Here is a 57,278-nt window from a genome sequence, read left to right as displayed (position 1 = left end):
TAGGGGGGAAAACTTAAAAAGGAAATTAGGAGAGCAAAAAAGGGGCATGAAAAAACATTGGCAGCTAAAATAAAGGAAAATCCAAAGTTATTTTACAAGTACATTAAGATTAAGAGGATAACTAGGGAAAGAGTAGGGCCCATTAAGGACCATAGTGGTAATTTGTGTGTTGAGCTGGAAGACGTAGGTAGGGTTCTAAATGAATACTTTGTGTCGGTGTTCACAAGTGAGAGGGACGATGTGGGTATGGGAATCAGGCAGAAGGACTGTGATATAATTAAAGAAATTAGCATAGAAAGGGAGGAAGTTCCACGTGGTCTGCCAGGCTTAAAAGTAGATAAATCTCCAGGCCCGGAAGAGAGGCTTTTAGCAGGTACAAGGAAAGCAAAGCAGCGGAGGCATTAGTGAAGTATAGAAAGTGCAGGGTGGATCTTAAGAAAGTAATTAGGAGAGCAAAGAGGGGATACGAGGAAGCTCTGGCTGGTAAAAGTAGGTAAAATCCCAAGATATTCTATAAGTATATCAATGGGAAGAGGATAACCGGGGAAGAGTAGGGCCCATAAGGGACCAAGGGGGCAATCTATGAGTGGAGCCAGAGGACATCGGTAGAGTGTTGAACAAATACTTCACATCCGCCTTCACCCAAGAGAATGAGGATGAAGATATCGAGCTCGGGGAGAGAAACTGCGAGGTTCTTAAACAAATTGATATGGGGAGTGACAAGGTATTGGAGGTGTTGGCAGGCTTAAAAGTGGACAAATCTCCAGGTCTGGATGATTTGTGTCCCAGGCTGCTGAGGGAGGCAAGGGAGGAGATCACAGGGGCTCTGACCCAAATTTTTAATTCCTCTCTGGCCATGGGGGCGGTGCCAGAGGACTGGAGAACAGCTAATGTGGTTCCGCTATTAAAGAAGGGTTGTAGAGATAAGCCAGGGAACTACAGACCAGTGAGTCTCATGTCTCGTTGGCCGGGTGGTTAACAGTGAGGTTGAGTGTCTTAGAACCATAGAACCATAGAAAAGTTACAGCACAGAAGGAGGCCATTCAACCCATCTTGTCTATGCCAGCCCGAGGACACCCGGGTGCCCTTTCTAATCCCACCTTCCTGCACCCGGCCCATAGCCCTGCAACTTACAGCACTTAAGGTGCAGATCCAGGTACTTTTTAAAAGAGTTTAGAGTTTCTGCCTCTACCACCAACTTGGGCAGCGAATTCCAGACACCCACTACCCTCTGTGTAAAAAAATTCTTCCTCATGTCCGCCCTACACCTTCTGCCACTTATCTTGAATCTATGTCCCCTGGTTCTAGAATTCTCCACCAAGGGAAACAATTTTATCCTGTCCACTCTATCTATTCCCCTCATAATTTTATACACCTCAATCAAGTCACCTCTCAGCCTTCTTTGTACTAAGGAAAATAACCCCAACCTATCCAATTTCTCCTCGTAGCTACACTTTTCTAACCCTGGCAACATTCTTGTAAACCTCCTCTGCACTCTCTCCAGAGCTATTACATTCTTCCTGTAATGTGGTGACCAGAACTGCACACAATACTCCAGTTGTGACCTCACCAGTGTTTTATACAATTCCAACATTATATTCTTACTTTTATATTCTATACCTCTGCCAATGAAGGAGAGCATTCCATATGCCTTCTTTACAACCTTGTCTACTTGAACTGCTGCCTTCATGGACCTGTGTACTTGTACGCCAAGATCTGTCACTTCATCTATCCCTCTTAGTATATTCCCATTTATTGTATAATCCCTGTAACTGTTTGACTTCCCTAAATGTATGACCTCACACTTCTCTATGTTAAAATCCATCTGCCACTTTACCGCCCACTCCACCAGCCCATCTATATCGTTTTGGAGATTATGGCTATCCTCTACACTATCCACTACTCGGCCAATCTTTGTGTCATCTGCAAATTTCCCAATCGTGCCCCCCATGTTCACGTCCAAATCGTGAATGTATAACACAAACAGCAAGGGTCCCAACACCGAGCCCTGTGGAACACCACTTGAGACAACTTTCCATTCACAAGGGCATCCATCGACCATTACCCTTTGTTTCCTGTTATAAAGCCAACCTTTTATCCGGTTTGCCACATTACCCTGAATCCCATGGGCTTTTACTTTCATTGCCAATCTGCCATGTGGGATCTTGTCAAATGCCTTGCTAAAATCCATGTACACAACATCCACTGCACTACGTTCATCAACCCTTCTTGTCTTGGGCTACAGGAAGATATGGACGGGATGGTCAAATGGGCAGATAAGTGGCAGATGGAATTTAGCTCTGAAAAGTGTGAGATGATACACAGAAATACCTGGAAAAACTCAGCAGGTCTGGCAGCATCGGTGGAGAGGAGCACAGTTGACGTTTCGATTCCTCATGACCCTTCAACAGCAATAAGTAAAATTAGGAAAGGGGTAAAATATAAGCTGGTTTAAGAGGAGGGGGGGCAAGGGGGGGTTTGTTGGGACAAGCAGCCAGTGATAGGAGGAGATAATAAAAAGATGTCACAGACAAAAGAACAAAGAGGTGTTGAAGGTTGTGATATTATCTAAAGATATTATCTAAAAATAATATCACCACCTTCAACACCTCTTTCTTCTTTTGTCTGTGACATCTTTTGATTATCTCCTCCTATCACTGGCTGCTTGTCCCAACAAACCCCCCCTTCCAGCCCCCACCCCCCCACCCCCCCACCCTTAAACCAGCTTATATTTTACCCCTTTCCTATTTTTACTTAGTTCTGTTGAAGGGTCATGAGGACTCGAAACGTCAACTGTGCTCTTCTCCGCCGATGCTGCCAGACCTGCTGAGTTTTTCCAGGTATTTCTGTTTCTGAGATTGAGGGGGCACATGACTGAGGTGTATAAAATTATGAGGGACATAGATAGGGTAGACAGGATGGAACTTTTCCCCTTGGTGGAGGGATCAATAACCAGGGGGCATAGATTTAAGGTAAGGGGCAGGAGGTTTAGAGGGGATGTGAGGAAGAATTTTTTCACCCAGAGGGTGGTGGGAATCTGGAACTCACTGCCTGAAAGGGTGGTAGAGGCAGAAACCCTCATAACATTTAAGAAGTATTTGGATGTGCACTTGCGATGCCATGGTATACAAGGCTATGGGCCTAGCGCTGGAAAATAGGATTAGAATAGTTAGGTAGTTAGTTACTTGTTTGACCGGCACAGACTCGATGGGCCAAAGGGCCTTCTTCTGTGCTGTAGACCCCTATAACTCTATGACTCTACGACTCTATGTGAAACCAGTTTTCAATTGTCCGCTCAGCCCATTGATAGCGGGCTGTGTTTCCCTCCATCGGATGGTGGGAACTTCATTGTAATACATCTGCATATAATTATAAGCCCAGCTTGTCGGAATAGACCCCCATGCTGGATCGTCCGAGTGTGCTGGTGTGATTGCACGCAGATGTGTTTCACAACTAAACATAAGTGATGTGCACTTGGTGAGCTGCACTTCACTTGGGACTTCGAGGTTTGTTTGCCCACCTCGCTTCGGGCAGCACTCACAGTCATCAGCGCCAGGCTTCGCAGACAGCAGCACATCACTCTTAGCGGGGGGCTCATGGTTAGGTCTCTACCTACCAGACCAGCCCTGAGGTGGGGGTGGCTTTTCAATGGCTGTAGGGCGAGGACATGTTTGGGGAAGACAGTGAAGTGGCCCCAGGCAAGGGAAGAGGCTGCAGGGTGAGGGCTGTACTGGGGAAAGAGGGTATCCCAGGGTGTGTGTGGGGTCACATGTTGATCTGCGCAAGTGGCCTCAGTGAGGTGATGGTGAGAGCTGAGGAGGAGATGAGACCAGATGGAGATGTGAGGGTGTGTGTGAGAGAGTAAGTGGTGATGTCGCTTGAGCTGGCAGTGAGTGAGATGCCAGTAGATGTGTGATGGGCTTGTGTGTGTGAGTTTAGAGGGATGAGATGGTTGCCATACCCTGGCTGCACGATTGTGATCATTCATTCTCTCTCTGCATTGGATGGCCAACCTCTTCTCATAGTCATAGAGTCATAGAGTTATACCGCACTGAAACAGGCCCTTTGGCCCATCGTGTCCATGCTGGCCCTCAAGCACCTATCTATTCTAATCCCATTTTCCAGCACTTGGCCCGTAGCCCTGAATGCTACAGTGTTTCAAGTGCTCATCTAAATACTTCTTAAATGTTGCTTCTGTGCAGCATTGGCACTGATCATCACTGTCATCACCTACAAAGCTGAAATGGTGAGACTGACGCCTCTCCTGCAGCCAGAGCGGGGGTAGAGGACATCATGGCAGCCTCCACGGCATCCAAAGGTGTTCCAGGAACGTAACTGAATCGGGGGGCTGCAGTCTTCTTGCCTTTTGGGGCCATGTCTTCTGTGCAGCAGTCCTGTGCTGGAAGGGCTGAGAGGTGTGCACAGCTGCACTTCCAATCTAACGTTCAGCATGAGGAAGTGGCGAGGTGATGGTGTGGTGGGCAGATGAGAGCACGCCTGCCATCGGAACTGCACGTTTCCTGGGAATGCTTGATAAATGAGGCGGCATTGGGACAATATGGCACGAAAAGCTGCCATTGAGGCTGGCGGGTAAAACATTCTTTTTCCTGTCCACTGCGGCACTTAGGATGAGTATTCCAGAGACCCGGGGTCATGCTCTGGGGACATGGGTTCGAATCCCACCACGGCAGATGATGGAATTTTAATTCAATAAATATCTGGATTTAAAAGTCTAATGATGACCATGAAACCATTGTCGATTGTCGTAAAAACCCATCTGGTTCACTAATGTCCTTTAGGGAAGGAAATCTGCCATAATACCCAGTCTGGCCTACATGTGACTCCAGACCTACAGCTATGTGGTTCACTCTTAAATCTCGGAAATGGCCTAGCAAGCCACTCAGTTGTAACAAACAACTACAAAGTTATAAAAAAGGAATGAAACTGGACGGACCACCCGGCATCAATGCAGGCACCAGAAAAGACAACAGCAATCTCAGCCATATCAACCCTGCAAATTCCTCCTTACTAACATCTGGGGGCTAGTGCCAAAATTGGGAGAGCTGTCTCACAGACTAGTCAAGCAACAGCCTGACATAGTCATCCTCACGGCATCATACCTTACAGATAATGTCCCAGACACCACCATCACCATCCCTGGGTATGTCCAGTCCCACCAGCAGGACAGACCCAGCAGAGGTGGCGACAGTGATATACAGTTGGGAGGAAGTTGCCCTGAGAGTCCTCAAATTGACTCCGGACCCCATGAAGTCTCATGACATCAAGTCAAACATGGGCAAGGAAACCTCCTGCTGATTACCACATACCGCCCTCCCTCAGCTGATCAATCAGTGCTCCTCAATGTTGAACATCACTTGGAGGAAGCACTGAGGGTGGCAAGGATGCAGAATGTACTCTGGGTGGGGGACTTCAATGTCCATCACAATAGCTGCTAGACTGGGTCTGCGGGAGGTGGTGAGGGAACCAACAAGAGGGAAAAACATACTTGACCTCATCCTCGCCAACCTGCCTGCCACAGATGCATCTGTCCATGACAGTATCGGTAGGAGTGACCATTGCACAGTCCTTGTGGAAAAAAAAGTCCCACCTTCGCATTGAGGATACGCTTCATTGTGTTGCGTGGCACTACCACCATGCTAAATGGGATAGATTTCAAACAGATCTCGCAGCTCAAGACTGGGCATCCATGAGGTGCTGTGGGCCATCAGCAGCAGCAGAATTGTACTCAAACACAATCTGTAACCTCATGGCCTGGCATATCCCCCACTCTACCATTACCATCAAACCAGGGGATCAATCCTGGTTCAATGAAGAGTGCAGGAGAGCATGTCAGGAGCAGCACTAGGCACGCCTAAAAATGTGGTGTCAACCTGGTGAAGCTATAAAACAGGGTTATTTGCTTGCCAAACAGCATAAGCAGCAAGTGATAGACAGAGATAAGCGATCCCACAACCAACGGATCAGATCTAAGCTCTGCAGTCCTGATACACCCAGTTGTGAATGGTGGTGGACAATTAAACAATTCACTGGAGGAGGAGGCTCCACAAATATCCCCATCCTCAATGATGGAGGAGCCCAGCACATCAGTGCAAAAGATAAGGCTGAAGCATTTGCTACAATCTTCAGCCAGAAGTGCCAAGTGGATGATCCATCTCGGCCTCCTCTGGAGGTCCCCAGCATCACAGATGCCAGTCTTCAGCCAATTCAATTCACTCCACGTGATATCAAGAAATGGCTGAAGGCACTGGAAACTGCAAAGGCTCTGGGCCCTGACAATATTCCGGCAATAATACTGAAGACTTGTGCTCCAGAACTTGCCGTGCCCCTAGCCAAGCTGTTCCAGTACAGCTACAACACTGGCATCTACCCGGCTATGTGGAAAATTGCCCAGGTATATCCTGTTCACAAAAAGCAGGACAGATCCAACCTGGGCAATTACTGCCCCATCGGTTTACTCTCCATCATCAGTAAAGTAATGGAAGGGGTCATCAACAATGCTGTGAAGCGGCAGTTGCTTAGCAATAACCTGCTCACTGATGCCCAGTTTGGGTTCCGCCAGGGTCACTCAGCTCCTGACCTCATTACAGCCTTGGTTCAAACATAGACAAGAGAGCTGAACTCCCGAGGTGAGGTGAGAGTGACTGCCCTTGACATCAAGGCAGCATTTGACTGAGTGTGGCATCAAGGAGCCTTAGCAAAACTGGAGTCAATGGGAATCGGGGAAACTCTCCACTGGTTGGAGTCATACCTAGCACAAAGGAAGATGGTTGTGGTTGTTGGAGGTCAGTTATCTCAGCTCCAGGACATCACTGCAGGAGTTCCTCAGGGTAGTGTCCTCAGCCCAACCATCTTCAGCTGCTTCATCAATGACCTTCCTTCCATCATAAGGTCAGAAGTTGGGATGTTCACTGATGATTGCACAATGTTCAGCACCATTAGCGACACCTCAGATACCGAAGCAGTCCATGTCCAAATGCAGCAAGACCTGGACAATATCCAGGTTTGGGCTGATAAGTGGCAAGTAACATTCGTGCCACACAAGTGTCAGGCAATGACCATTTCCAACAAGAGAGAATCTAACTATCGCCCCTTGACTTTCAATGGCATCACCATCCCTGAATCTCCCACTATCAACATCCTGGGGGGTTACCATTGACCAGTAACTGAACTGGACTAGCCATATAAACACTGTGGCTACAAGAGCAGGTCAGAGGCTAGGAATCCTGCAACGAGTAACTCACCTCGTGACTCCCCAAATCCTGTCCACCATCTACAAGGCACAAGTAAGGAGTATGATGGAATATTCCCCACTTGCCTGAAGAGTGCAGCTCCCACAACACTCAAGAAGCTCAACACCATCCAGGACAAAGCAGCCCACTTGATTGGCACCACATCCACAAACATTCACTCCCTCCACCACCGACACACAGTAGCAGCAGCGTGTACTATCTACAATATGCCTTCGGGAATTCATCAAGGCTCCTTCGACAGCACCTTCCAAACCCACTATCGCTACCATCTAGAAGGACAAGGGCACCAGACACATGGGAACACCACCCACCTGAAAGTTCCCCTCCAAGTCACTCACCATCCTGACTTAGAAATATATCGGCCGTTCCTTCACTGTCGCTGGGTCAAAATCCTGGAACTCCCTCTCTAACAGCACTGTGGGGGTACCTACACCACATGGACTGCAGCGGTTCAAGGAGGCAGCTCACCACCACCTTCTTAAGGGGAACCAGCGATGGGCAATAAATGCTGGCCCAGCCAGTGAAGCCCACATCCTGTGAATTAATAAAAAATAACTTAGTGCAAATCTGGGATGATTCCGCCCAATGTGTAAGATTCAGAATAGGGAGAGCAGAGAATATTTAGCACCATTTATTTCATTTCAGCTTATTTTTGAGCTGAGCGAGGTCGGTTTTGGCAGGGTGGCCAGGGACTGGAGTTGTGATTGGGGTCCGTATTCAAATGGCAGGGAGCGAGTGAATCTTTGCCTTTAACTCAGTGTGTGGTGTGGATCACACTGCACCTTGCTGGACAAGTGAAGATCTGCCCTAGCCAAGATGCACTGATCATTCTGCTTCAGGGCAATAACATGAGAAAACAAAGTATAAGCACCTTTCACAACCTCAAGATATCTCAAAATGTTTAACAGCTACAGGGGTACTTTCTAAAGTATAGCGTCAAGAATATATAATGATTCTCATAATGTTACTGGAATTTATTTTAAAATAGAGTAATAGTGGGATGTGCCTGTGTGTCTGTGTGTGTGATTTAATTGAATTAGAGACAGCTAGTCTGGGTGCTTTGATCTAAGAAGCGAGGTTAGGTTTGAAATGTTAATTAGATAAACATGGGGAAGTTTAGAAACATAGGTGGCAAGGAAACAGTTGCATTTTTAAATGAGCCAGACTAGATTGTTTTCAAAGGAGGGGGTGAAATGTGCCACCTAGCCAGGTGAAGTTTAGAGACAATGGGCAGGATTTTGCCCTTGGCGGGTGGGCTCAGCGGGGGCGGGTGAGAGCATTCGGGAAGCCGACCGCTGTCTGTGATCAGTACCAGACCGCAATTTCATGCTGGTGGACCAATTCAGGCCCGCCCAGCGTGAAATGCGAGCGGCAGCACTCAGCACTGCCTGGGGGGGCGGGGTGGAGGGGAGGAGGGTGAGCGGGATGAGCGTGAACTTGGCACATGCGTGAAGGGAGATGAAGCGTTGTTAAAAACAGCAAATAAAGAAAATAAAAATTGTAATAAAACATGTCCCCTGATGTGACTCTGTCACATGAGCCGGGACATGTTATTACTTCAATTGTAAAACTTTTAATTTTTTCTATTTGCTTTTGGAAACCTCATCCCGCCTGTGGATATTTCTAAAAAAAACCGCAAAGACCACTCGGCCTTTTCACCCGCCCGTCAACCGTTAGGTTGGAAGGGCAGCATAAAATTTAGGTTAATTGATTATTTAATGGCCTTAACAGGCCTTTTCATTGTTGAACTATCGCACGACTGTGTGTTTACATTGCCACACTCGGCCAAAGTCGACGTGCATCATTTCACTCGTGAGCGGGAAGGGCCTGTGCCAACCCACTGAGTGAAAACTTCTGCCCAGTGTGTTTATTTTTCCCAAAGATTACTAGTAAAACTTAGTGCTAGGAGAGGGTTTTATTATCAGGGAGATAAAGTCCAAAGACAAAGTGAAACAATGGGTATTTGCATTCAAAGAGAAAGTTATGCATAAAGAAGGAGCAAGGGCTATGTGTAGGGGAAGATCTTACAAGTGTGAAAAAGCCTTCAGCATCTATACCTCAAGCTGCTGCCTTCAAAGGACTGAAGTTAATAAAACTCACTTGGAAGTCGACTTGTTCAGGGTATCATGTTTCTTTGCCTGTGTCTCTGAAAATCTATGTGTCTTACTGTTACCTTAATGAAAGTGTAACTGGGAGTCAGATTGTTTAGGGGATTTAGAAGTTATCATAGTAGTCATTTGTAGATCTACATATGCATTTAAAATCATTTCTTCTATTAATAAATGTTTAATCTAGTTTTGTAAAAACCTGTAAGACTTGGTGGTCTTATTACTACTGAATTCAAGGCACGCATCTCGAAATTTATACAAATTGCAAAACAAGTTGTGGCAGTTGTTTCAAGTTTCCCTTTGGGATTTGAACAACTCAGCATTTACCATCGGCTGCGCCATAACAATAGCTACTGTTGTAATTCAGCAGTTTATTAGCCCACAGCAAACTCCCACAAACAGCACTGTGATAATAACCAAATAACCTGTCTTAGTGATCGTGGTTGAGAGGTTAAGTATTGACACCTTGGAGAAATCCCCTTCTTTCTTTGAAATATTTCCATGGAATCCTTACATCCACCTGACAGGGCAATCAGTGGCCTTGCTTTAACACCTCATCTGAAAAGATGCACCTCCGACAATGCAGCATTCCCTCTGTACTGCACCGAAGTGTCAGCCTGGATTTTATTTCTGGACTGGGATTTGAGCCTTTAGTATCGTTACCCACTGAACCATAGCTGAGGATGGGCCTGTCCTCATCGGCAGTGCTGTGGTGTGAAGGCTGTTCAGCTTGTGTTGCAGGGGAGAGGGCTGGAAGGGGGATGGAAAGGGGTGAAAATGGGAGGGGGAGGGGAAAGAGAAGACCCAACAACCTTCCAAGGTATCTGCACTCCTCTAATTCTGGCCTCTTGTGCATTCCCAATTTCAATCTTCCCTCCATTGGCAGCCATGACTTCACTGGCCTGGTCCTTAAGCTCAGTAATTCCCGCTAAACCTCTCTACCTCTCTCTCCTCTTTTAATTAAGACACTCCCTAAAACCTCCTCCTTTGACCAAGCTTTTGGTTATCTGATATCTCCTTATGTGGCTCAGTGTCATAATTTGTTTTATAATGCTCCTGTGAAGCACCTTGGGACATTTCATTATGTTAAAGGTGCTATATAAATATAAGCTCTTGTTGTTGTTGTTGTTGAAGGGGTCTATATCTAATGCCATCTGATATCTCTGAGTGACGCGTTGATAGAAACCAGGGTTTTCTGACTAACGGGTCTGGTATAATTTTTACATAAAGCAGCTGCAGCAATTATAACCTCGAGAGCTGGAGTGATCCTAGTTACAGATCAAAGAGCTGGTGCAGTCAGAAGGAAAGATTAAAGAGAGGGATAAAAGCTGAAAAAATTGAATTAAAGGACATCGGTTTACCAACTAAAGTAGAGATTGTTTGAGGGAGGTAGTGGGGGAGGTCAATGATTAAACTGGTTTGCATCCAACATTCACCTACTAGTTAGTGGGTCCTTCCGTGCCCGGTGGGCACCGCGGGGACTGGGGTGTTTTGTTGACCCCTTTAATCACATCTTAGTTTGATGTTTGTAAGGTTCCTTTAAAGTTTTTCCTTGATTTTACAGCTGACCTGACTTAGGGGCTGTGCTTGATTTCTCCCTTGTTTTTATTAATTTAGTTTATTGTTTTGACTCGAAAAGAGTTACTAGTTAGTGGGTGAATGCACCAGCCTGTGGGGGACCAAGACACTCGGAGTTGGGTACAGGTCATGTCAACCAGGGCAGCACTTGGGGGTTGCCAACCCTCCAGGATTGCTCTGGAGCCTCCTGGGACCTGCCGGTTAACCTCCAGGATCCTGCAGAGAGCAAAAACCCAGGAGATAAATCATCGGGACCTCGTGTTAATTTTCTTTGAGCACTTTCACCTATTATTATAAAAATATTGAAGATGAGGGAAAAGGCTGAGAATCCAGAATCAAATAATTGGGTAATGATAAGTCTGCTCACTCTCCAACTGGGAAGGTGGGGCATCACAAGAGGTAGGATAGGATGGAAGGGCTGTTCGACAGTGCTATCGATTGGCACTTACTCAGCTTACTGGTGAACAGGCTTTGGGGAATCAGGAGGTGAGTTACTCACTGCAGAATTCCCAATCTCTGAGCTGCTCTTGTAGCCGCAGTATTTATATGGCTAGTCCAGTTCAGTTTCTGGTCACTGGTAACCCCCAGGATGTTGATACTCACCTCCTGACTCCCCAAAGCCTGTCCACCATCTACAAGGCATAAGTTAGGAGTGTGATGGAATACCCCCCACTTGCCTGGATGAGTGCAGCTCCCACAACAATCAAGAAGCTCGACACTGCCCAGGACAAAGCAGCCTACTTGATTGTCACCCCAGCGACCAACTTAAACATTCACTCCCTCCCCCACCAACGCACAGTGTCAGCAGTGTGTACTATCTACAAGATGCACTGCAGGAACTCACCAAGGCTCCTTAGACAACACCTTCCAAACTCACGACCACTACCATCTAGAAGGACAAGGGAAGCAGGTAGATGGGAACACCGCCATTGCAAGTTCCCCTCCAAGCCACTCACCACCCTGACTTGGAAATATATCGTCGTTAACAGCACTGTGGGTGTACCTACACCACATGGACTGCAGCGGCTCAAGAAGGAAGCTCACCACCACCTTCTCAAGGGCAATGAAGGATGGGCAATAAATGCTGGCCCAGCCAGTGACACCCACATCCCATGAATGAGTTTAAAAATATCACAAGGATTAACATGTTGGGTGATCAATGGCAGGAGCGGAGGGGTTGGGCCAGTTCAAAGTGAGAGGTCATACGATGAAACCTGCAACAAATCATCCAACCAGAGTTGCCAACCACTAGTACTGGGGGCCATTTTATCAGACCCCTGGGACTCCTCAACTACAGAACAGAAATTCATCCGGGGTTCCCTCTCCATATATCACAATCCGGGATAACTGCGGGAAACTGTGGCCTGTGGGGGGGTCATTGGGAATATTTTGTGACTGTTGTTGTTTGGAAAGAGCTATTCCTCTATAGGTGGACAATTTGTAAATCAGCACACCAAGATTTACCGGTATCAGAATCTAAGATCAATGGGAATAGGAACATAGGAACAGGAGGAGGCCATTCAGCCCCTCAAAATCTATCGATCTCTCTTGAATATTTTCAATGACTAAGCACCCACAGCTCCCTGAGAATTACAAAGATTCACAAAGATTTCTCTTCATCTCAGTTTTAAACAGATGACCCCTTATCCTGAGTGTATGACCCAGTGTTCTAGACTTTACAGTCAGAGGGAAACAGCCTCTCAGCACCAAACTTGTTCAGCCCTCTGTGATGAATATCTAGTTCATGGTTCTTGTTAATATTTTACAGGCAATGTTTAGATCTGGGAAGATTAAAGTTTAACTGTGGAAAATGGGACAAATGCAGCGAAAACAACTTGGAGTCGAGTGGGGCCTTGTTGACTTAATGGGTTAACGGCTAGAAGAGATGGAGCCATGGTCTGCGAAAGAGTCGGAATTGTGCTGGCAATTAGAGGTTGGAGTGGCAGCTTTGTTCAACTTGCAAAACACAGTCTCAGGAGAAGAGATTGAACCATTGGGAGATGAGCAGTTATTGAGACAATCAGAGTCAGACCACTTTTGAGGGAATTTCAGAGGCTAAATCTTTGAAAGTGAAGAGCTGAAATCCCTCATGAGGGAGACGAAGTTTGAACAAGATTGTTCTGTCTGGGTGGTTGCTGAGAAATCCATGGGAACTGACTTGGTCGCATCTGCCATTTAATGTGCCGTGTGGTGTGTTCGACCACAGTTTGCCTGTTAATTCATATTTACCACATGTTATTTCTGAATGTCAGTGTATAAGATAGATATTGTAAATTGTTTTAACTTTTTTGACTTTATACGGTAAAGTTTATTTTGTTTGTTTAAAACCATGGCAACCTGTGGCCTTATTCTCTTAGAAGAGATGGAGCCATCAACATCAAACATCAAACATCAGATGAGAGGCACCCTCTACATGGTCATACACCTACACCCAGCCGCCTAAAGTCAGGGAAGAGCTTCATGAACAGTGTTGTTCCATTACAATCAACCCATCTGAAGCCCGCATCGCCTTGTGGAAAGACCGGCTCGCCAGTCTCGAACAACCCCCAGCGATGGAAATTCTACCGGATGAAAGCCTTCCCCCAGGAGCTAATTGCAACTGGGCAACCTGGAAGTGCCTTAACAGACTTAGGACTGATGTAGGTCGTTCAAAGGTGTCACTAAGCAGATGGGGATATACAACCAGCCAGACAACTTGTGAATGTGGAACTGAGCCACAGACTGAGCAACATCTCCTGCAATGCCTATCGCTAGAGGAACCCAGCACTGTTACAGATCTTGCCGAATTCAACAACAAGGCGCAAAAATGTGTCCAGTTCTGGCTGGGCCGTGTATAGACTGTCCATGGACATGATAAGAAGAATTCTCTTAGTGGGTAACTGGAATTTCAAACTTTGTCTACTTTAAACAAAATGTTACTGGTCCCTAACCAGATCATAACAGCTCACAGAGTTTAATCATTCAAGGTCTCTATAGGAAAAGGGATATATGTGTTATATGTGGCCCAAGTGAAATATGCCGTAACAAAAGACTGCTCAGAACTGCTGAGCTAAACAGTACTTGTTAAATTGAATGTCCAAGCTGTCCAATCAAATATTGCCTTCATTCTCTTTTCTAATAAGGTTGGAAGACATTTCGCTGTTGAATTTTCATTAATGTAAAATAAATGTTAGAAATTGATTTATATCCACCTATATGTACTGCTTCCCATTTCCCTCACATCAGCCCTTTAAGCCCCAATCATAAACTTCAACCCACAATCTAGAGTGGCACTGCTGTACAGTATTGAGGGAGTGCTACATTGTTGGAGGCGTTGTTATTCAGGTGGGGTGTCAAACTGAGACACCCATCTACTTCAGGATATATCATATGGGTAATTTGAGACATGGCATGTGGTAAGTGTTGGATAAGAGGATAAGATTGGCATCCAGTGGAATATATACCAAAATAACATGTGATTGATTGAATTCATGGGGCAGATAGAAGGATATAAAACCATGCACAGTAATTAAATGTTAGTGAGGCAAATACAATTCTTAACCTAAAAGTCTCATCTGAAAGACAGCACCTCTAACAATGCTCAGCAGTGTTCCCTTAATACTGCATTGGAGTTTCTGACTTGATATTTTGTGCTCAGGTCCTGGAGTGGAACTTTAACTTGTGACTCAGAAGCAAGAATGCCACCAACTGAGCCACAGTTGACGCTATACTTACTTCAGTCACTGTGCTTTTAATAACTAGGGACAGTTACTGTCCCTTTAACTGAACTGTCCATGTAACAAACCAGCAAAAGTCACTGTCCCTTTAACAACCAGCATCACTGTCCCTTTAACAACCTGGGTCACTGTCCCTTTAACAACCTGGGAACACTGTCCCTTTAACAACCTGGGAACACTGTCCCTTTAACAACCCGGCTGCTGAATTTGCGCTCACTGCGCCCTCTGCTGCTGAGCCGCCGCCATTTCCTCCTGTGGCGAATCTACCGCCGCGAATCTGCTGCCTGGTTTCAGTCGGTGCCGAATGTGCAGCGGCGGGTGGCGGGGGTGCTGCATTTACCTGTCCCCGGCTCCCCATGGCGGCGGCGAGCGGCCTGAAGAAGGAGGAGAAATATGACCGGCAGCTGCGGTGAGGCGGGGCCGGAGGCCGGGCGCGGGGAGGCCCCTGACTCTTACCCCCCCCACCCCCCCTGACTCTTACCCCCCCCCACCCCCCCTGACTCTTACCCCCCCCCACCCCCCCTGACTCTTTCCCCCCCCCACCCCCCCTGACTCTTACCCCCCCCCACCCCCCCTGACTCTTACCCCCCCCCACCCCCCCTGACTCTTTCCCCCCCCCACCCCCCCTGACTCTTACCCCCCCCCACCCCCCCTGACTCTTACCCCCCCCCACCCCCCCTGACTCTTACCCCCCCCCACCCCCCCTGACTCTTACCCCCCCCACCCCCCCTGACTCTTTCCCCCCCACCCCCCCTGACTCTTCCCCCCCCACCCCCCGACTCTTTCCCCCCCACCCCCCCGACTCTTTCCCCCCCACCCCCCCGACTCTTTCCCCCCCACCCCCCCGACTCTTTCCCCCCCACCCCCCCGACTCTTTCCCCCCCACCCCCCCGACTCTTTCCCCCCCCACCCCCCCGACTCTTTCCCCCCCACCCCCCCGACTCTTTCCCCCCCACCCCCCGACTCTTTCCCCCCCACCCCCCCGACTCTTTCCCCCCCACCCCCCCGACTCTTTCCCCCCCACCCCCCCGACTCTTTCCCCCCCACCCCCCCGACTCTTTCCCCCCCACCCCCCCGACTCTTTCCCCCCCACCCCCCCGACTCTTTCCCCCCCACACCCCCGATTCTTCCCCCCGACTCTTTCCCCCCCACCCCCCCGACTCTTTCCCCCCACCCCCCCTGACTCTTCCCCCCCACCCCCCCTGACTCTTCCCCCCCACCCCCCCGACTCTTTCCCCCCCACCCCCCCGATTCTTCCCCCCCACCCCCCCGACTCTTTCCCCCCCACCCCCCCGACTCTTTCCCCCCCATCCCCCCTGATTCTTCCCCCCCACCCCCCCGATTCTTCCCCCCCTACCCCCCCCCGACTCTTTCCCCCCCACCCCCCCGACTCTTTCCCCCCCACCCCCCCCGACTCTTTCCCCCCCACCCCCCCCGACTCTTTCCCCCCCACCCCCCCGACTCTTTCCCCCCCACCCCCCCGACTCTTTCCCCCCCACCCCCCCGACTCTTCCCCCCCCACCCCCCCTGACTCTTCCCCCCCCACCCCCCCTGACTCTTCCCCCCCCACCCCCCCTGACTCTTCCCCCCCCCACCCCCCCTGACTCTTCCCCCCCCCACCCCCCCGACTCTTTCCCCCCCACCCCCCCCGACTCTTTCTCCCCCCATCCCCCCGACTCTTTCTCCCCCCCACCCCCCTTTCTGTCACATCCCCCTCTCAGTTGACATGTCCATGTAAATGTGGGTTTACCAGTTTGCTGATGGGGTGAACGGGATCCTCTGTGACCTCCTGGGAAATGTCTGCTTACTGAATGTAAACAAAGGGATTATGTCTGCATGAGATTACTGGACAGTTAGAAGCATCATAGCCAAACGCAGATCCTGTGCACGTGGGTGCTCAGGATTTGCAAGAAAATTATGAGGGTCAGGATTCTGGTTATTTCATTTTCTCTCACCCAGAGACACCAAGGCAATCATAGCATCTCTACCTCTGCCCTAACCATCAGCACAGGCAGCCGTCACTGGAGTGTAATCCTGTATCGTACCTCATACCAAGTCCCGTTCATTCATCACCCCTCTGCTTGCTGAACTACTTCAGCTCCTTATCTGCAATACCTGGATTTTAAAACTCTCAACCTTGTTTTCAGATCCCTCCATCGGCTCACCCTCCCTATGTCTGTAATTTCCTCCAACACCACAGCTGTCTGAGATAACTACGCTCCTCTAATTCTGGCATCCGCATATTCCTGATTTTAATTAGTGGCTGTGCTGTCAGTTGCCTGGGCTCCAAGCTCTGGAGTTCCCTCTGTATACCTCGCCACCTCGCTACCTCGCTCTCCTTAAGACACTCCTTAAAATCTACCTCTTTGACCAAGCTTTTGGTCATCTACTCTAATATCTCCTTAAGTGGCTTAGTGTCAAACTTTGTTTAATAGCACTCCTGTAAACCACCTTGGGATGTTGTACTTTGTTTAAAAGATGCTTTTTATGAATGCAAGTAGTTGTTGTTGTAACCGAGAATACCTCTCTAGGTTCAGCCACACCAAGCCAATTGTGGAGCACTTGCTGCTCCCAAGACCAGGAATAGAGACATGAATTTTGTGTTGTGTATGGCTTCACTACGTCTGTGCACAGTTATTTACTTAGTGAACCTTTGTATGATTGTGTGTGTGTGTGTGTGTGTGTGTATTTATGGGGTGGAGGGGGGGAGCTGAGGCATTTGGGTTTGCTCAAGGACTCTCTGCTTGAACGAAGTTACAATGTTTAATTCCACTGTCTGCATTTCCTCCTGTAGGCTGTGGGGAGATCATGGACAGGAAGCATTGGAAGCCGCTCATGTCTGTCTGATTAACGCCAGTGCCACTGGCACTGAAATCTTGAAGAACCTAGTGCTTCCTGGTAAGATTGGAGTAGTTAAAGTTCCAATAAAACTAAAGTTATCAGTACAGCCAGCCTATTGGAAATTTTCATTCTCGCTCTTCTCATCCCCAGGAATTGGATCTTTTACCATAGTAGATGGCAGCGTTGTCGCTGGGGAGGATGTTGGCAATAAGTAAGTCTTTAAACATTGTAATGTTTTATTTTGTCCATTTGCAGTTTAATGCTGAATATGCCATTTTTTTATGCAGGAGAATGGACAGGTCAGAGCGCTGCCCGACTCCAACCTCTAGAACTCCCTCCCTCAGCATTAAACCTCATCACCTCATTCTCCACTCACCTGTGGTTCACTTGCTCCTAATTTGCCCCTCCCCTCCATTTCTCCCTCATGCTCAGTGATCACTCTTTGAATTCAGTGCCCTGTCATGTTTTGTATGTTCAGAGCTCTGTAAAATGTGAGGTAGTCCACCTTTCTTCACAGGTGGTATTTGCTATTGAAGCTGTGTGTGTTGACTCTTGCCTGTAGTTGGGGGGGGAGAGAAGGCGTGTGGTGTGGCGCCAGAGCTAAATGCTAAACAGTGTTATTTTTGACACTTTCTGCGACACTAAGGTAAGGAGCAGGTAGTGGGCAGGGGGATCACTGGGTGGGTAGAATGAAAATGAACTTTGAGTCTGGGCCAGCCACTTGTCGTTGTCCGTGTGTCTGTGATAACTGGTCGGGTGCGTGAAGTTCTGCTTGAAGGCAGATCTTCATCTCCACAATGATTCTGTGCTGGTCACTCCTACCGATACTGTCATGGACAGATGCTTCTGCGGCAGGCAGGTTGGTGAGGATGAAGTCAAGTATGTCTTTCCCTCTTGTTGGTTCCCTCGCCACCTGCCGCAGACCCAGTCTAGCAGCTAGGTCCTTTGGGACTCGGCCAGCTCGGTCAGTAGTGGTGGTACCGAGCCACTCTTGATGATGGACATTGACAACCCCCACCCAGAGTAAATTCTGTGCCCTTGCCACCCTCAGCGTTTCCTCCAAGTGGTTTTCAGCTGGGGCAGTGGGGAGCGGTGGCCAAACGTGGCAATCAGCAGGAGGTTTCCTTGCCCACGTTTGACCTGATGCCATGAGACTTCATGGTGTCCGGAGTCGATGTTGAGGACTCCCAGGACAACTCCCTCCCGCCTGTATACCAGTATATTGTCCAAGTCACGCTGCAATGCAGGCAGGGACGGCTTCAGGAGCTGAGGAGTTACAAATGTTGCTGAACATTGTGTAACATCCCCACTTCTAATGTTATGGAGGGGAGGGGAGATCATCTCTACTGGGCCTGTCCTGCTGGTTGGACAGGACATACCCAGGAATGGCCATTGTCTGTAAGGTTTGTTTCTGTGAGATTCTCCCCCAAAACAGCAGAGGTTGGACGTCAGTTGGAAGTTTCGAAACTGAAATTGATGTTTTGCAAGGCAAGGGTATTAAGGATCGGTGAACCAAGGTGGGGTAGGTGGAGTTGAAATGCAAAAGTGAAACACCACAGGTGCTGGAAACCTGAAATTAAAAACAGAAAATGCTGGAAATAATCAACAGGTCAGGCAGCATCTGTGGAGAGAAACAGTTAAGGTTTCAGGTTGATGATCTTTCATCAGAACTGGAAAGGTTTTAGACAAGTACAGAGGCAGGGAAAAGAGGGAGGGGGGAAAGAACAAAAGAGGAAGATGTGGGATAGGGTGGAAGCAAAAGAAATGAATAGACAAGAGGGATAATGGTGCAAGGTGACAGGGGTGGTAATGGAACAAGAAAAGAAACAAAAATGGTGTTAAATGAGCTGAAAATGATAAAAGCAGTATTTATATGGCTAGTCCAGTTCAGTTTCTGGTCAATGGCAACCCCCAGGATGTTGATAGTGGGGGATTCAGTGATGGTAATGCCATTGAATGTCAAGGGGTGATGGTTAGATTCTCTCTTGTTGGAGATGGTCATTGCCTGGCACTTGTGTGGCGAAATGTTACTTGCCACTTGTCAGCCCAAACCTGGATATTGTCCAAGTCACGCTGCAATGCAGGCAGGGACAGCTTCAGTATCTGAGGAGCTACAAATGTTGCTGAACATTGTGCAACATCCCCACTTCTAATGTTATGGAGGGGAGGTCATTGATGAAGCAGCTGAAGATGGTTGGGCTGAGGACACTACCCTGAGGAACTCCTGCAGTGATGTCCTGGAGCTGAGATGACTGAACTCCAACAACCACAACCATTGTGCTCAGTATGACTCCAACCAATAGAGAGCTTCCCCTGATTCCCATTGACTTAAATTTTACTCTGGTTCCTCGATGCCACATCTGGTCAAATGCTGCCTTGATATCGAGGGCATTCACTCTCTCCTCCCCAAGTGACACCAATACAGTCAACCAAGTGCTATAAAAAGAGGTGAGGGAAGGGGATCTGATTAGAAATAGAACAAAAAAAAAAGGCTTAATTGAATAATGCTTTTCACAACCACTGGACGTCTCACACGCTTTACAGCCAATGTAGTGCCTTTTTGAAATGTAGTCACTATTGTCGTGTAAGAAACGTGGCAGCTAATTTGCACAGAGCAAATGCCCACAAAGAGCAATGTGATAATGACCAAATAATCTGCTTTTGTGATGCTGATAAGGATTTAGCCTGGACACTGAGAAGAACTCCTCTTTCGAAATACAACCTTGAGATCTTTTACATCTACCTTAAATGAAGACGGGCCTGAGTTCAACGTCTCAGCCAATAGCTGGCACCACTAACGGTGCAGCAGCACTTACCACTGGAGTGTCAGCCGTGATTTTTGTGTTCAAGTCCTGGAGTGGGACTTGAACCCAGAAACTTGTGAATCAGGGATGAGAGTGCTACCAACTGAGTCACAGCGGACACAAAGAATGTTCACTGGATCCCACTAAGAGGCAGGCGTACCTACGGCACAAATGGGTCCCATATACATATATAATATAAAAGCAAAAAACTGCGGATGCTGGAAATCCAAAACAAAAATAAAAATACCTGGAAAAACTCAGCAGGTCTGGCAGCATCTGCGGAGAGGAACAGTTAACGTTTCGAGTCCGTATGACTCTTCAACAGAACTAAGTAAAAATAGAAGAGAGGTGAAACATAAGCTGGTTTAAGGGGGGGTGGGACAAGCAGAGCTGGATAGAGGGCCAGTGATAGGTGGAGATAGCCAAAAGATGTCAATGACAAAAGGACAAAGAGGTGTTGAAGGTGGTGATATTATCTAAGGAATGTGCTAATTAAGGGTAGAAAGCAGGACAAGCAAGGTACAGAACAACCTTCAACACCTCTTTGTTCTTTTGTCTATGACATCTTTTGGTTATCTCCACCTATCACTGGCCCTCTATCCAGCTCTACTTGTCCCACCCCCTCTTAAACCAGCTTATATTTCACCTCTCTTCCTATTTTTACTTAGTCCTGTTGAAGAGTCAGACTGACTCGAAACGTTAACTGTGTTCCTCTCCACAGATGCTGCCAGACCTGCTGAGTTTTTCCAGGTATTTTTATTTTTGTCCCATATACATATCTTTGATTTGAAGGAAGGTTTTTATTCTTTCATAGGATGTGGGCATCACTGACAAGGCCAGCATTTGTTACCCATCCCTGATTGCCCTTGAGAAGGTGGTGGCCAACAAGACATTGCCTTCTTGGCCACCACCACCTCGAACTGAGTGCCTTGCTAGGCCATTTCAGAGGGCAGATAAGAGTCGAGCACATTGCTGTGGATCTGGAGTCACATGTAGGCCAGACCGGGTGAGGATAGCTGATTTCCTTCCCTAAAGGGTACTAGTGAACCAGATGGGTTTTTACAACAGTCAATGATAGTTGTCATGGTCACCATCGCTGAAACTAGCTTTCAATTCCAGACTTTTGAACCCATTAGCCTTCGCCTCTTGATTACTTGTCCAGTAACATTACCACTATGCCACCATCTCCCCAAGTGTGTGGAATTAAAGAAGTTATTCAATAGATACAGACACAAATCAATCATGATCTAATTGAATAGTGGAATAGGCTTGAGGAGCTGAGTGTCTTCCTATCTAAATGTCTTTGTGGTTACAGAGTTGAAATCATTTCCTCCTGACTCTCAAACACCAGATGTGAGTAGTGGGTGCCAGATTTTATTCTCTTTCCTGACTGTATTTTATCCTCTTGCAGCTTCTTCCTGACAAAAAACAGTATTGGAAAGGTGAGTTCTTGTGTTTTTTTAAATTTAGAAGCTGTGATCTGAAACAATATTTGCTCAATGAAGAAAGATTTTCTTTTTACTGTGAGGCCCGGTCATCACATTGACACCTGCACTCATGGTATGGCTGAGCCCTGGAACAGGGTTTGTGGTGTATTGCGGGGTTTAAGCTGCAGCTGAGTGCTCTCTGGGGCCGTTCAGAGCAGGGAACGCTGTGAAAACCTGCATGAATCGCACTATAGCTGGACTCAGTGCTTTCGAAAGAGTGAGAAAGAGAGAGGCTAATAAAGGCCTTTAAAAAGAGAGAGCAAAGCATTGAGGCTTGTTTCTAGGGGAATAAAATTGAAAAGCAGATAAGTTATGGTAAACTTGTATAGAACTTTGTTTAGACCACACTTGGCCTGTGCACAGTTCTGGTCTCCAAATTTTAAAAAGGATGTGGAGGCACTGGACAAGGTACAAAAAGATTTGCTCGGATGATACCATAACCGAGAAGTTACACCTCTCTGGCATCATTTGTTTGGCCTCCTGTTCTCCATGCTCCTGACCTTTGCCTTCCCTACAGATCCAGAAAGAGCCTACTTGCATACTAGGTTAGAAGGCAAGCTCTACAATCTATCCAGACTGCAGGTGAAGACAGAAGCACATCGCGTCCTGATCAGAGAACTCCTCTACTTGGATGATCCTGCGTTATTCGCCCACACGGAAACTCAGTTACAGACTCCTGGAATGTCTCTCCCATGCCCGTGACTTGTTCTCCCTGACTATAAATGTCAAGAAAACCGTGGTCATGGGACAAGGTGTTGCATTTCCGCCTCTGATCACACTGCATAACACTCCTCTGGAAGCGGTTAGCAGATTCTGCTGCCTCGGGTCCACGGTGACAAACAAACTGTCCCTTGATGCAGAACTTGACACATGCATGAGGGAGCTCCAACCTTCGACCAACTCACAAAACGTACCCTGGAATAACATCAAGCTGACTCTTTGGGCCAAACTGAAATAAAAACAGAAATTCCTGGGAAAAACTCCACAGGTCCGGCAGCATCTGTGGAGAGGGAAATGGAGTTCCGAAGAAGAGTCACGTTGGACAAGAAACGTTAACTCTGTTTCTCTCTCCATAGATGCTGCCAGACCTATTGGGTTTTTCCAGAACTTTCTGTTTTAGTTTCTGATTTCCAGTTTCTGCAGTGTTTTGCTTTTACCCTAGGACCAAGCTGATGGTTTATAAGGTCTGTGTTCTCAGCACTTTGCTGTAAGGCTGTGAAATTTGGATGACTTACAGCTGTCAGGGAAAGAAGCACAACAATTTCCATCTTCGCTGTCTTTGGTGCATTTTGGGCAGGACAAAATCACGAATGCGGCAGTTCTCTCAAAGACAGAGCTCCCAAGCTTTTAGCCACTCATCGAACAGGGTGGCTTCCTTGGCTCGGGCACGTCTGCAGGGTGGAAGACAGTTGGAGACCCAAGGACTTATTGTATGGTGAGGTATCTGGAGCCAGACGACCAATAGGATGCCAAGGCTCTGCTTCAAGGATGCAAACCTGTCATGAAGTTCAAAACATTGATCATTACACTTGGGAGCCCCCACTAGCTGACAACAGGAAAATGGCAACACCTTCTGGGGGCTGGCGTGCCAAACCATAATAACTTGGCAACTGACATCAACACTACAAACAACAACCCATAATGACCCTCAGTAGTTTCATGCGCGGCACTTGTGGCAGAACCTGCCTCTTAAAGATTGGTCCTCACAACCATCAGTAAAGCAGCACCAAACGAAGACACCCCATCTGAATTGGCTGGTTTGCTGCTTGTCCATCATCTTTCGTAGATGTAAGGATGCCAACAATCGTCCAACCAGTACCTACCTGGAAAGGTTGAAAAGGCCGGTGCTCTTTTCTGTAGAAAAGAGAAGACTGAGTGTCTTTAAGATTATGAAAGAGTTTGAGAAGGTAGGCCTAGTAAAGATGTTTCCACTTGCAGGAGAGAGCAGAACAAGGGGCCATTAATATAAGAGAGACGCTGATAAATCAAATAGGGAATTAAAGAGAAACCTCTTTATCTAGAGAGTAATGAAAATGTGGACCGATCACAGGGAGTGGTTGAGGTGAATAATATAGATATATTTAAGGGGATGCTAGATAAACACAAGGGAGAAAGGAATAGAAGGATAACTGATGGGAGATGAAGTAGGTTTGGAGAATGTTTGTGTGGAGCATAAACACTGGTGTGCACCAGTGGGCTGAATGGTCTCTTTCTGTGCTGTAAATATTTTATAAAGGAAGGGAAGTTGTTTTAAAGTGAGCAAATAGCTGGAAAAAAGAATGACGTTTTTACGTTTCTATTCCCCTTTCAATTCAGAACCGAGCCCAAGCAGCCATGGAGCTGCTACAAGAGCTGAATAGTGACGTCAGTGGAAACTTCATGGAGGAGGTGAGAATGTTTCCGTTGAGCAGGATACAAGATTTTACTACATTGTTCTAAAATGGCATTTAAAAGATAAACTATGTCTTTCACCACGTTGTAAATTCACAAATTCTTCCGCACAATGAGCAAGAAGAAACTGCTCCCACTGGCAGGAGGGTCAGTTACTAGAGGTCACAGATTTAAGATAATTGGCAAAAGGACCAGAGGGAAGATGAGAATGCAACTAGTTGTTACAATCGGGAAGGCACTGTCTGAAAGGGTGGTGGAAGCAGATTCAGTAGTAACTTTCAAAAGGGCATTGGATACGTACTTAAAGGGGGAAAAAAAATCAGCGTTATGGGGAAAGAACAGGGAGTGGGACTAACATGATAGCTGTTTTGTGAAGAAGCAGTACAGGTATGAAGGGTCAAGTGACCTTCCTCTATGTTCTAAGGTACAAGACAATGACTTACTTTTGGGGTGCACTTAAGTTAATGGGTCAGCTGCTTTCCCTCTCAGCATCTGGCAAAGAGCATATACTGAATGACCAGTTAATCTGTTTTTGTCTCTGGGATACAGTTGGGTAAGGGTGGAGTATTTTTTGGAAGTGCCCATAACTCTAAATGGCTCCATTCTAAGGCTCCTTGACATCAACCTAAGCCAACCGAAAGGAGGGGAAGGGGGTTCTCAATTTAACATCTTTACCTGTTTCTGGAATGGGGGTGACATTGACATTCAAGTATTCATTGCTTGTCGTTATCTGTCCTGAGGCCAATAAAATTAAGAGCCAATCACAAGGAATGGGACTGGAGTCACGTAGGCCAGAGTGGGTAAGGATGGCAGGTTCCCTTCCCTGAAAGAGGTTAGTGATCCAGTTGAATTTGTACGAGCAGCCGGCAGCTTTTGTGGAAAGGATAACGGGAGGGCATTTGCAGTTGAAGCTAAATGTTTTGTATTTATTACGTTTGTATGCCTTGTTTGGAATTGGCTGAGAAAGGAAATTTTGACACTTTCAGAACCTTGACCAGCTGCTTGAAAATGATCCCACATTCTTCCTCAGATTCAACATGGTGATTGCTACTCAACTCTCAGAAAGGTAAGCAGCAGCAGCCTTATAATACTTATATATTTACTTAGTTTTTCAGTCATTGGCCCATAACTACCAAGCTCCAGGGTAGCATATGTGGGGGGCTGCGCCAAAGATGTGCTGCGGGACCCCCCCCCGCCCCCACCCACCCCCGACCCGGAAGTTTCCAGATAAGGACTGCATGGCAGTTGCTCAGGGAGTTCGAACTTCTGATGAGCAATTGCCCTGCACTGGGAACTATCCGAAAATGCAACTTAAATCGCAAATTTGGGATGGTTCTGGCTGCCTTCCAGCAATAGTTACCCAGAAAAGTTAGAAGAATTAAAACCACTCTAACTTCTGGGCTGCCTTCAATTGTAGGCCTTTGGGAACCTGCTGCACTGGAGTGATCTCACCCAGCTGTAGCTGGAAGGTTGGGCGGGACAGGAGCGGCTGGATTTCACGGTAAGTAATTACGAGCAGAATGGCAATTCGACTCGATTGCTACTGCCCCAGAAGTTACGGATCATTATTCCCCTTCCCTCCAGGGCCTTACAAGTCAGGAATACTCTCCTGGCCTGAATGATTGCAGCTCAAACAGCACTGAGGAAGCACAACTCTCTCCAGAGCAAACCAGCCCATCCACTGTGTTAAACATTCACTCCTTCCACCACTGATGCACAGTGGCAGCACTGTGTTTCAACTCAGCAAGGCTCCTTCAACAGCCCCTTCCAAACCCGCAACTTCTACCACCTAGAAGGGCAAGGGCAGCAAGTGCATGTGAACATGTAGCTCCTTTTAGGACGTACCAAAGTGCTTTACAGCCAAAGTAAGTACTTCTGAAGTGTAATCACTGTTGTGATTTAGGAAACGTGGCAACCAAATTGCACACAGCAACCTCCCACAAACAGCAAAGTATTAAGTGACTATATAATCTGTTTTTAGTGATGTTGGTGGAGGGATAATTAGGTCCTGCTCCTCTTTGAAATAGTGGCATGGGATCTTTACATCTACACAAGAGGGTAGACGGGGCCTCAGTTTGAAATCTCATCTGAAAGATGGCATGTACCTCTCAGTACCGCATTGGGAGTGTCAGCCTTGATTATGTGCTCATCTCTGGAGCAGGACCTAACCCATGACTTTCTGACTCAGAAGGAGCTACCCTAGTCTGCTGGTTACAATTTATCCATTTTAATTGAAACGTTTGGTTATTAAAACAACCTGGCAGTTTCATGGTCATGTTTTCTGGTGCCAGGCCACAGATTACCAGATGTATTGAATTCAGATTCACAATTTACCATGGTGAGATTTGGATATGCTGCCATCTCTGGGATTACTAACCGATAGGCTACGTTAAACATGGTTGGGTTTCTGTGCATGTCAAATACCCAAGAAAAAGATAACAAATGAAGAGGGCATATCTCCACCACGCTGTGTTAAGTCAAAATTATTACAATTGCGCAGCTCTTCCGAGTGACTTTTCCCTGCCTGGTTGATGCTCTGTAACTAAAGCTGAAAAAAGAAATATTTTTATTAAAGAGCATCCATCTCGCTGAGGAGGCTTCATGCCAATCCACATCCAACAATCTGCTCTGAACACTCTGCTCACATTTTGACACCTGTGACAAATTCCACCATGCCAGCTGAGACAATCTACAACATTCTAAAACAATCGACAACATTCTTAAAAAAAAAGGCAATTCGCCCTATCTCCCAATGTTAACAGATGGATCTTTTAAAAAAAATTTCAGGATCTGGATCTACACCTTAACCAAAAGAATCAGTTCTTCCTTGGGCCATACCCAATTGTGTACCAAGTTTCGTTGAAATCCATCAATTAGTTTTTGAGACATATCGTTTATAGACAAACAGACTAACAAACGGGCGAAAACATTACCTCCCTCCACTTTCAGCGGTGGAGGTAAGGATGGCAAGTAGACCTAATGGCAGGAGTGCTGGTAGCTATTTGGTAATCTTTTAGATATGACATATCCTTAACTATAAAATAAATGACTTTGTTTGCTGCTGTCAGTTCACTGCTTCGTTTGTCGACTATCCTTTGGAACGCTGATGTGCCACTGCTGGTGTGCCGGACGTATGGGCTGGTTGGCTACATGAGACTGGCCATAAAGGAGCATCCAGGTAGGCTTCCATATCATTCTACTCCTCAACCATCACTGATTCTCCTCTGGTGTTGCTCGAGGTGGATCAGATGGTATATGGTTTTAATGCCACAGGAACATTATATTGTATTGTTAAAAGGCATATCTACAATATAGAGGGACTAGTGAAGCTGTGATTGTTCTCCTTAGAGCAGAGATGATTCAGGGGAGATTTGATGTAGGTGTTCAAAAATGATGCAGAGTATTGATAGAGTTATCGGGGAGAAACTGTTCCCACTGGCAGGAGGGTTGATAACTAGAAGCCACAGATTTAAGAAAATTGGCAAAAGGACTAGAGGATAGATGAGAATTTTTCTTATGGAGTGAGTTGTTGTGATCTGAAACACGCTGCCTGAACATGTGATGAAAAGCAGATTCAATAGTACCTTTCAAAAGGGAATTGGATAAATATTTAAAATGGAAAAAAATGAATTATGGCGAAAGAGCAGAGGAGTGGGATTAATTGGATAGCTCTTTCAAAGAGGTACAGACGCATTTGCGAACATGCATGCGCACGTACACACTCTCTTGCCCTGTGGAGAGTTTACTTAACATCCAGCATTCAAAATCCTGAATTTGTACCTTGAATTTTGTGTGTCATAGATTGAGGAGGATTTGTGACATTGGAATGAATTGTTGAGACAGTTTGGGATATGATATAAATTTCGCAATAAAACTGACGGTGTATATTGTGAATTTAAGGCTTTGGGGTGGATGATGCAGATCTTTTCTTTCCAGTTGTGGAATCCCACCCTGACAATGCGCTGGAAGATCTGAGACTTGACTCGCCTTTCCCACATCTGAAGGATCATATTCAGGCGTATGACTTGGATAAAATGGACAAAAAGGTACAACAACAACACCAGTGGAAGATCCAGTAATAAAGACAAAAATTTCCCTAAGCCTGGGGAGTTTATGACTAGGGGATCATAGACTCAGGATAAGGGTTTGGCCACTTAGGACTGAGACGAGAAGAAATTTCTTCACAGAGGGTTGTGAATCTTTGGAATTCTCTATCCCAGAGGATTGTAGGTGCTCAGTCGTTGAGTAAATTCAAGGCAAAGATCAATACATTTTTGGGCATTACAGGATTCAGGGGATATGGAGATCAGGGCGGGAAAGTGAAGTTGAGGTGGAAGATCAGCCATGATCTTATTGTATGGTGGAGCAGGTTTGAGGGAGCTTACTCCTGTAGCTTACTCCTGCTCCCATTTATTATTTCTTATGCAAATTGCCAGTACTAAAATTGATTTAGTGGGTTTAGAAATTGCATTCACAGTTGTTGCATTGAGAATGGAAATGCATGGAATTGAGCGGAGGGGTGATCAAAGGGTTTGGAGCTACATGGTGAAGAAGAGAAGAGAGCCGGGGAGGAGGAACAGGCAAAGTGGAGAGAGAGAGAGAGAGAGAGAGAAGAGGAGTCTGGACTGGATTTGATCCCAGCTCCTACAGCTGAAAGGGCTGAGAGTGTACCAGTGAATACCAGATGTGTCTCAGACATTGAAGGAAGGAATATGCTCCTAGATGTGCTGTAAAGTGACTAATAATAGGTATTTATGTGACGGTGGTGCAGTTTGAGGTAATCACTTGATAGGCATGGCATTCTCATTGTTGAAGTTTGTGACCTATTGTGGAACTAAAGCCAAGTAATCCCTTGATAAATGATGAAATGGAGATGCAAGTGGCTCTTCCTGAGGAGGTTATGCTTCCATTTGCCCTTAAAGCTATTCATTAATTCTCACCTCTGATTCCCCTTCTCCTTATGGGGATACTATCTCCCTTCTGCCTGAAGCTGCTTATCAATGTCAGGACTGAGAATGGGAACTTGAAGCGTGGGGGACTAAAATCCTGTCACCCTTGCATCTTGTACTGCACCATTGTGGCTGGGTTTGCTCTCTGGTACATTGTACAGGGTGAGCAAGGAGAGGGAAACCATAGAATAGAATATTCCGTTGATATCTATTAGTCAGCACTCAGTCATCATTGTATCCTGTGACACATGGGATGGTAGAAAGTGAACTGGATGGACCTTGGTCTTTTATCATCCTGGGGTTCCCATGTACAGTGAAGCCCTGAACATATTAGTCTAGACACCATCCTTATGCCTCTGGGACTTGCATTCAAATGTAGCCCAGCGTAATAAGGTGAAAGTTCCCTGTGGTTGTAAGGGTGCTACGTGAAATGAGTTTGGGTAGCTTAATGAGCATGAGACCACAGCATAGGACTGCTTGTAATTCAGCATTAGTTGGTGCTAAATTGGCAATCTCTCCTAATTAGGTGTATTGGGTGTGAGTGGGTTTGAAAAATGCAACATAGGTATAAATGAAGACACAGTGTAGGTTATGTTGAGTCATGGGAGTTTTAGCTTGTGTGTAACCCATGCTGTGCCTGGGAGCATTTTATGCTGGCACTCAGTGCCTAAAGCAGTAAAGCCTATTCCTGAGCATTAAAACTTGCCTTTAAAGTACATAAAAATTCACAAGTGCAGAAAGAAAACTTTAAAACAAAAAGTAAGGTCAAGTGCGATAATGTGATGTATGTTCACTGGTACAGTTGTACCTGCTGTAGTAACTGATGCAGTTTATTCCCTGATATGGCAGGACCATAGTCATACACCATGGATAATTGTGGTAGCCAAATACCTGGAAAAGTGGTGCATGGAGGTACGTTGTGTATTTTCTGTTAATATTACCTTGATGTGTAATCCTTACCCAGCTGAGCAAACGGAATCCCCACACATTTATAAATCATTCTGTACAAGTTCAAATACTGCTTCAATCTCCGCAGGATTTGCTGCACTTCTGTGTTTCAGGTGCCATAATTAAATTGGGACATTCAACTGTTCGGAATCTCGTCACAATGTTTACTTTACAAATCTTGTGTCTGTGACAGAAAGAGAATGCAATTCCTGCCTCCACTTGTTTACTAGTGAGTTTTTCCCCTTCCCCTTCTCTTTGCTAGTCTTCGCCTCTCCCGACTGCTCCTTCAGGTATTGCCAGGGTGCAGTTCTGCAACATAAGTGGTCATTATTCACATAGTCTGCCTCTTGCAGGAGGCATCAGTGGAAACTCAGACCCCATCCATGTCCAGCACCTGCAACGGAATTCACCAGATAGAGGTCTGGTGTGTGATTCTCTGGCTGACATTTCCTTTCCCAATCCTGGAGCGCTGATACCAGTTCGAGCGCCCTTAATATCTACATCCTGTGTTCTTATGCTTCCATTTTGTTAGGCAAGGGTGTCGAGGGTTACGGAGGGCAGACAGAAAAGTGGGGCTGAGACTACAACCAGATCAGCTATGAGCTTATTGAATGGTGGAGCAGGCTCAAAGAGCCAAATGGCCACCTCCTGCTCCTATCCGAGATCACTTGGATAACGCAGCAGAATGTTGTCTGCCCATGGAACTGTATCTGAACACAAATCAGTATCTTCAGGAAGAGGAGGAAGGGAAATAATTTTGATGCAGTGTGCATTATAATTTGTATTTGGGTGCAAACAATCACTGTGATATTGCATTATTGGAATTGTGCTACATCGCCTTTTGGATGAGGTGTTCAGACGAGGCCCTGTCAACCCCTCATATGGATGTTATAAGAGCCCATGCTTACTATTTGAGAAAGACTGGAGTCATAACTAGCACAAAGAAAGACGGTTATGGTTGTTGGAGGCCAATTATCTCAGCCCCAGGACATCGCTGCAGGTTTTCATCAATGACATTCCCTCCACCATAAGGTCAGAAGTGGGGATGTTTGCTGATGATGTACAATGTTTAGTACAGTTTGCAACTCAGATACTGAAGCAATCTGTGCCCAAATGCAGCAAGACCTGGACAACATTCAGGCTTGGGCTGACAAGTGGCAAGTAACATTCATGCCACACAAGTAGCAGGCAATGACTATCTCTAACAAGAGGGAATCTAACCATTTCCCTTTGATGTTCAATGGCATTACCATCACTGAATCCCCCATTATAAACATCCTGGGGGTTACCATTGACCAGAAACTGAACTGGACTAACCATATAAATACTGTGGCTACAAGGACAGATCAAAGGAGAGGAACTCCGTGGAGAGCAATACACCTTCTGACTCCCCAAAGCCTGTCCACCATCTACATGGCACAAGTCAGGAGTGTGATGGAATTCTTTCCACTCACCTGGATGAGTGCAGCTTCAACACTCGAGAAGCTCGACACCATCCAGGACAAAGCAGTCCGCTTGATTGGCGCCCCATCCACCATCTTCAGCAAACACTCCCTCCACCACCGATGTACAATGGCAGCAGTGTACGATCTACAAGATGCACAGCAGTAACTCACCAAGGCTCCATTGACAGCAAAATTAGTGACTTTTACCACTGAGAAGGACAAGGGCAGCAGTTGCATAGGAAAACCACCACCTGCAAGTTTCCCCTCCAGTGACACGCCATCCTGACCTGGAACTATATCGCTGTTCCTTCACTGTTGTAGGATCAAAATCCTGGAATTCTCTCTCTAACAGCACTGTGGGTGTATCTACACAGACTGCAGCAGATGAAGGAGGAGGCTCACCACCACCACCTTCTTGAGAGAAATTAGAGATGGGCAAAGAATGATGACCTAGCCAGTGATGCCCACACCCCATGAATAAATTTTTTTAAAAGTGGGGAATTCTCTTTTGAGTCCTGGCCAGTGTTTAATCTCTCAACCAGCATCCCTTAAATATTACCTGGGCAGTGCTTCATTGCTGTTTCTGTGTGCTTGCTGTGCACAAATTGCCTGCTGCATTTCCTACATTACAACAGTGACTACACTTTACAGAAAGCAACTCATAGATTGCAAAGTGCTTTGGGACTTTCTGAAGTTTGAACAGACCTATGTAAATGCAAGTCTTTTTTTTAACATTTCCAGTATAAAGCCATGACACTGCTCTGTGCTGGCATGACCCTATAAAGCCATTGATCTTATACTGTCTGGTCTTTGTGGAATTGCCTCTGTAAGCAGAGATTCACATTTCCTCTAATTTCTTCAAATTATGCAGCACAATAGCCAGTTACCGAAAACATACAAAGAAAAGGAAGCATTTCGAGAGTTAATACGACAAGGTATGGAATCGCTTTCATTTTTATGGATGGTTTTTATCAATTAGATTTGGTGTGCATAAACAGCCAATTGACTTTGTTTGTTTTAGATCTTCCTAACTAACTTAGCAAGCTAAAAGTTCTTGTAATGCTGTGGTTACGCTATTGGACCAGCAACTGAAGGCCGTGCGTTCAAGTCTCCCTTCCCTACCATAGCAAGTTGTGGAATTAAATTCAAAAGGCCTGGCTTGCCCCAGAAATAGGACCATGTAAGATGCTGTCTTGTGAAAACCCAATTGTTTCATGTTGTCATTCAGGGCAGAGAACCTGCCATCCCTTCCCACCTGATGGTATAACTTGCTGCCAAATGTAACCCAATGTCAACTTAAATTTTAAAAGTGAGCTCTCTATATATAAAAAAAAGCTTATGTTTCAAATGATTGATTTTGCTGGAAAGTACGTGGATAGGCATTGCAAACTAAATGGTACAATTTTAAATCGGTTGGGGAGTTGGTAGGAACAAAGTGGGTTAGGGATGTACATACACAAGTCTTTGAAGGTGGCAGGGCAATTCGAGGAGGCTGTTAAAAAGGCATTTGGGGTCCATGGCTTTATAAACAAATAAGCCAAACGTGACATTAGGATTTTTTTTTACACACAGCGACTAGTCCACAAAGGACCTTAGGAATCTCTTTCTATTAGAGGCAATTGGTTGTATATAAGCTTGACGGACACCACTCCGCAAGTGTGAGGTCAGAGGAGGCAGGCCTCCATGAACTACCGGGAAGACTAATTTAAAAAAAAAACTCCTTCCCCAGAAATTTGGATATTTGAGTTTCTGTTTCAAAACAAACAGCATTTGAAACTATTTCTTAGCACTGATTTGTTGAAATTTTACTGAGTCTGGGTTAGACCTGTACTAAATAAGTTTAATGGCCACCATGCCACTAATTACTACTTTTCTTGCCTTGCAAATTAATTCAGGATTATTGAAGAAAGACAATGGAGCACCAGAAGATGAAGAGAACTTTGATGAAGCAATCAAAAATGTCAACACTGCCCTGAACCCTACTAAGGTACGACTGGTGGTGTCGTCGTTGCATCTGATACTGCGTTTCTTTCTGATACTTGAGGGCGAGGTTAGCAGATCATGAGCAAACATCAGGAGAAAGAGTATCTCCTCTTGTCATGTCGCTACACCTTCCCTCACCATCGTTCTACGCAGACTATAGCTCAAAAGTTGAAGATCTTTAGATAGTCAGGGCTGCATGGCTTGTAGTAGAGGGCATTTTAGGAGTTGATTCATCATTTGCGATGTCTCTCCACAGTAGCAGTCAACAGAATTTGTTTGGCTGTATCTCCACATCCACAAATGGGCCTTACAGCAGCTGATACTGGTCCTGAGGTGATTGAGCCACAGCTAATTAGGCCATGGGGGGTGGGGACGAGGGGGTCCCTCTGGGTCATTACACAGCTCACCAAAGGGTCACTGGCTTGCTTTGTCCGTTCTACGAGGACTGTATGCAGCAAGTTATTATGAACTGGAATGTACTGCCTGAAAGGTTGGTAGGAACAGGTTCAGTAGTAACTTTGAAAAGGGAAATTGGATAATTACCTGAAAAGGAAAAGGCATCATTCTAAAGACTTGAACGCAATATCCAGGCTGACACTCCCAGTGTAGAACAGATGGAGTGCTGCACTGTCGGAGGGTCAGTGCTGAGGGAGTGCCGCACTGTCGGAGGGTCAGTGCCGAGGGAGTGCCGCACTGTCGGAGGGTCAGTGCCGAGGGAGTGCCGCACTGTCGGAGGGTCAGTGCCGAGGGAGTGCCGCACTGTCGGAGGGTCAGTGCCGAGGGAGTGCCGCACTGTCGGAGGGTCAGTGCCGAGGGAGTGCCGCGCTGTCGGAGGGTCAGTGCCGAGTGAGTGCCGCGCTGTCGGAGGGTCAGTGCCGAGGGAGTGCCGCGCTGTCGGAGGGTCAGTGCCGAGGGAGTGCCGCGCTGTCGGAGGGTCAGTGCCGAGGGAGTGCCGCACTGTCGGAGGGTCAGTGCCGAGGGAGTGCCGCACTGTCGGAGGGTCAGTGCCGAGGGAGTGCCGCGCTGTCGGAGGGTCAGTGCCGAGGGAATCCTGTATTTGTAGGACTAATATAGAAAGATAAGTGGAGTGGAACTAGTGGATTGCTTGTTCAAAGAGCAAACAAGGTCATGATGGATTGAATGGCCTCCTTTTATGCTGTATAATTAAATAGTGTTATTGAGAGGGCATCTCCCATTTCCATGACGTTTACTGTGTTTTCCAATGTGCTTTTGTAGATTCCAAGTAACGTACAAGAGCTGTTCAAGGATGAGAGATGCACCAACATCAATACACAGGTCGGAACCAAAGATAAAAGACAAAATAAATTTTGAATGAGAATGTTTGAACTTTTAAACCGAAGAGAATTACCTTTGTTATGCATTTAACCCTACGCCTCCCGCACAGGATCAGTTGCGATTAAACATAATGTTGAGTAATTATGCAGGGCCCCCTGTCCCCTCTTTATCAGTGCATAACATTGAGATCCACTGACTAATATCTCGGAGCCTGTGCATTAGACTAGAGTAGAAAACACGCTGTAATTTGATATTTCCCTTTGATTTGCGACCCCCACCTTCTCCTGAGTTCAATAACTTGCTCAACCAACCATTCTTAATGGGTAAGTGGAGATGGTCAGCATCAATCGCCTGTGCACTGTGATAGCACTTCACAGCTAGGTTACATCTACCCTATATTCAGAAAAACTGAACTTGCATTTATTTCCTGATGCAGAATATTAAAGGCCTGCAATATTGTGTGTAAGGTGTTTTATTCTTCACACAGCTGCACCATAATGGGTATGCTTTATTGGGGAATATTGCTTGGCTGCTAGCAGGAATCTGCTTTGCTGGACAGGGGCGGATGAAAAACACAGAATTTTTAAAATCTGTCAGTTTTATTGGAAGGCATTTGTTTTTGGAATTTGCGCGCTGTGCTTGCCCATAGCCTCACTGATGGCTGTGCGTGGCAGCCTGTACCTGCACTGATGGCTGTGCGTGGAAGCCTGTACCCTCACTGATGGCTGTGCGTGGCAGCCTGTACCCTCACTGATGGCTGTGCGTGGCAGCCTGTACCTGCACTGATGGCTGTGCGGGCCGGCCTGTACCTGCGCTGATGGCTGTGTGGGCTGGCCTGTACCTGCGCTGATGGCTGTGCATGTCAGCCTGTACCCGCGCTGATGGCTGTGCGTGGCGGCCTGTACCCGCACTGATGGCTGTGCGTGGCGGCCTGTACCCGCGCTGGTGGCTGTGCGTGCCGGCCTGTACCTGCGTTGATGGCTGTGCGTGCCGGCCTGTACCTGCGCTGATGGCTGTGTGGGCCGGCCTGTACCTGCGCTGATGGCTGTGCATGGCAGCCTGTACCCGCGCTGATGGCTGTGCGGGCCGGCCTGTACCCGCGCTGATGGCTGTGCGGGCCGGCTTGTACCTGCGCTGATGACTGTGCGTGGCGGCCTGTACCTGCGCTGATGGCTATGCGGGCCGGCCTGTACCTGCGCTGATGGCTGTGTGTGCCGGCCTGTACCTGTGCTGATGACTGTGCGGGCCGGCCTGTACCTGCGCTGATGGCTGTGTGTGCCAGCCTGTACCTGCGCTGATGGCTGTGCGTGGCGGCCTGTACCCGCGCTGATGACTGTGCGGGCCGGCATGTACCTGCGCTGATGGCTGTGCGGGCCGGCCTGTACCTGCGCTGATGACTGTGCGTGGCAGCCTGTACCTGCGCTGATGGCTGTGCGTGGCAGCCTGTACCCGCGCTGATGAGTGTGCGGGCCGGCCTGTACCTGGGCTGATGGCTGTGCGTGGCGGCCTGTACCTGCGCTGATGACTGTGCGGGCCGGCCTGTACCTGCGCTGATGGCTGTGCGGGCCGGCCTGTACCTGCGCTGATGGCTGTGCGGGCCGGCCTGTACCTGCGCTGATGGCTGTGTGTGCCAGCCTGTACCTGCGCTGATGGCTGTGTGTGCCAGCCTGTACCTGCGCTGATGGCTGTGTGTGCCAGCCTGTACCTGCGCTGATGGCTGTGTTTTTTGTTTACAGAGCCCTCCGTTTTGGATCTTGACCCGAGCAGTAAAGCAGTTTGTGGAAAAAGAAGGGCTAGGAAGCTTGCCAGTACGTGGCACCATCCCGGACATGATAGCAGACTCGACAAGGTTTATTAGGCTGCAGAATGTGTATGTCCCTTTTCTACAGCTTGGTGTGGAAATTTGGGTGCCATCATCTCCTCTCAATGGTCCTCATCTGTTCCTATAAGTGGCCTTTATTTGCTAGCGTCTGGAAGCTATTCCCATTTCTAAGTAGTGCCTTTTCAGAAATTTGTCCCAAAAGCTACAGGATACTCTACTGCTTACTGGTTTGGAAGTGTCAGATTTAATTCAGTAACACTCTGCCTCCTGAATCAGTAAATCATTGGTTCAAGCATCACTCCAATGACTTGAGCACAATACACAGGCTGACAGTCCTGGTGTAGCACTGTGGGAGGGCCACAATGTCAGAGGGTCAGCACTGAGGGAGCGCTGCACTATCGGGGGTTCGGCACTGAGGGAGTGAGGGGACGTCGCACTGTTGGAGGGTCGGCACTGAGGAAGCGCTGCATAGTTGGAGGTTCGGTATTGAGAGAGAGCCGCACTGTCGGAGGGTCAGCTCTGAGGGAGTGCTGCACTGTCAGAGGATCGGCACTGAGGAGTTGCTGCACTGTCGGAGGTGCCAACTTTTTGGATGAGGTGTTAAACAGAGACCCCCCTCACATTCTCGGGTAATTGTAAAAGATTCCAAAGTACTAAATGTTGGTAAAACTGAAGCTATTATTTTCAGTTCCTGCTCCAAATTCCATTCCCGAACTATCAACTCTGTCCCACTCCCTGGCAATAGTCTGAAATTAAGTCAGTCTGTTTGCAGGCTTCCAATCTCATATTCATGCCATCACTAAGACTGCCTGTTTCCACCTTCATACTATTGCCCGATTTTGCCCTTGTCTTAGTTCACCCGTTGTTGAAACCCTCATTCATACCTTTGTTACCTCTAGTATTTCTGGTTGGCCTGCCATATTCTACCCTCTGTCAACTTGAGGCCATCCAAAACTTGGTATTGTCCGCGTTTTAACTCGCAGCAAGTCCTGTTCCCATATCACCCCTGGAGTCACTGAACTACATTGATTCCCAGTCGAGCAACGTCTTGATTTTAAAATTCTCTTGTTTTCGAATGCATCCATAGCCTCACCCCTCCCTACCTCAGTAATCTCTTCCAGCCCTACAACCCTCCTGGTTATCTGCACTTATCTAAATCTGGCCTTTGAGTATTCCTGATTTTAATTGCTCCACCACCTTCAGTTGCCTAGGACTCTAGCTCTGGAATACCCACCTCTATACCTCTCTACCTTGCTTTCTTTTTTTAAGACCACTCCTTAAAACCTACCTCTTTGACCAAGCTTTTGGTCATCTGACCGAATATCTCCTTATGTGGTTCAGTGTTGTACTTTGTTCTATAATGCTCCTGTGTGGCACCTTGGGATGTTTCATTGTATTAAAGGTGCTATATAAATATAAATTGTAGTTGTTATTCACAGAAGTGTAGTGGAGTAGTTTTTTTAACTTTGTTTTTGGGATCTTGCTATGTGCAAGTTGGCTGCTTTAATTCCTATATTTCAACAATGACTGCACTTCAAAAGTATCTCATTGATGAAATAGTATTTTGAGACATGCTGAGAAACATTGAAACAGAAAAATAGAAGCAGGAGTAAGTCATTCGGCCCTTCGAGCCTGCTCCGCCATTCAAAATGATCATGGCAAACCTGCTATCTCAACACTGTACTCCTGCTCGCTCCCTACCCCTTGATGCCTTTAGAGTCTAGAATATAAATATGAAAATATGGTATGGATATGACTTGCAAGAATTGAATTGGGATTTTTCTTAACTTTGTTCATGTAGAAGCCCTTACATCTGTGGCGAGAGGCAGTTCCTCTGTCTGGAATGGCTTTAATTCAGAGCACAGAGCTGAAGGGATAGTGTAATAATCCACTGTACTACCCAGTCCCCCTCACAGATACTGAGAACAACCTCATTGTATTGTGTTCTGCCTGCTTCGTGAATCTGTACACAAACCCCACAGGTTTAGTATTTCCCCAACACATCCTGGGTTTCATCCTTCCTTCAGTGCAGGTGAGGGGGAGGCAGATGCATGGAACATAAGCACCAACATGGACTTGGGCCAATTGCCCCTTTCTGTGCTCTAAATACTCTGTAATAGTAAACTATTAAAGAGTGATAAAACAATTGCCACTCTAGATCTGGTGTGGTTTTCCCATTCAAACACAGCTTTAATTGGGTTTAAAGCTCTCGTTCCATGAAGCCTTATCACAGTAAGAATAAGTATTAAACCAGATTTTGATAGAAGCAGAAAATGCTGGAAATACACTGCAGGTCAGTCACCATCTGAAAGAGAAAAGACAGGTTAGTGTTTATGTTGGGACCTCATCAGCTGGAATTTCACCCATCCATCTTTTTGAAGTCAGTCTTGATTGTAAGATCATGTTATAGAAAGTTCCTTGACCTGTTAGATCTCATCCTTCCAGAATGCCACCCGAACCCTCTCACCATCACAGCTTCTATTACTCGCTGCAACTGGGGTAGGATCTGAGTCTAACATCTTGTTAGAAAGATGGAACCTCAAGAATTGTGTTACTTACCTCAGACTGTACTGGATCACAGGTCTGGTGACCACTGCGGTGACCTAAACCACCTCCATCATTCACATTATTTCCTTTGGTTTCTAGTTTTAAATAACTGACAATTCTTGTTACTGTTCTGTTTATATATTTGATTCTCTCTCTCTCTCTGTCTCTCTTAGATACCGTGAAAAGGCAAAAGAAGATGCATCTGTTATAAGTGACTATGTTACCGAAATACTGGAATCTATTGGCAGGGTAAGTCACTTTCTGAACTGTAATCCTTACTTATCCTTTTTTGGAGGTGGATAGTTCAGTTTGTTTTCATTGGTTTTTCTCCTCCTACCCCCCGTCTACTGTAAAAAGTGACTCTTAAATAATATCTCGATGTCTTGTGATGCCTCACAACTAACGATTACTTTGTGGAATTTACTGATCCCATGAAGGTTAAATGTGATGAATGATTGCCTAATCTGATTTTGATGCTGTGGGCTGAGAAAGGAATGTTGGCCACAGCACTAGGAGAACTCCCCTGCTCTCCTCCCAATGATGCCAAGGCATATTTTACATCCACCTGAACAAGCAGACAAGGCCTTGGTTTAATATCTCCTCTGAAAGACGACACCTCTGGCAATGTAGCCCATTTTGTATACACATTTATATTTAGTATATTTTTTTCAGACTTTCAGCATCTACCGTATTTTGCTTTTGTGTTATTTTTGTGTTATTGTGCCCATTTTTCTACCACCTTGAGAATTATAGAATCAAACCGCGTCAGGCCCACACTGGCTTTTTAAAAGAGCGATCCAATTGATCGCTGGCCCCTGCTTTTTCTCCATAGCCCTGCAATTTTTTTACCCTTCAAGTATTTATCCAATTCTCATTTGGAAGTTTGTATTGAATCTGCTTCCACTGTCCTTCAAGCAATCCATCACAGATCATAATAGCCAACTGCGTTTTTAAAAAAAAGTTTTCTCATGTCACCTCTGTTTTTGTTTGCCTCTTAAACTCTGGTTTCTGATCTACCTGCCAGTGGAAAAAGTTTCTTCCTGTTCATCAAATGCTTCATGAATTTGAACATCTCTACCAAAACTCCTCTTAACCTCCTCTGCTTTAAAAAGACCAACCCCAGCTTCTCAAGGCTCTACACATATCTGAAGTCAGAGAGTTATACAGCACAGAAACAGGCCCTTCGGCCCATCATGTTCGTGCCGGCCACCAAGCACCTACCTATTCTAATCCCGTAAATCTCTAATCTCTAGATACATGAAAGAGACATTCAGCTGCTGTTTTAAAAAGTACAATAACAAAGACTTAATGTAAGCTGCCTCTTCAGATTGAAATCCACAGCATGCCATCTAAAGCTAGCTGGGTTTCCTTTTGATTCCTCTGAGCTCTTCTTATCTTGTGTTATTAAATGGTTTTAATTAGAGAAGAACTTCAGTGGGCAAAGACCTCCTTCATTCTTGATTCTGAGGCATGTGACATGGAGTAGCCTCTGCTATGGCTACTGTTTATTTGTAGCTTCCTTTCTCTAATGCTTTGCGTGGTGATGTCCCAATTAAAAGTTACTTGTGTTCCTTCGGCAGCCTCCCGAGACCATCTCTGAAAAAGACATTTGGCTTTTCTGTAAGTGAACTTTCTGTAAGTGAACCTTTTGTTGAGTGTGGTGTATCATTTTCTAAATGTGTAAGCTATTGTAATGGCCTATTGTGATCAAAGGTATGTTGTACATGAAGCTGCAAAGTGGGTAGGGCAGTGCAGTGGTTATGTTACTGGACTACTTATCCAGAGAATGAGTTCAAGTCCCACCAGGGCAGTTTGCAAATTTATATCCACTTTAGAAAATAAAAGGCTGGTACGTACCAGCGAAAACAACCAGGAATCTGTGGGAATGTTGTAAAAACCCACTAATGTCCTATAGGGAAAGGACCCTTGCCAGCATTGCCTGCTCTCGCCCATCTATGACTCCCTTCCCACACCAAAGTGGTTGACTCTTAACTGCCTCCTGAAGTGGCCTAGCAATTACATCAGCGGTTTAAGGAGAAGGCCGACAACTACCTTTGCAAGGCAACTAGGGATGGGCAATGAATGCCCAGTGCCCACATTTTGAGAATGAATCAAGAAACAAATGTCACATGTTTCTGTTCAATGCTTTTTAAATTAACCTCAAAGCTATTTCTTTTTGTATGTTGATTATTCATGCCTTGTGATCTAATTTCAGAAAGATGGGGTTATGCATGATGCTGAAATTTCAGTTTTGTATTCAACATCTAACTGGGCTACAATTTTATAGTCACCACCTGGGTTGAGGAGACCAAATGATTTCATTTGTACAACAACTTTTCTATACATCTCGCACATGGATTCGTCTGTAGGTGCCACTTTCTCCTTCATTGCTCCTGTCTGAAACAAATTCCCTTTGCTGGCTGATGGGGCAGTCTGGTGATGTTCCAAGTGCTGTCCTAGTCCTGCTCTTTGAACAAACAACTTGCATTTGAGTTACACCTTTAACGTAATGAACAGGTGAAGCTGGACATTTCATGCAACTGCTATAAAGTAACAACACAAGTGGTATTCTCCACCAGCAGAATGCTGCCGTCAAGCCAGAAGAACTTCTGCCTACCACACAAATGAATAATATATATAAATTTCAGTGCCGGTGTGATGCCAAGTACAGAGGCCATACATCCCAATGAAAGGTGGATTGTATCAAACAGCATGTCCCTCTGGCAGTTCGCAACAGGGAGAATACTGACCATACTCAACTAGCCCATGTTTGCAAAACTCAGAACTCAGTGTCCAAAGTTGGATGTGATGCCTTCCATGATTGGACAGCACTTACTGAATAATCCTCAGTGTGCCAAGAATTATACTAATAACCAATTTAAAATATCAGCCTGGCTCACGATAGACTTGCGCTTTCTAGAGGCTACATATGTTCACACGTATGGCCTTGTCCTCTGCAGATAGAAAAAACATGTCCAGGCATTGCACTTTTTTCAATTAAACAGAAGTTTGGTGGACAACTGTACCCAGTTACATTCCCCATGGCAACGCCTCGACCAATCGGAGTTGACTTGCCTTTTTTTTTGAATCTAAACAAAAGCTTGGTGCAGAACTGTTCCTTGGTGCATTCTCCATGGCAGTGCAGCTCAGTCCCATGTTATGTACCGCCTGCAACATGTGGGAAGTCCTAGACGCTCCTTGCGCTCTGACCGACCACGTGTGCAGGAAGTGCCACCAGCTGCAGCTACTTGAGCTCCGAGTTTTGGAGCTTGGGCGGTACCTGGAGACACTGAGGTGCATCCGCAAGGCTGAGAATTTCGTGGAGAGCACGTTTTTAGACGTGGTCACCCCACAGCTTACGGAAGCGCAGACAGAGGGGAAATGGTTGACCATCAGTCAGAAGAAAGGTGTCAGGCAGGTAGTCAGGAAATCCCCAGGGTGCATCTTGCTCGAGAACTGTTTTTCTGTGTTGGAAAACGATGAGAGTGACGGTTCCTCTGGGGAGTGCAACCACGCTCATGGCATTGTGAGTGGCTCAGCTGCACAGGGAGGGAGGGAAAATAGGGGAAGAGCAATAGTGCTAGGAGACTCGATAGTAAGGGGAACAGACAGGCGTTTCTGTGGCTGTAGATGTGAGACGTGACTCCAGGCAGGTATGTTGCCCCCCTGGTGCCTGGGTCAAGAATGTCACTGACCGGCTGCAGGGCATTCAAAAGCGGGAGGGCAAATAGACAGAGATCATGGTACATATTGGTACCAATGACGTAAGTAGAAAGAGGGATGAGGTCCTGCAAGCAGAATTTAGGGAGCTAGGAAACATTAAAAAACAGCACCTCAAAAGTAGTAATCTCTGGATTACTTCTGGTGCCACATGCTAGTGAGTATCGAAATAGGAGGTTAGTCCAGATGAATGCGTGGCTGGAGAGATGGTGCAGGAGGGAGGGCTTTAGATTTCTGAGACATTGGGACAGTTTCTGGGGGCGGTGGGCCCTGTACAAGACAGACGGGTTGCACCTGAACTGGAATGGGACCAACGTCCTTGCAGGGAGGTTTGCTAGTTCTGTTGGGTAAGGTTTAAACTAACTTGGCAGGGGGATGAGATCCTGGGAGGAGGTTCAGCAGGGGGAGGTGCACAGCCAAAAATAGAAGAGAGAGCAAGTGAGTCTGGAAGGCATAGAAATTATAGGCTAGTTAAGGCACAATGGAGTTTGGCAAGGTTGGATGGTATTTATTTTAATTCAAGGAGTCTGATGAATAAGGCAGATGAGTTGAGGGCACAAATTAACAAATGGAAGTATGATGTCATTGCTGTCACAGAGACATGGGTGAGAGGGGCAGCTCAATATTCCAGGATATAGGGTCTTCAGCGAGACAGGGAAGAAGGTAAAAGAGGAGGGGGTATCGCAGTATTGATCAAGGAATCAATTACAGCAGTAAAGAGGGATGACATCTTAGATGGCTGCTCAAATGAAGCCATGTGGGTAGAACTTAAAAACAAAAAAGGAGCAATCACATTGCTGGGAGTGTACTATAGGCCCCCAAACAGTCGGAGAGAAGTAGAAGAGCAGATAGGTAGGCAAATTTTAGAGAAGTGTAAAAGTAATAAGGTAGTAATAGTGGGGGTTTTCAACTTCCCCAACATTAACTGGGTTAGTCATAGTGTGATAGGTTCAGAGGGAGAGGAATTCTTAAAATGCATCCAGGAGAGCTTTTTAAGCCAGTACGTAAAGGTCCTACAAGACAGGGGGCGGTCCTGGACTTAATTTTAGGGAATGAAGCCGGGCAAGTGGTAGAGGTATCAATGGGGGAGCATTTTGCAGATAGTGCTCATAACTCCGTTAGATTCAAGGTTGTTATGGAAAAGGACAAGGATGGGCCAGAAATCAGAGTTCTAAATTGGGTGAAGGCCAATTTTAATAAGATGAGATATGATTTTGCCAGAGTGGACTGGGAGCAGCTACTTTTAGGTAAATCTGCATCAAAGCAGTGGGACTCACTCAAGAAGGAAATAGGGACAGCACAGGGCCAACATATTCCAATATAGACAAAGGGTGGGACCAACAAATCCAGGGAACCCTGGATGTGGTGGGATATACAGGATGGATAAAGAGAAAAAGGGAGGCTCATGGCAGATGCCAAGGGCTCAAAACAGCGGAAGCCCTAGAGGAGTATAGAATGTGTAGGGGGCAACTTAAAAAGGAAATTAGGAGAGCAAAAAGGGGACATGAAAAAACATTGGCATGTAGAATAAAGGAAAATCCAAAGTTATTTTACAAGTACATTTAGAGTAAGAGGATAACTAGGGAAAGAGTAGGGCCCATTAAGGACCATAGTGGTAATTTGTATGTTGAGCCGGAAGGCGTAGGTAGGGTTCTAAATGAATACTTTGTGTCAGTGTTCACAAGTGAGAGGGACGACGTGGATGTGGAAATCAGGCAGAAGGACTGTGATATAATTAAAGAAATTAGCATAGAAAGGAGGAGGTTCTCAGTGGTCTGGCAGGCTTAAAAGTAGATAAATCTCCAGGCCCAGATGAAATGTATCCCAGGCTGTTGAGTGAGGCAAGGGAGGAGATAGCAGGAGCCCTGGCAATAATTTTCAATATCTCTCTGGCCACAGGAGAGGTCCCAGAGGACTGGAGGACAGCCAATGTGGTACCGTTATTCAAGAAGGGAGGAAGGGATAAACCAGAGAACTACAGTTCAGTCAGTCTAACCTCAGTGGTGGGGAAACTATTGGAAGCAATTCTGAGGGACAGAATTAATCTATACTTGGAGAGGCAGGGATTAATCAAGAACAGTCAGCATGGTTTTGTTAAGGGTCATGTTTGACCAATTTGATTGAATTTTTCAAAGAGGTGACCAGGTGTGTAGATGAGGGCAGTGGATTTGACGTAGTCTACTTGGACTTCAGCAAAGCTTTTGATAAGGTCCCGCATGGGAGACTGGTAGCGAAAGTAAGAACCCATGGGATCCAAGGCAGTTTGGCAATTGGATCCAGAATTGGCTGAGTGGCAGGAAGCAGAGGGTGATGGTCGAGGGGTGTTTTTATGACTGGATGTCTGTGTCCAGTGGGGTTCCACAGGGATTGGTGTTGTGTCCCTTGCTGTTTGTGGTATATATAAACGATTTAGTCTTGAATGTAGGAGGGTTGATCAGTAAGTTTGCGGATGACACGAAAATTGTTGTGGGGTGTTAAATAGTGAGTAGGATAGATTAGATTACAGGAGGATATAGACGGACTGGTCAGATGGGTTGATCAGCGGCAAATGGAATTTAATCCAGATAAGTGTGAGGTGATGCACTTGGGCAGGACAAACACGGCACGGGAATACACGATGAATGGTAAGACCCTGGGAAGCACCGAGGATCAGAGGGACCTTGGTGTGCATGTCCACTGGTCCCTTAATGTAGTGGGACAGGTAGATAGGTGGTTAAGAAGGCATACGGAATACTTGCTTTTATTAGCCAAGGCACAGAATATAAGAACAAGGAGATTATGCTGGAACTGTATAAAATGCTGGTTAGGCCACAGCTAGAGTGTTGCGTGCAGTTCTGGAATCCGCATTATAGGAAGGATGCGATTGCACTAGAGAGAGTGCAGAGGAGATTTACCAGGATGTTGCCTGGGCTGGAGAGTTTTAGTTATGAGGAGAGTTTGGATAGACTGGGGTTGTTTTACCTGGAGCAGAGGAGATTGAGGGGGCACATGATTGAGGTGTATAAAATTGAGGAGCAGAGATCGGGTAGACAGGAAGGATCTTTTCCCCTTGGTGGAGGGATCAATAACCAGGGGGCATAGATTTAAGGTAAGGGGCAGGAGGTTTAGAGGGGATGTGAGGAAGAATTTTTTCACCCAGAGGGTGGTGGGAATCTGGAACTCACTGCCTGAAATGGTAGTAGAGGCAGAAACCCTCAACATTTAAGAAGTATTTGGATGTGCACTTGCGATGCCATGACATACAAGGCTATGGGCCTAGTGCTGGAAAATAGGATTAGAATAGTTAGGTACTTGTTTGACCGGCGCAGACACGATGGGCCGAAGGACCTTTTTCTGTGCTGTAGACCCCTATGACTTTATGACTCTGACCACTCATAGTCTACTTGCCAACCAATGAGCACCCTTTTCTCATGCTGTATACATTGTTGTTCCCTTTGAAAGTTGGTATTCTTGCATCTGTCCTGATAATGATGGAAGATGAAAAGCTTTGACAGCATATCTCTTTTTGTCAGCAATCACAGGATTGTAAATTGGAGAGAAACTGCCACCAAGCCACGTAAGGAGATATTAGAACAGGTGATCAAAAGCTTTGTCAAAGGGGCTAGGATTTAAGGGGTGTCGTAAGAATGGGAGGAAGCTTTTCAACCCCCTGAGCCTGTTCCTCCATTCAATAAGATCATATCTTAAAAGAGGTGTGAGAGGGTGATGAGGCTTGGGGAGTGAATTCTAGTCTTGGAGTTACATGAGAATGTCCTGGCTAATATCCCTGTCCTGGATTTCACTCTTGGCTCAGTTGAGATCAGAAGTCTTGATTTGTGGGGAATTGTAGACTTTAAAAAAAAAAATTAGCAAGGTAAGTTGGTGCAGCAAAGTGCTTGGTTTTCCAACTGTTTTCTCCATAAGCAGAATTTGTGGTTGGAGAAGATAATGCTCTTAAACATTTGTCATTGTTTTCCTGAATTTGTTTTGAGTTAATTTTTTTTAATGGAATGGCTTCTAATCTCCGCTATCTCCGTCACCAGGCAGGAATGCTGCTTTTCTACGACTTGTCCGATGCCGTTCGCTGGCAGAGGAGTTCAATGCAGAGACAACCAATAAAGATCAAATTGGTAAATGTTATCAGTTTGCGGGGCTCGCAATGGCCTTAAAGGGGGTATGTTTAAAATAAAAATTAATGGTGGACATGTGCAGTCAGCCAACCTATATTTGAAGATGAAAAGTTATGTCCAAAGCACTAAACTGACTTTCAGGAGTTTTGCAGTTGTGTATTTTAATTGTTTTAGTTCAGACTTTTGGAAGTTCAATGTCCACAATCTTCTGTATTATGGGAGTGCTGCACTGTCCGAGGTGCTGACGCCCAATCTGTCTGGTGCTGTTAATTAAGAGAGTTCCAGAATTTTGATTCAGCAACAATGAAGAAACAGTCGATGTATGTTCCAGTCAGGATGGTAAGTGCCTTGGACTATTTAGAGATGATGATGTTTCCATGCACCTGCCCTTATCCTTCCGAGTGGCGCCTATGCTGTTCTCATCAAATTAAAACTATTTAGGAAAGGATGTCTAATATTTCAAATACAATTAATTTTGAGACATTGTGTAAAACAAGAGTGCTTTGCTGATCGATGTGCTCCTTTTTATTCTGTGTAATTATACTCCTCGTCATGATTCATCTCAACCTCCTCCGGAGGTCCCCAGCATTACAGATGCCAGCCTTCAGCCAATTTGATTCACTCCACATGATATCAAGAAATGGCTGAAGGCACTGGATACTGTAAAGGCCATGGGCCCTGACAATATCCCAGCAATAGTACAGAAGACTTGTGCTGCAGAACTTGCTGGGCCCCTAGCCAAGCTGTTCCAGTACAGCTACAACACTGGCATCTACCTGGCAATGTGGAAAATTGCCCAGGTACATCCTGTACACATGAAGCAGGACAAATCCGACACGGCCCATTACTGCCCCAACAATCTACTCGGTCATCAGTAAAGTGATGGAAGGGGTCATCGACAGTGTTGTCAAGCGGCACTTACTTAGCAATAACTTGCTCACTGAAGCTCAGTTTGCGTGCTGCCAAGGTCATTTAGCTGGTGGTGCTGAACATTGTGCAATTACAGCCTTGGTTCAAGCATGGACAAAAGAGCTGAACCCCCGAGGTGAGATGAGAGTGACTGTCCTTGACATCAAGACAGCATCTGACCAAGTGTGGCATCAAGGAGCCCTAGTAAAACTGGAGTCAATGGGAATCAGGGGGAAAACTCTCCATGGGTTGGAGTCATACCTAGCACAAAGGTAGATGGTTGTGGTTGTTGGAGATCAATCATCTCAGTTCCAGGACATCACTGCAGGAGTTCCTCAGAGTAGTGTCCTGGGCCCAGCCATCTTCAGCTGCTTCATCGATGACCTTCCTTCCATCATGAGGTCAGAAGTGGGGATGTTCGCTGATGATTGCACAATGTTCAGCACCAATCACTACTCCTCAGATACTGAAGCAGGCTATGTCCAAAAGCTGCAAGACCTGGACAGTATCCAGGCTTGGGCTGACAGGTGGTAAGTAACATTCGTGCTACACAAGTGCCGGGTAATGACCATCTCCAACAAGAGAGAATCTAACCATCGCCCTTTGACTTTCAATGGCATTACCATCACTGAATCCCCCACTATCAACATCCTGGGGGTTACCATTGACCAGAAACTGAACTGGACTAGCCATATAAATACTGTGGCTACAAGAGCAGGTCAGAAGCTAGGAATCCTGAGGCAAGTAACTCACCACCTGACTCCCCAAAGCCTGTCCACCATCTACAAGGCACGAGGCAGGAATGTGATGCAATACTCTCCACTTGCCTGGATGAGAGCATCTCCCGCAACATTCAAGAAGCTTGACACCATCAGGACAAAGCATCCCACTTGACTGGCATCCCATCCACAAACAATCTCTCCCTCCACCACCGATGCACAGTGGCAGCAGAATGTATCATCTACAAAATGCACTGCAGGACCTCACCAAACCTCATTAGGCAGCACCTTCCAAACCCATGACTGCTACCATCCATAAGGACAAGGGCAGCAGACAGATTGGAACACCACCACCTGGAAGTTCCCCTGCAAGCCACTCACCTTGGATATATATTGCCGTTCCTTCACTGTTGCTGGGTCAAAATCCTGGAATTCCCTCCCTACACCACATGGACTGCAGCAGTTCAAGAAGGCTGCTGACCACCACCTTCTCAAGGACAATCATGGATGGGCAGTAAATGCTGGGCCCAGCCAGCAGAGCCCACATCCCATGAACGAATAAAAAAACAGTTTTCTGCCTTCTTCAGAAGTCAAGGTCAGCAGTCTGTGCAACCTCCAGTGCTAGCCATTATTCCTATTCACAGATATATAATATCAACAACTTATATTTATATTGAACCTTTAACAGAGTAAAACTTCACAACGTGCTTCACCGATGCACTTAGCAATCAAAATTTGACAACAAAGCATTCTTTTTTAAAAATCGTTCAAGGATATGGACACCGTTTGCAAGGCTAGCATTTATTGCCCATCCCAAATGCCCTTGAGAAGATGATGGTGAGCTGGGTGAAGGTACACCCACAGGGCTGTTAGGGAGAGTGTTCCAGGGTTTTAACCCAGCGACAGTGAAGGAACGGTGATATAGTTCCAAGTCAAAATGATGTGTGGCTTGGAGGGAAACTTCCAGGTGGTGGTGTTCCCGTGCATCTGCTGCCCTTGTCCTTCTAGATGGTAGAGGGTTTGGAAGCTGCTGTCGAAGGATCCTTGATAAGTTGTTGTAGTAGATCTTGTAGATGGTACACACTGTTGCCACTGTGCGTCAGTGGTGGAGGGAGTGAAGGGGATTTTAGGAGAGATGAGCAAAAGCTTGGTCAAAGAGGTATGCTTTAAGGAGCATCTTAAAGGAGGGGACAGGGAGATGCAGAGAAGTTTAGGGAGGGTATTCCAGAGCTTAGGGCCTAGTGGCTAAAGCCACAGCTATGACTGATGTTGCCTACAATTCTGAGAATGTCCAGCATCTGGCAGACAACAGTTTATTTCTTGATGTGTATCCTTTGCGAAACTAATCATTCCCAAATTGTGTAAAAGGCTGTAACCTCACCAGCTGCCTGACCCTAGACCCAACATCTTGTTCTACGAGTCTCACTGCTCTGGAGCATGGTGGATGATCTGGTGCAATTCAAATAAAAATGAAAGATGCATTGTCTGTCTGCCATATACTCTCCTCAATTATGTGAAAACCATTTAAGTCTGTGGAAAAGGTCAGAGCACTTCTTGTTTGCAGATGACAGCGCTCCTCTACCTTATCACCTTCGTACAACAACTGATCATGAATCCCATCCTTTACAGTTCATGCCCACTTGTTTGTTCCAACACCTTTCAGGCATACTTAACCTCATGTACACTAGGGTTGTAAACATCTTGCTTATGAGTAGATTTTTTTTTTGCCTTCCAGCATCTTGTATGGAGAATCTCGACAGTGAAATGGCTTTATACATAATGCTTCGAGCTGTTGATTGTTTTCACAGGCAGCATGGGCGATACCCAGGTATGTAACCCCACGTCATGTATGCAACCATCTCCTGACCAGCTATAACTCACCAGGCATGGAATTAACTCTCTGTATTTTTAGATTGAGATTCATCATACATGCATAGGAATATTCTCAGCTCACAGCAGCAATCACCCCAATTGTCAATGTCAGTTGTGGCTCAGTGGATAGTACTCTCCTCTCTGAGTCAGAAAGTTGTGCATTTGAGTGCCGCTTCCAGACTGGAACACAAAAATCTAATCATTGACACTCCAGTACAGTACTGAGGGAGGGCCAAACTATCAGTGGTGCTGTCCTTCAAATGATACATTAAACCGAGGCCTCATCTGCCCAGTTAGATGGGCGTTAGTTTTTTTAAAGAAGTGCAAGGAGTTCTCCCTGGTGTTCTGGCCAACATTTACCCATCAGACAGCATCACTATAAAACAGATTGTGGGAGCTTGTTATGTGCAAGCTGGCTGCTGCATTTCCTACATTACAACAGTGAAGACATTTCAAAATGTACTTCATCACTGAAAAGCACTTCAAGACACCCTTGGGCTGTACCTAATTCCATGTAGCAGAATTTGCCCCATATCCCTTTGGTTAATTTCAGATTTAAAATGAACAACTGAGGTTGCATTAATTTTTATTCTTTCATGGGATCTGAGCATCTCTGGCAAGGCCAGCATTTATTGGCCATCCCTAATTGCCCTTGAACAGGATGGCTTGCTGTGCCATTTCAGAGGGCAGTTAAGAATCAACCACATTGCTGTGGGTCTGGAGCCACATGAAGGCCAGACTGGATAAGGATGGCAGATTTCCTTCCCTCAAGTACATTAATGAACCGGATGGGTTTTTACAAGAGTTACTGATAGTTTCATGGTCACCGTTACTGAGACTATCTTTTAATTCCAGATTTTTAAAATTGAATTTAAATTCCGTGGTGGGATTTGAACCCACATTCCCAGAGCATTAGTCTGGGTCTCTGGATTACTAGTCCAGTGACATTACCACTCTGCCATCGCTTGCAGAAGGCAGTTCCAAACTCCTACCACCCTTTGTGTGTGTAGAAGTGTTATCTAATTTAAATCCTGAAAGGTCTGGCACTAACTTTAGACTATGCCGTCTAACCTTTACCCCTAGGTAAGAAATTACTATTTGCCTTATCTGTTCCCCTTGATATCTTAAACTTAGATCAAATTGTCCTTTAACTTTGTAAATTCCAGGGAATACAGCCCTAGTTTGTGTAATCTCTCCTCATGATTTAATCTTAGAGTCCAGGTATCATTGTGGTAAATCTACACTGTACTCCCTCCAAGACCAACATGTTCTTCCTAAGGTGTGGTGTCAGAACTGAACACAGTATTCAAGGTGTGGTCTAATGAGGGATTTCTTTAGCTGAAACATGACTCCTACCCCCTCGTATTCTAGTCTTCTAGGTGTAGAGGTCAGAATTCTGTTAGTCTTTTTCATTGTGTTCTTGTGTATTTTCTGTCCATGACATTATAATGATTTGTGTACGTGGATCCTTAAATTTCTTTGGACCGACATTGTTTTTAGCTTTTCACCATTTGGCAAGTACTCTGATTTATCCTTTTTAGGTCCAAAATGAATTATCTCAATGACCTATATTGGGTAAAACTGTGGAAAATTAATTTCATTCACTGAATCTAATATCTTTTTATAATTTAATGCATCCATTTACATTTTTTATAACGTCGCCTATCTTTGTGTCATGTGGATATGTGACTTGCTATGCCATCATCTAAGTCATTGATAAATGCATTGAATAGTTGAGGACTGTTTGAGAGAACCTGGGTACTCGTGCTGTCCTGTGACCGGCTGGTCAGTAGTAAGAATGAGCACCCCCTAACCCCACCACCCCAACCACCGCTCCAAACCCCTGCTGGTTAACCGTATCTCTCTTAGCTTTCTCCCAGCTTGTGGGGGGGCGGCGGGAGGGTACTGGCATCTTGTCTCCACAACATAGCCGGCCGGGGTAGTATCAGTAATTGATTATAGTGTGCTCTATCATTCTGTATAGCAATGCTGTGAATGTCCTACCACCATGTGCTCCCAATAAAATCATTCTGTTTGCTGGAAGAATATGATGGCAGAGTGGATAAGTGCACCTTGCGCATGTGGAAATAACTTTCCACACGAGAAGGATCCAGGTTCCGTTCCCAGAATAGTGATCTCAGCTGGTGCATCAGTTGAGGGCGTGACAGTTTCCGCAGTAGCTCTTGGTTAGGGAAGAGAGGAACCATAGCTGTTGCTTCTGGTCTGTCTCCTGGTTGAATCTCTATACTGATAAATAACTGGATCACTGTGGAAACTGTAACCCAATACTGGAGAGGAGAGATCTTGCATTTTTTTCAATCATGCTGTGTTTTGAGGAGATAATGAATTTTTCTTCTGGCAGGTGTTTATAATAACCAAGTTGAAGAGGACATTGGAAAGTTGAAATCATGCGTGATCAGCCTGCTGCAAGATTGGGGTGTCTCGGTATCCGTGAAGGATGACTACATCCATGAATTGTACGTTAGTGTTTAAATGTTCTTTGGTCGATGGAAGATGTCTAAAAGGACAAAGCTACTGGGAGAGGTTCACATCTGTTAGTCCAATTCACCCACCTCCAACTCCTTCAGAACCCCCTCAAGATATATCAGTGTGGGAATTTCACAGTCTCCCTCACCAAATCCTCCAGCGCCCCCCCCGCCAGTACACCAGTGTGGGGGGGGTTCACAATCCCTCGCACCAACTCTTTCAACACACTGAAACTATGCCAATTTGGGGGTTCATAATCCTACACACCAACTCGTTCAGAATCCCATGACACTATATCACTGTGAGGGTTCACTATACCTCACACCAACTCTGTTGGCAGCCTGAAACTATATCCGGAAGGGAATGGGTAATCACTGACTCCAGTAATCTATTCCCCAATCTCATAACGTTCTGCGTGAAAGAGTTTCTCCTGCTTTCTGTCCTAAATCTCGTGTGATTAATTTTGTATCTGTGACTGTGCCAATTATGACAATTGGGGGGCCCAAAGGTGAATAAAGTAAAATTGGAAATGCAAAGTTGATTAAACTTTAATATTTGACTTTGAAAGCTGCTGGACACAGATTGAGAGCATCCTTGCAAGCTACTGCACATTTAAGAGAAAATGGCTACTGTGTTTTATCGACAGTTTAAATCCACTGGGTTTCTGAAGAGCATACTTGTTCTCTTTCAGTTGTCGCTATGGTGCTTCAGAACCACATGCTGTAGCCTCGTTTTTGGGAGGTACGTTTCTTTTTTTATTGGATTATTTCTGATTGTCATGGTGGTTATGTTTGTTTTGTTTACTTTCCCTTCCTGCCCTCCCCATTCTAAAAACTTTTTTTAATATAAATCATCTTTGTAAAATGCTGCCTTTAATGTTTTGCCATTCAGTGACACCATGGTTGAGTCGAGCCTCAGCTCTATTTTCTACAGTTCAGTTCTCCCATCAATATCCCGTCATACCTTTTCCTAACTGAAATGTATCCAACCTCAGTCTTGCAATTTCAAATGTCCCTCCAGCATCCACTGTCTGTTTTGGGGAGAGTGTTCCAGATTTCCGCTACCTTTTGTGTGGAAAAAATTTCATGTTGACTTCTTTCCTGAATGACCTAATTCTAATTTTAAGGTTTTGCCCCCTTGTTCTGGACTCCCCCATCAGAGAAAAATGTTTCCCTCTATCCATCCTATCAAAATCCCAACATCTCAATTTGATAACCCCTCAGTGTTATTAACTCAAGGGGATTCAAGCCATCTGTATTTGACCTGTCTTCATAATTTAGCCTTTTAAGGTCTGTATCATTTTGGTGAATCCGTGCTGCACCTTTCCAGGATCAGTATATCCTTCCTAAAGTGCAGTGCCCAGAATTGCTAGGTGAAGCCTGATCAAGGCTCTACAGTTGAAGCATCACTTTCTACCCTTTTCTAATGCAGTCCCCTTGTGATAAAGGCCGACATCCTGTTAGCTGCCTTGATTTCTTTTTGTAGCTATGCACTAGCTTTTAGTGATTTGTTTACCTGAGCATCCAAACCCCTTTGCTCCTGAACGTTTCGAGTCTTTCACCCATTAAGAAAATATTCTGACTTCTGTCTTTCTTGGCTCCAAAGTGAATTTTTTTTAAAAATTTGTTTACGGGATGTAGATGTCACTGGCAAGGTCAGCATTTGTTGCCCATCCCTAATGGCCCTTGAGAGCAATTAAGAGTCAACCACATTGCAGTGGGTCTGGAGTCACATGTAGGCCAAACCAGGTAAGGACGGCAGATTTCCTTCTACTAAAGTACATTAGTGAAGCAGATGGGTTTTTACAACAATCAATGATAGTTTCATTCTTTCAATTCCAGATTTTTAATCAATTGAATTTAAATTCCATCAACTGCCATGTTGGGATCTGAACCCATGTCCCCAGTGCATCCTCTGGATTACTAGGTGAGGAGATGGTGACATGGTGGTAATGTCACTGGGCTAGTAATCCAGAGACCCAGGGTAACGCTTTTGAGAACATGGGTTCAAATCCCACCAAGGCAGCTGGTAGAATTTGAATTCAGTTAATAAAAATCTGGAATTACAAAGCTAGTCTCAGTGATGGTGACCATGAAAATGGCATCAATTGTTGTAAAAACCCATCTGGCTCACTAATGTCCACTAATATCACTCCAGACCCACAGTAATGTGGTTGACTCCTAACTGCCCTCTGAAATGGCCTCACAAGCAGTTCAAGGGCAATTAGGGATGGGCAACAAATGCTGGTTTCCCAGTGATGCCCACAATCTAGTGACGTTATCACTGTTGCACCATTTCCCCTACGTTGACCTCACATTGATCTCCATCTGCTCAGCTTGATGAGGGTCTTAGAAATTTCAACATAGTGGAATAAGCTCCACAGAATTGTGGAGGATTTAAAAACCCGTTGGCTGGGATTGCAGTCATGAGATCACTAGAGTAGGTCTGCTACCAGTATGTTTCTAAATGGAGACCAGCAATGGCTATCCAGTCCATCAATCCACACCTCTCTAATATACTTCTCATATGCCTCGTCATGTTTGTATCAGTGCTGGCACCACATCAGGCCTTGCTCTGGGCGTTCCATTCACACACACATAACCATTTGTGTTTCTTTGTTCGCACTGAGTATTGGCACAAGAGCATCAGCCAATGAGTGCAGATGGGATTCACAAAAAAACAATCATTTTTATAACAAACATAGTCTATTTAAACAGAGGGCTGAATTTTAACTTATAAAAAAGTATGGGTGGGTTCGGGTTGGGAAAAGGGGGGTTTGGTTGAAGCCTCAAAAATATGTTTCCTGACCCAAACCCACCTTTACTCGCTCATCTCCAGCTTTAACTGAGGTGAGAATTTGGTTGGGCAACCAGCCTGATCCATGAAGGATGGTTGCAACTTTAAATATGATAATAAGGCTGTGAGCTTTAACTGCTGTTGGCCGAGCTTCCCAAGTGGCAGCTTCACATCATGCGAGGACTTGGTGGATCGGGAGGTAAGTGCCTTCACACCTACCTCCTGCATGGAAAAATGCTGGAAATCTGAAATAAAAACCGAAAATGCTGGAAATACCCAGCAAGTCTGGCAGCATCTGTGAAGAGAGAAACAAAGGGTTAACGTTACGGTCGGGGTGGGGTGGGGGGGTGGGGTCTCATCAGTGTGACAGCAAGGTAGAAAATGACAATGAAGCTTGAATTCATTTGCCTTGTCTGTGAAACCTCAGGCCCCACCTGAAACCCTCCCTACCCTACACCCCCAACATGCCCACAGCATCCACCCACACCTCAACAAATGAGCTACCGCTCCCCTGAGATCTCTAACCTCTGATCGACCTCACCACCTCAACCAGGTAACCATTCTGCTCAATCGATCTGACTACAGCAAGTTGGAGCTCACCATTGAAACTCTCCCAAGTACAGCAAGATTATTTACTCCAGCAAAGTCAGTGAGTGGAGGATAGTTACATAATACAAGATAACGTGTGTAAAATCAATCCCAGTCGCCTACAGCAGGGCAGACTCCAGCTGTGTTTTTGGTGGGATAATTACACATTCATGTCCTGGACTCTGGTGTCCCTCTTTCAGCCTTTGTGTCCTCAAAGGTTTTGTGCATCATTGCATGTTAGTTGGTTAACAGTAATCTATTATTAATTGCTGTGTGATTGATTTTTTATTTCTCTAGGAGCTGCTGCCCAGGAGGCCATCAAAATCATCACCAGGCAGTTTGTACCTTTCAATAACACCTTTATTTACAATGCGATGATGCAGACATCAATGACTGTGCGAATGTAGGGCTCAGGTTCCCCACAGCCACAAGTCTGTGTGTATATGGAGACAAGGAGTGTACTTCCAGAGTTGTTTTGTTAGTAACCAATTTATGTAACATAAAATTCAATTAAATTAATAAAATTCCATAAGTTTGTTTTTGTAAGAGTGTTAAGTTTACTCCAAAGGAATGCAGTGAATATGGGTGCAAAAACATGACTGAACCAACAACCTTCCTTGAATGAACAAATGAAAGCCTTTGCATTGATGTTTGAGAAGCTGGGAGATACTAGTATCTTACAGCTCTCATCCTGATCAAAGTAGACTGGTACTGCCAAGTGTTGGAGCCTGAGTGTGCTCCACCTTTGCTTCTTGTACCAATTCACATCTATGCCCTTTTGAGATGCAGAACATGTCTGGCACAAGCCAAAGCTGTGGGTTCCATCCTGCTGGATCTGGCATTGCATTTGGGCAATTGCAGATGACTGGTGTTTTCAGTTGAGTGTGGGTCA

The 57,278-nt window shown here is 45.8% G+C and overlaps 1 protein-coding gene across 3 annotated transcripts; it reads left to right on the top strand.

Annotated features, from left to right (window-relative positions):
• Positions 1–14,951: 14,951 nt before the first annotated feature.
• Positions 14,952–56,932, top strand: nae1 (nedd8 activating enzyme E1 subunit 1). Of its 3 annotated transcripts, none has more exons than XM_078544670.1 (20): positions 14,952–15,082; positions 17,468–17,571; positions 17,665–17,725; positions 21,730–21,760; positions 24,122–24,193; positions 25,183–25,262; positions 27,265–27,374; positions 28,133–28,242; positions 29,995–30,057; positions 32,410–32,473; positions 33,434–33,525; positions 34,758–34,817; positions 36,554–36,666; positions 39,360–39,435; positions 40,767–40,806; positions 46,929–47,015; positions 50,379–50,471; positions 52,878–52,992; positions 53,694–53,743; positions 56,684–56,932. In XM_078544670.1, the coding sequence occupies exons 1-20, from the start codon at positions 15,030–15,032 to the stop codon at positions 56,791–56,793; spliced, it is 1,584 nt and encodes a 527-aa protein (XP_078400796.1). In that variant the 5' UTR covers positions 14,952–15,029; the 3' UTR covers positions 56,794–56,932. The 3 variants fall into 3 exon arrangements, with proteins under 3 accessions (XP_078400796.1, XP_078400795.1, XP_078400797.1); XM_078544669.1 differs by having other exon boundaries at positions 36,554–36,687; XM_078544671.1 differs by lacking the exons at positions 14,952–15,082; positions 21,730–21,760 and having other exon boundaries at positions 17,518–17,571; positions 36,554–36,687.
• The last annotated feature ends 346 nt before the right edge of the window (positions 56,933–57,278 follow it).

The sequence above is a fragment of the Cetorhinus maximus genome, chromosome 6, assembly GCF_964194155.1.
Source record: "Cetorhinus maximus chromosome 6, sCetMax3.hap1.1, whole genome shotgun sequence".
Taxonomy (NCBI): Eukaryota; Metazoa; Chordata; class Chondrichthyes; order Lamniformes; family Cetorhinidae; genus Cetorhinus; species Cetorhinus maximus.
The sequence above is the reverse complement of the archived record's forward strand: the minus strand, read 5'-3'. Positions and strand labels throughout refer to the sequence as shown.

Excerpts from the sequence above, each read along its gene's own strand:
- nae1 (XM_078544669.1), top strand. The coding sequence starts at position 15,030 with ATGGCGGCGGCGAGCGGCCTGAAGAAGGAGGAGAAATATGACCGGCAG. Across the intron at positions 33,526-34,757 it reads CTGCCCTGAACCCTACTAAG|ATTCCAAGTAACGTACAAGA; the intron begins GTACGACTGGTG and ends GTGCTTTTGTAG. Across the intron at positions 53,744-56,683 it reads TGTAGCCTCGTTTTTGGGAG|GAGCTGCTGCCCAGGAGGCC; the intron begins GTACGTTTCTTT and ends TTATTTCTCTAG.